Genomic DNA, 65,946 nt, shown 5'->3' with positions numbered 1-65,946 from the left:
AAACACTTCCAAAATATGATAGACACCAGTTTTGATTTTTCATTTTAGAGAAACGTTAACATGACTATCTTAGTTTTTGCATGTAACTACAAAGTGTAGCAACTTCAAATTTAAATAACAAATATTTCATTGCATTTTAGTCTTGTTTCTTTATTTAATAAATTGCTTGTTGACTTTTTAATAAATTTAGGGGCCAAAGTATTTGTTTTTTTTTTAAAACAATTTTGGGGGACAAATGTGCGGTTTAAAATGTGAAGAGATAAAGTTTAAAACACCCCAAAAAATTAAATGAGTGAAGTATATTTAAAGTTTTGAAAAATCATAAAATCATTCTTCAAAATAAGTGCTTTTATCATTTGTTTTCAATGGTACCCCGCCCCAACTAAAAAAAAAAATATATCCAAACACTAATTTACATAACAATGTTTTTTATAAGATTATTGTTAACAAAATATTATAAGTCAAAGGAAAAATTACCAAATAAAGTGGGTTAGTGGCATTAATGACCCAAAATTGTCACTTATTTTGATAATTCTTGTAAAGGATAAGATAAAAGATGAAAGGCCATTTAGCAAAATAATAGACTAAAATTCCATAATATCCTTCGACTAAAGTCAGTCAAATTTTGAGGACATTTAAAATGCCTTAAAGTGGGTGAAATTTTTTTAAGGGCATTTAAAGCATGTGACCTCCACATTAGCCATATGTAATCAATAAACATTTAATTTTAACAAAATTTTTGGTTTTAACCCTTATAAATTAGAATGTATCATGATGAAATCATTTGGTATCTAAAACCAAAATACTATTTGCATCTTCTAAAATATTTTTTTTACTATAATTTTTACATTTATTTTATAAATAAAAAAAAGGTTTACATAATTATGTAATATTATTTTTAATTTTAAGTTAATAAATCATGCTTTTGTATTGAGTTTAAGGAAGATGGAATATCTAATTTTTTATTTGGATTATCTAGAAGAATTAGAAAATAATGCAAAATGTTTAACCGCCTTTAGTTTTTTATAAAAAAATATTTTTAAAAATTATATATTTTTTATATATTTTTTTCTCTTTATCACTGTATTTTTATCTTAATTTTTATATTTTCTTATTTTCAATGCATCAAGTTGATAATATTAACATATTATATGATTTGTTGATGTCATGAATGAGGAATTAAAAAGTATCTCAAACACTATTACTTTTGTCATAAAATACTGAGACAACTCATGTCGTTTATATATTTATAAATCATTAAATAATTTTAATGCATTAAATTAATGATGTTAATATCAATGTCAAAAGGGTACAAATAGACATTTCTTAAATTATTAATTTCTTCATAATTGAAAATTTTAAAAGATTAAAAATATCTTAAATGACCAGGAAAATTAAATAATATTATTTTATTGTTATATTATATTAAATATAAACACAAATTGGGTTGTACAAATTAAAGTTGTACGTTACTTTCAAAATTTTCAGGAAAAAAAAAAAGGAAAACATTAATTAATTTGTTTCAAAAGAAATAAATTTATTAGCAAACCACACATTTCCTGAAAATAGACCAATTTTAAAAATAATAATAATCATATAGATTTTTCAAAAATACATTTTGATTTTCTGCCTTTAATACTTCAGATATATCTTTCTTTCCAACTCATAGATGACACACATTAACTGCTCCATAATCCTTCATTTAGAAACTTCAATTACAGCAGTCAAAACTCAACCAAAACTGCATTCACAACAAATCATATCTTATGATATTTTTTGGACTGCAGATAATCAATTCAACCCACATTTTCTTTAATTTGGAAAATACAAAACAGTTCATTGCATTGGATGATATCCACATTGTTCTTATCTCTTAGCAGTGAGTTAATTGCTTTTGTAGGGCATTTACCCTATAAATAGTGTCCTTGGGCCATGGGGTGGCCTCAGAGCAGAAGACAATCTGAGAGAGATGGAGGTGATCAGAGGTGTGAGAAGAGTAGGCATAATGGCAATGGTGGTGATGCTGGTGTTTGCAGGGCATGCAACAGCCAGCTGGGAGAGTTGCTATGGCCCATGCTTCTTGAAATGCATAGTGAACTCCAAGAAGCTCTTCTCTTGTGCCTTCAAGTGTTTGAAGCAGTGTGTATTTAGGCCTGCTTCTAATCCACTTTACTACTGCAGCCTTGGGTGTTCCATGAATGAATGTGCTGAGCTTAGCAATGGTATTTCTCTCTCTCCCTCTCTCTTTCTCTCTCTCTCTCTCCCTCTCTCTCTCTCTCTCTCTCCCTCTCTTTCCCTCTCTCTCATCTATCTATCTATGTTTATGTGTGATTTGAGTTGCAGATTCAGAGAGAATGGAAAGCTGTGTGGAGAACTGCACTTCCAATATATGCCGCCCCAAACAATGATGAGAATTGTGGACATGAGGAGCGAAGGCCATGAATATGCATCTTAATTTTCTTTAGAGAAATGGTGGAGATGAGTGTGGATCTTTGTTTGGGATGAGTTATAATGAGCAATAAATGAAATAAATTAGAAGCCATGGGCCATGCATTCATAAATTAATTCTGGATTTCCCTTTAAGTTACTTTTATTTTGAAATTGATGTCTTTTGTTGACTACTAGTTATATTTTAATAGCTTAGTTGACTTCTAATTTGAATTCAAATTAAGCTAATTGATGAAGAATTAGGGTTTTTCAACTGTAAATTCTTAGTATTACTTTTTTGAGCTATAAAAAATATTTACTAGAATATTAAATTATATTAGATGTTATAAAAGATTTAGGAAAGATAAAAAGAAAATGAGTGAAAGTGAGAAAGGATATTTAAAAAAAAAAAATTCAAAAAGGCATAAGAAAGATAAAATGACAATGAAATAAACGAAAGAAATATAAGGAAAAAAATTGATATAATTAAAAAGACTGATTATTTTTGTATCCATCAAATATTTATATGCATATGTCTGAATTAAAATTTCATGTTGTTTTTTTTTTTAATTTAATTTTAAATTGAACTTAATATTAAATAGTATTAAACAGTGTTAAATATTAAATTGTTTATTTTTTATATATTTTATTTTTATTAAGCATTAAAAAGTAAAGGAAAATCAATTTATTATTTTTATAATTAAAAAAAAATCAAATATTTTAATTTTTTTATATTCAATCAAAAATTAAAAAAATAATAAAAAGTCAAAAATAAATTATATGAAAGTAACTTATTTTTAGCAAAAGGTTAAAAAATAATAATAATAACATTTAAGATAAAAATGACTTTTAATAAAATAACCAAAATACCCTCAAGATCGTCTAAAACCATACTCCCAAACACACTTTTAGTGCTTAGTCTTACAAGTTTTGGACACTCGCAAAATCGGGGTTTTTTTTTCTTCTTTTATAAAAAAAAAAAATCTCATTTCTTAAACCTGAAATTATTTCAAATATTTTTTTATTAACAAACAACTTCCAAAAAAGGATTTTACCTATTGAGAAGGAAAAATTCAAGACAAGGTAGGTGTCCAAGTGAATAATGAAAAGGATATTTTAGGTATACCAAAAAAATTTATACAAATGTATTAATGAGAGTAATGTTTTAAAGTAGATGTGTAAAACGGTGGATGTGTGAAGTAATTAGGTGAATCCAAATATATCTCATTTTAAAAATCAATTTCTTTATTCTTAATTTGTATATTACTTCATATAAAAATTATTGTACACCTATCACAATATCCTACACCACTTGAAGAAGAAGGAAATTTTTTATTTTTTTCATTTGAGGTAATCCATATAATTAATAATATAAAATACATAATGTACATGGAGTCCTCTTCATTAGAAGATTTATCCCATTATTAATTTCAAGACTTCGTGGAATTAGTCGAGGTGTGCGTGAGTTGGTCCAGACACCCACGATTATAAAAAATAAAAATAAATAATAATAATAATAATAAATAAATAAATAGTTTTTTCATGTTTTTGAGTATTAATAATATCTTTAAAACTTTTATACCGTGATGGTATATCAAAATAGTGATGAAAATATAGTGGAAAGTTGACAATATATATTAGGATTTTTTTTCTTCTCATTTATTGGGATATTTTATCGATTTGTCCACACAATTACTCAAAGTCTATGGCGTCCAAACCTTATTTTCTCTCGGTCAAAACTCAAAAATGAAGGTAAGGGCCCAAACCCAACTCCTTTTTGTGCAATACACAGCATTCTTCGTTTCTTTTCCTATATACTAAATATTTAACATTTTTGTAAAAATAAAATTTTAATAAATTAATTAAGTATAATAAATTAATCTATTTTAATTATCGTATTTCCAATTGTTTTAATTTATTATTAAAAAAAATTAAAAAATCATAAGTTCTATATAATAATTAAATATAAAAATAAAATTTGCAAATAAAATTATAAATATTTTTAAAATAAAAAATAATTATACATATATCATCTCTCAATACAAAGTAAATCATTTTAATATTAAGTGTTTTTTCAAATTCTAATATAAAACATTACATTTTTTTTATATCTCATTTTGATACAATGATGAAAATATCAGTTTTCATATATATATATATATATATATATCATTATTTGGATTTTATGGATATATTGAAAATCTTGATAAAAATATCGAGACAAAAATGGATCAAAAGTTATAAAAATATAAGGGAAACTAAAAAACAAAAAATGATAAAAGAAGTAAATAATATACCTCTTGAAGTTATTTTGTTTTGTTAGAGGAAAAATTACAAAAAAACTAAAAAAAAGGAGCACCGTTTTTATAATATTCATCCATGCATACACTTTTCACCCTTCCCTACTCCACATTAATCAACTCAATAATTCTCAAACCAAAAAACCAAAAACCAAAGACCATGTTTGAGAATTGTTTTTAAAAATGGTTTTAAAATAGAAAACATTTTTTTATATTTGAAAACATATTTGTTAATTTTTTTTTTACAACGGTTTTTGCATAATTGATAAAAATTATTTTAAAAAAATATATATTTGAAAGCACGTCAAATAGGTTGCAAACATTTCAAGTCCTTAAACAAATTTTTATTCTAAAAAACATCATAAAATTATTTTCAAAGTCTCCTTAGGGAGTTCCACCCTGAAAACAAAGATAAAAACAGCTTTCATAACACCAATCATCACAATATCACAATTTTAAAAAATAAAATAAATAATAAATAAATAAACTAATTTGATGTGATATATTGCTTTCCAAGCCCAACCCAGCCTAGCAAAAACACCCTTAACAGATGACATTGACAAAGGTGGATTACAAATTCTATTATATACATAAATAACAGATAAAGAGCATTTTATAGGAAGCATTATGATTAAGAACCAAAGCATGAGAGGAAGGACACAGCAACAAGCCCTCAAAGATCTTATATGATATATATAGTAAGAAATTGAAATTAGTGCAAAATCTTCTCACAAAATGAGAATGCCATTAAAATTTAAAATCATTTCAAAATCTTCTATTAGCAGAGCTGAAACTAACTCCATATTTTGCTTACAACGACAGCCAGACAACAACATGACCAAATGGGCCATGAAAAAGACAACAAACAGGTCCCTGAGCAAACACCATGAATGAGCCCAGAAATTTGAGTTGAGTTTTCTATCATGTACTACCTTCCATCTCTTTCTCAAAAGATATCAGGATTGAAGCGACCGGTGACAGAGCTGCTTTGCTGCATATGCCTCAGATGCATTGACAAGGTATAGTTCTTCACCTGGCATGACAACCGTAAAGTAAAAATCCCAGAACCTTTTAATTGATAAAAGATAAGTTCTGTGATGCTAACACATTTAAATATTTTTGTGTTAAGTTCCTGTGAATTGTGGGGGTTTTGATGTTCACCTCTAGGGTTCTCAGCTGCTCCTGATATTGAGGGACCAAATGCTTCAACATCTGCAATTCTCTGTTCCTATCATCATACTCTCTCTGGCGTTCATGCTGGATAGCCACACCACGTTTGAGAATAGTATTTTCCCGCATTAGTACTTCAAGTTGTTCCTTTAGCATTATATTTTCCTGAAAATAAATAGTGTAACTAGACAAGGCTCCAGAAGGACAGTTTGTGATTAAGCATTGTAGCATCTGTAAAGAAGAACAGAAAAATCTAACTTCCACGCAATTTTCAAAACAATCTTCCAGCTTAAAAATGCTAGATGATTCCAAAAAACAAGCACATTCTGCTTTTTTTCTCTTCCCACTGGATAAAACTTCGCAAAGAATGCATGCTTAGGCACCTCTACTGTTTCCCATTACCTTTTTCTCCTCAAGGCACAAACTGAATCATTGCAATAGCCAACTATTTCAGAACTGCACTCTTTAACTTCAGAATCTTTTTCCCACTTCGATGAACACAGGAAGATGAATCCATTCTGGCAGACACTTTATGCACTGACACATTTTGTCATGGTTTACATGATTTAAAGATCATAATTTCAAAAAAAAATGTCAACTTTGTCAGAATCTCTATTAGATATGTGTCCCCAGTAACTCATTTTTTGTGGAATTTATTTTCCGAACTTCTGCAGCCTAGTCCCACTGGCATGCAGAATATTCAAGCATATTTGCCTAAACAAATAAATACCCACCTTGTAAAATGTCTGTGCTACCTCAGCATCAGATCTTGCACTGATGGATTTCTCCAAACCATTCAGTGCTCTTGTTGCACGGGCTCTGGCGTCATCTACATTTGCAGCATTCATCATTTCCCTTACAAATAATTCCACCCATTCTCCACCATCCACAGGAAGGTTGTTTGAAAAAGCAGTTCCATCAGCAGTTATGCTACCTGCCAATTATAAATGCAGCTGTTAGAGTCCTGCCCTCAGGTGAAACCAACCATAGAAAGAGAATGCAGTTTCAAGCAGCTAGCTCATAAAACAGCTTATAAGAATAGTTTAGTTTTTACTGATAATGACTATGTTAGGTAAAGTAGTATAAGGTTATGAGGAACACATCCCCAAACATGCGTACATTGAATTGACGATGACTGAAGGTCCAAAACAACAACCTATCCCATCTTAATGATCAGAATGACAATTCATTATTTGGAATGTATCAGCTTATATTAAAGAGGATTGAGCTCAGAATAAAGTATGTCACATGAAATTTATAGCTCAAAATCTTTAGATTTTGCATGATACTATAAAGAATGAAATTTATATGCATCAAGGATATATATGGAAAGGACTCGAGATATTCAAATTTGTAAACTTTCATCTGAATCTCTTATGTTTAAGTAAGAAAATTTTTATCTAAATCAAATGTGTCATACAAAGGTTTAGGCCCCTGAAAGAATATAAAAAAATTCATTAGAAAACATACAAAATGGGAGTTTCCTACTATAGTACTTATTTTCTAACAAGGAATAGTCATGGACGAGAAAATTTATAGTTAAAAAGAATTTATTAAATATTAAAAAAAATTCTTCAACTTTCATCAGCAAAAAACTTCCTCACAATTAGACAACTTGCACAAAAACATGAGTCATATACATCTTATCAATTATATTTCTAATAAGGAAAATTAGACATCAACCTATTCCAAGGTCAAGAAAAGGTTTTGATGGGGTGTCTATGAGAGAAAGAGACGTGATGAGATAGACCCATAAAGTAAACAAGAAGATTGTAAAAAGGAAAGGGTCTATTAGGATCATATAAAGGGAAGAAAAATAAATATTTCGCTCCCATATACTAAAAGTCCATGAGGACTTGGAAATTCCTAAAACAATTGAATATCATGAGTCAGAAACCAATTTTTTTACGTTATTTGAGACCTCATTTTTGAAGCATATGATTCCTTGTTATGAACTTAGCCTACAAGATAATGAGATCAACACTCCAAGAAAAGAGTGTGAAAAGTGAATGATTTGCATGTATGATGTCTTTTAAGTTGTCGTTTATTGAAATGTTGGCAAAAATAAATAGCTTATCCATTGGATCTAATTGCTTGAGGTTTTCATTCACAGCTACTCATCTCATACATGATAAGGTAAATATTTTTTTTTTACATATTTCCAGTCTAAGAATTAATGTACAAGAATTTCTTAAGAAAACATTAATTATTGGGTAACAGGATTATTAATAATCCACCCGAGAACCAAGTTAATTCCTCAAAAGAATTACAAGCCATTAGAGAATACTGTTTCATAAATATCAATTATTAGAGGATCAACTGCATAGTAACAAGTGAAACCAAAGCATAAAAAACATTTGTACCAGATAATCAATGCAGCTTCTAGATACTTTGGAAAACCTAGACCTAAACATCAAAATCCAGCCGAGCAAACAAGATAGATCTCAGCTTGCTCTTTTCTAAAAGAATAGACAAGTCTCTTATAGAGAATAAGAGTATACCTTTATCCATGTTTGCAGCAAAGGTCCCTTCAACTGAACCTATTCTTTTCTCCATATATCTTGAATGATGCTCATGCAGGCTCTTCATGGCAGAATCTAGGTCATTGTCACATTCTGCCAGTGCTCTTTCAAGAACCTGAAAAGTAATACAATTAAATGATAATTAGTCACAGTAGCAAAGAGATAGCTACAAATTATCTCAACAACTGTGCAAGAAAATAATATTCTGTCTATTAGGCTATCAATCAATGTGCAAAAGGAATAAAAAAAATAAAAATATTTCAAAGCAATAACACTAGAAACTTCAAACAAAATAGAAAACAATATAATCAAGTGTCAGGATTCTGAGTCCAAGTCATGATATTGGCAATTCCATTAAAAATGTCAATTACCAAGAAAGATCTCCCTCCAATCCTGAACAAAGAAATTAGAGGCAGTGGAGAGTTTACTAAATCGACTTGCTTGAAGGCAGTGTCTTCCTGCGAGCATGAGCGAACTTAATAGATCTTTTCAGAAAAAAAGAGAAGTTTTTGCCTTCAATTGGATATTTTCTAATGTTTTTAAACCCAAAAACAGTATTTCAGCCTTACAGATTAAAGGTGCCAAGGATTGCAACACAAGCCAATCAACTTATGAAAATTTTCACAGATTTAGAAAATAGATCGGGTACTTGCAAAGAATGTAGCTTATGAAAAGTATTTGCTCATATGGAGTGTTCAGTTTATGGATTCGGATCCTGGAGTTCAAGAACTACAAAGAAGCATTGGAAAAGTGACAATGGCGCGTGTAATTCACGGCATGGAGGTCCGGTGTGGAAAAATCAAGTCAACATCTGAATTTTATCGAAAGTTCCAGATTTGGTATCTTGTAAACACCCACATTCATAACTTCTAGTGAATTTAACTATACCTAGGATCCAACCAACTTAGATTTTTCTCCCCGATTCACGGAGTTTCCACATAAAAGCTTTATCTCATCCTTTCCCCAAACATAATTCTCTCACTCTTGTTGTCAAGAAAGTTTTCCATTTCTCACTCAAAAAAGATACATAAGAGTCCTATCTAGAACAATTTTCTTATGTTCCAACCAAAGCAAGGAAGATTCCCTTTCCCCAAGAAAGAACAAGATTCTGTCCACCATGGATGCATGTTAAGAGCTTAATTAAAATGACAAATTTGGTATCAAGGGTAAGGCTTCTAAATGACTTCAAGTAGATCCATTCTCAACAAACATATCCATTTTGTGCAGAAATATCCATGCCCAATTCATCTAGTACAATTCACAAAGCAGATCATTCCTACGTCACCATTGTGAAAACAAAGAACCAGACTTTCTATAACTAAGAGAAAAAACACAAAACTATCTTCTAAGGAGTACCATCACTTAGTAACATAGCAGGGTAGCAGTATCAATTTTCTGATAAAAGCCCACCTCAATAAATTCAAAATTTTCTCACCAATCAAACAGACGAAACCAACCCAATTCCAACAGAAGAAATAAAACCCAAACCAAAATCAATATATGTAGCATTCCAAGAGAGAAAAAGAAACACGAAAAAACAATCTTCCAAAGACCACAATCGCTACACGACATAATCCCAATCTCCTAAACATCAAAAGAACAATCACAATGCCATTTTTTAAAATGATGAAAAAACAAATAAAACCGAAAAAAAAATCCTCCGTTCGGTTGCCGAATTCCGAACCTTAATTCCCGTTTCCAATAAAACAAACAAACACTCGCATCAGTCAATTCAAAATTTTCTCAGAGACCAAACAGATATCAGAAGGAATAAAAACAGAAAACGAAATGAATACTACATCGTATCTGAGAAAGAAAAACAAAACCTGGAAGTCGAGGAGAGGAAAGGTAGCAGCGAGTTGACGAAGGGGAGCAGAGGGTGGTGAGCATCGGGGAGGAGAGTTGGAAGAACAGCGAAGCTTCTTGGAAGCCTGAGGCGGCGTCGTTTCGATGTCGTCCATGAATGATCTCTTGCTGCCGCAGACGGCCGCAGACATTTTTGCTCTGTTGTGTCTCTGCTATCTCACTTCACACTTTCACTGCGACTTCAAAAGGGACAGACATTTCTCGCCCTCTGTTTTCCTTTTTAGTTTTTATACCATCATTTTCTGACGGTGCTTAAACCCGTCCGACACCTCATTGGGACCCACGCCTCCTGTGGGCCATGTGCGTTGCTATTTTTTTTTTTTTTTTTTGCCATTTCTTGACCAAGAAATCAAATTTGGATCGAGATATTTTCCTAAAAATAGAAATGGAAAAATTAGGTGACAAGAAACCCTTCAATATTTTTGAAACTTCATCAACAACTCTTTTTCAAACTCAAATAAAAACTTTTATGATCAAAATTATTTTAGTTAATTGATATAAAAAAATTATTGAATTTAAATTTCTTTTATTTTAATATTATGTTTGATTCTCAAAAAGTATTAAAGGAAAGAAAAAAATATATTAAAAAATTAATTTTTGCATATTTAATTTTATTATAGAAAAAAAAAATATATATATATATATATATATAAATAATTTGTTGATTTTAAATTTACTTTTTATTTTTTTTATTGGTTTTCTTTTTGTTTTCTCTCTATTTTTTTTTTTATATTTCCTCTCAAACTTTCCTGGAATCAAATATAGTCTAAATTTATTAAATCATTTTTTGTCTGAAATTAGGTTTTATGTTACCGTAGATTTTAAAAAGTACTTCTAAATTTTTCTAACACCTTAAAGTACTTAAAAGTAAAAAGCGTTTTTAGAAAACACTTCTAATATTTTCTAACATTTATAAGTGGAAATAAGAGTTTGTTTGACAATTATTTTAGGAAACACTTTTAATATTTTTAAAAGCGTGTTTAATAATAATTTTGAGAAATGTTTTTACAATTTTTTATACTTAAAAGATAAAAAATTTCAAATATTAGAAATGTCATAAATACTTTCTAAAATCACTTCCAAATATACTTTAATACTCGAAAATTTTCATCATTCAAGTGTTATAAATTTAAAAATACTTCCTAAAATCACTATCACACGTACTGTGCTTAAAAGGTAAAAAGTGTTTTTTACCGTTACTATCTAATGGACTTTTAAAATGTGTTTGACAATGATTTCAAGAAACATTTTTAACATTTTTAATACATAAAAAAAAAATTAAAAGAATTAAAAAGCACTTATTAAAATCACTATTAAACAAAGTTTTAAAACCTGTTTCATAGGAATTTTAAGAATAGTCTAAAACATGAACCAAACCAACTTTTAATGTTTTTTTAAAAAATAATTTGATTCTTGAGATGGGCTTATTTTGTTTTGATTTTAAAATATAAAATATAAAATTTTATTTAAAAAAAAAAAAAGGGGGGGGCTCACCTTATCTTTGAAACAACGGTTATTAGAATTTTCAAATTTTGAAAAAAAGGCTGGCATGATTTTGTTTAAATAATTTTTAAAAATTATTATGTTTTTAAGGTAAGTTTATACGAAAATTGCGAAGAACATTAATTTCTTTTTTCTTTTTCTTTTTTCCTTGAAGAAACATGATTCAAATACTTCCAACAATGATGATTACAGAAGCGAAAGCTTCCAATCTACTTAAGCGGCGGTTACAAATCCAGGATCCCGAAAACCCTCATGCTCCACCTGAGCAGTTGCAGAGCCAAAGACCCATGTGGCAGAGGTTTAATGTGGGATTGCTTTTCAATACAGATCCTTCCAAATCTCATGAACTCCATGAGAGAGGCAACAGAGAAGACTAAAGCAGGCTTGAGATGGTGGTGGAATAGGCGTACACAATCAATACATTCTTGAAAATTCAGAGTTGGGTACAAATTTAACAAATTGAATATAGGCAATTGCTGCCCGCCCACTGCTTCTCAGCCATTTCATCCCCATTTCTGATTAAAACTACAATAAAAGAAGGAAAAAAAAGGGAAAAGAAAAGAAAGAAAAGGCACAAGCGCCTACAAAAGGAGAGGATTCTTCACTAGACTGACTTGACTCAAGAACCAGAAAATTGCACAAATGGAGCTTTGTGAGAGCATGCCTCATTGAGAAGATGATCCACAAGGGGAGCTGAGCTTTGCTTGCAGGGCACCACAGCCCACAATCCCAGTAATAGGTGATACTTCAAATGACTGAGCCTCTTGTCACTGGAAAAACCACAAGACATGCATGTCAAAAATGATATAGCAACTTGTACCAAAAGTAGAACTACAAAAACCATCCACCTGTTATGTTTCATACAAGTTCAAGATGTTAGTAAGTAGGGTTGTTCGTTAAGAAATCAATGGTGGAAAAGCCAGGGTTTGGTACTAATAAGATGCCAGGTATTCTTCAACTTTGAGAACCAGGCACCAAGCAGAAGCATAATGAACCAGACTTAATACAGAGAATCACACAACCTTTGGATTCCATGGAATCCAACAAGTACACAGGCATGTCATATTTCAACTTGCTAAAATTTCCCAACCCAACTTCATTTCCGGCTCACATGGGCTATATAGTATTTCAGGGGTTAGGGTGTTGTTTTAAGACCGACATTTTTAGATTGGTTGACAACAGAAGGGAGGGAGCTTGTTCGATACCGCATGCATGGATAAATTGTTCCCACTGAGACAGGACCAAAGCAACACAGTTAACACCATTCATCCTTCCCATGGTAACACCAAGTAGCTCAATGAGCAGAAAAGCTCTGGAAGCATAGCTTGCATTTGGTTTACATGTTCACAAACTATTTCATGGCCTACTCTTAAGTACAAAACCCACGATAGTTCTACTTGATGGAAGCAAGGAATGGTTATGGATCACATGGTTCAATGTTAAGACCATCTCGATGTAGTAGAAACAATGAAGTTGAGCTTCATAGTTTCCAAACAAAAAATACATACAAAAGAGAAAGACACATACCTCAACTGTAAGTTTTCCCATAATCATTATAGAGACCATAAGAGGCTTTCACCTCATATAAAGCTCAGGCTACAAGTAAATCTTCAATGGTTTTTTTATAATTTCTCAATCAATTTCTATAGGATGTAGAATATACCATACGCTCTCAATTCCCACTAAAGAAATTATGTTTGATTTAATAATAAATATCATGAAAACAGCATGAAACTAGAGCAAGAAGGCACTAATTCAATAAAGGATAAGGAATAAAAAGGAAAGACTTGGAAGATCGATTCTGCATGGGAGAAGAAACATATATTGAAAAAAGAAGCCAATGTTACCATTCAAGAATAATCCATAGTAAATGTTTTGAATAATCTGGAATTTTTTTGCAATATCTAGAATATTTTGTAAATTATTTTTACGACAATAAAATTGGACTACTTTTCTTAAATAATTAAGTTGATCAGAATTCCACAAGTGGCTTACATTCACAGTAGCCCTAGACAAAGCTTTATAACCCTCATGATTTGTAAGCATGAATTCAGTTATCAGAAGCGAGGATGACCTGGATAATGCTTAGGGGAACCGACAAAGCATGTTTCAATATAAAGAGCCACCATATTTTACTTAGAATTTTCCGAGAACTGTTAGATTAATAATTCATGTTGTATATAGAAAATATCTAAGAACCAACAAGAAAACTAATGGACATCTTTATTCTTCTACGTGTCTTGTTGGTTCAAAAAATTATTTATTGACATTTTGTATATAGAGCAAGACATTTTCGATAGCCTCGACCCACTTCAATTGCGTTTTTTTAACTACTCTTAACCATTTACAGAAAAGTTCCCCCACAACCACACGAGCGTGCATACATGCACAAATTTCTCACATTCCTTCACCTTTCTTGGTGCAATGACCCCACTGTTGCATAGCACATATACCATCTAGTATAGTAGTAGATTTACCAATACTGAGTAGATTCATCAATTCATATGCAGCTAATAATGCCACGTAAAACCATCCAGACTGACAAGTCATACACTGCCATCTAACATCATAAATTTACACAATTCTTTAAATGCATGGGACCAAAATTCTTTATCAAATTTGAGAATCAAAAGAGGTTTAGAATAATACCATGACAACAATTGTCTACTTGCGGGGCTCCACAAGGATGTACAATGGCTTTCCGTTTAACCTGCACTGTCCCTGCAAAGCACATACTCATTAGACCCAAGCTACTACAGCAAGACAACATTAAAATCCAGTTTAGCAAGCTCAGCTCAGAAGAGAAACCACAGTACCACTTTTCCCTAATGAGTTATAGAGCATTGATATTTCATTAATATTAAACCAGAAACTGAGGAACTGTGTCAAAGGGCTACACCATTCATGAAAATCCTTCATTAATTTGGATGGATCAAATATAGAGTTAAGCTAAATTTAGATAAAAGGAGATAAAAACAAAATCATACAATAGGTGGGAAAAATCAGGTGAACCATTCATCACACAAAAATAAATAAATAAACAATATGGAAATTGGTATCAGTGAGAAAAGAAGGGTCAGTCATATATGTTGGTAGTGAGTTGGGTTGCTCCGTTTGGGTTCCTCATTCAGCTAATCCAGTCACAGACCAGTTAGACAAACAAGAAGCAATGTGTTTGGTCTCTTTTGTTAGAGATTTTCTTCCCCCTGGAATGTATAAAGTATCTCTACTGTGTGTACCTTGGTTTTATTCCTTGTGAGGATGGAGCTAGTTTTTTTTTTAGGCGAAGGGTACTTGGTTACTTTCTGAGCAACATACATCTTTAAAGAATTGCTCATCCTATTCTAGTTGTATTTATCATTTAATGGATGAAGATGTTTGTTTCTTTTTAAAAACAACAAAAACAAACCAGAAAAAGAAAAAGAGGTTGGTCAGAAGTATCATCAATAACATCTCAGATACAAGACATGGCCAGTTAATCGATACTACCGTAACTACACACTGGCAGAAAAGATAGGTTACTCAGAACATCCATGTGACCCAAATGACAAAGCACATTCTCTCTTCTTTTTCCTAAAATATTTACTAGATAGGGTAGCTTCACTAGAAATGGTTTCAGTATTACTTTCAAGTTTGTATCAACTACTACAAGGTCTCGAAAACAGACCAGGTAGCAGCTCACGGTTGCATGCATGATACCCACTTGTTAGCAATTGATGCAGCTACTACTAAATAAAGTAAGGTTAGATGTTAAGCACAGAACCATATGATGCACCAACTTGACTAGCTATAGAAATGCTTAGGCCCAACCCTTTCATGTAGTACTGACATAATAATTCACCAACTTCAAATTCATCCATCAGAGAACTGAAACTTTGGGCAAACAGCATCACTATAAATGCTAATTTGATCACAAGCCATCCAAAAATGTTAATTAGAGGTTGAACCATCTATCTAAAATTAACAAGAGCAAAAACATATAAAACGTTAAATGTACACCATTACCTTAGCCTCAGGCAACCCGATAACGCATGCACATTCTACTACTTCAGCTCCCACACGTTCTAGTTAGCAGCATTTCCAAGCATAATAATGTTAACCAGAGAACCAACAAACAAACAAAACAGAATAGTAGAAACATTAGAAGGGCCTCCAGGTCCTTACCTAATAGTTTTATCGCTGCGCAGAGGGTCCCACCTGTAGCAATCAGATCATCAATCACCAATGCTCGTTCCCCAGGTTGAACAGCTCCAACATGCATTTCTAAACGGTCGGTTCCATATTCCAGAACATATGCTTCAGAAATAACTTCTCCTAAATTCAAAATTTTGAAGGTTTGAACTCAGAATCCATAGAAAAGAGTTTGATTCAATCATAAAAAGTAAAAGCTACTTATAATACTTGTCCACCTAATAAAATGAAAGGAATTCAAATATCACATGAGCCAATTGGGCACTATGAGACAGTTTTGCGATGAGAGAGTTTTTCAATAGCATTTCATTCACCAAAACTTTGGCTACCAAAAGGTATGCGAAATCTAAGTCCACTGTTCCAAAATAGAGAGCAAATTTCATATAATTATGAGGGCCGGCAAGCATAGTTTCATTTTGACATAAAGGCATACCTGGCAACTTTTTAGGTTTCCGAAGAGGAACGAATTTTGCTCCAATGGCCAAAGCAATAGAAGGACCAAACATGAATCCTCTCGCTTCAACTCCTAGAATGTCATTTAAAATTGTGAGCAGGCATCAAACAGACCATAGAATTACAAACTTCAGGCAGTAGTCATAAAAAATTCCTTTACCCACTCTTAACCGTTGAGTATCAACTATTAAATGGGTCAATTTTATGAGTTAGACAAATTTATCAGATGACCAGAGGCCAAACGCCAGCCCATACTTTAAGCAATTTATTTCTTCTTCTGTTTCCTAGGAAACTAGAGCACTGACATAATGGCATTGTTCATAATTTTCAAATTTACAGGGTGACACACAGGTTGAATTGCAAATTGTGACTAACTTACGGCATTCCCTTTCTTCAAATACTTTAAGGCTATAACTTCTCAAATTTCACCCCATGTCCAGAATGCCTAGCCCATATTATCAGCCATAGCAAGCAAACAATAAATACTATGATGACCAATTCATGAAGATGATACCATAGTACAGGAAATCTCAGGTCAGTCCAGATCAACAAGAAATTTCTGCAGTTCATCAACCATAACAATTATAAGATCGATGAGCCACATTCTTGTTCTATTAATCAATCTAAGAAACCAGTCAAATAAAATACTCTCCTGGAGGAACAGAATAGGAACAGGAACAAATAAACAAAAAAGAGGGACATACAATGAAAATAGACAATGAATTAAAAGAAAGAAAAAAGATATGATTGTGACAATTTGCTCTTTCATATGAGGGCCGAAAATCACATTGTAAGCCATTGAAATATATTTCACAGAGCACCTGGTTTTGAAACCCAAGAAGAAGTAAAGATGAAAACAAGAAATGATGAACAAAAAGGAAAAAAGGAAAAAGAGAGATTCCACTAATGAAAGTGTTCACACAAAGTCGTCTCTCCCCATTAGTGTTTATGAGCTTGAAAGTGAGAAATGAAAACAAAAATTTCTTAAAAGGGAAAAACTTTCCCTTCTAACCCACTTGATAACATTACCAATCACTAGCAAAAGATTCAAAAAAGAAATGAAAACAAGTATTAAAGAAAAATAAGGCCATCATGCCACTTGACAAATGGTAATCCCATTAAACCCTCTGTCCCAAATTAGATATAGAAAGGAGAAGACTTCAAGACTAAAAAAATAAGAAAGAAATGGGTGTGAAAGAGAGAGTATACCAGCCACGACAGAGATGCCCATGTCCCTGTAACGATCAACAAAGATATCAACAGTGTCCTTGAAGGCCTTGTGATCCAGTAACAGAGTTGTTATGTCTTGAAACATGATACCTAAACCCCAAAACCAAAGAGGAGAAAGGCACAAAAAAAAAAGAAAAAAAAAATCATTCAAATGAACAAACACCCCACAAAGAAACATAATACAATAGACCCAGAAAAACAAAGAAAAGACCTTGCTTTGGGAAGTGAGGCACCACTCTAATGGCTTCTGATATGGCCTTCAGCCTTGGGTCTCCTTGCAACCCATTCTCACCTGCAAACATCTCTCTCTTTTTTTCCATCCGCTTTCTCTCCCACTTGGGTGTCTCTCTGAGCTTTTTCCCTCCCAAACACAAGTCCAACCCCCTCTCTCTCTCTCTCTCTTGTTTCTCACTCCAAAGTCCAAACAAGGAAAGAGTTGAGTGTGAGAGGGAGAGGCCTCAAAAATAATATATCTTTGTTGGCCGAAGCACCACTGAAGAAGATCCAACTGCCAAGTGCTTATGATTTATAATCACTGTTTTTTATTGTTTTCCCATTATTTAATCCCCAATAGCAAGGATTCAGTGCTTTCATGTTCATGTTAAACCCTTTTCCTAATCCTAACCCTCTGTAATAACACTAACACATAGATGATTTTTGTTTTCATTTTTCAAAATTCTTTAGATAAATTTCTTAATCTCACCTGGGTTTATTTCCATAGAAAGGTTTTAATTTTTGTAGAAGATTACACCCCATGTTCTATCATTTATTCACTAATCATTTCTTGAATCAAATTTCATGAATTAATCATTTTCCTTCAAGATTATGCAATCATGAAAGAGTAATTCTTACTCATATATGAGTCCTTATTTGACATGTTATATAATTTATTACCAAATGTCCAATGACTTTATCTTCCATGATTTCCACATCAAATTAATGATTTTGAATTTGACTAACTATTTCTTTTTTAAAATATTAAATAAATAAATTTATTTATTTTTAAATTAATATTTTTTTTAAATATTTTGTCTAAATTAAAAAAAATTGAAAAATACTCATTTGTATTATATTTTTATTTAAATTTTAAATAAACTCAATCAATTAAAGTTTTGAATTTGGTCGATAGTCTTGGCATCCGACGGCTGAATCGAAACGACTGAAATGGACAGTGGAGATCATTAGAAGCGGTGGAACTCCAAACATACACCTTTGACAAAATCGAGAAAAGGGCATTTTTGATAATTTCAAGAATTACGGCTGCGGATTGCAGAGAATCAAGTGGGAGAAGATCCGGGATATTGGTGGTGGTCCCCAGGATCGTCCTCTGCCTCAACCGGCCCACGTGTCACCTCCTCATAATATCAAGGTCGGCCCTAGTGTGGGCCCCTTCTATTAAATGAATGGCTCAGATCACCTCCAGGTATTTCCTCTATTGTGTCTTTGTTTCCTCCATGGATGGGTCATTATAAATGTGCATACAGAAGTGTGCGTACCCGCATGATACACCATAAATGTCCTCCGTACATAGAGCAATTACTCTGCGGTGTGGAGCAGCATGCGTAGGGTGGGCCCACACTATGAGCCGTGTGATGTCAGCGGATCTCTGATCTCAGCGGGAATCTAAAGATTGGATATCAACATGATTGGGTGATCACAGCCCTTGATTTGACTCATCACGTTGACTATTGGATTTGTTCCATTTTTTTATTTTTTTCAATTGTATTTTGATTTAAACAACGGGTTTGTCCGGAGACAGCAGAGTTTTAAATGGTGTGGTGACAGAGACATTACGGAAGGCATTGGTCGAGACGAGTCCACCTGTACCCCATATTGACCCAACCAAACCCTATGCCTTTTTCCTAATGTTAGATGGTAGATATTTTTTCAACTAAAAATGTTGAATTGTTTTTTCATATAAAATTATTTTTTTTATATAAAAATATTATATAATATATTTGTAGGAAAATGTCAGGTTGTCCATTGAGTATTTATGAAATTGGTAATCTCCACTATTCGAAAATTTACACGAGGCAATCAAAACATTGGGGTAGTAATCAAATCTAAAAAAACACATATTTAATAGATTATTAATAGAAAAATAATAGGCCTAGCATTTTCTACTCGTTCATACCAAGACAATACATCGATTTTTGTTTTGAATGCTTCAAACATTTTCTAATAAATTTTCAAAGATAAAGTTGGTTAAGATTTGTCTTCAACAAACCGATTATGAATCCAATGTTTTGATGCTTCTATTTCAATGATAGCTTCGTTTCAACTTCCTACTTTATATATATATATATATATTTTTTGTTGTTAAGATAGCAATGAGGTCAAAACCTAATAGCCAACTTGAATGACTCCATTGCTTTTGGGTGGGATGATATATATCCATTTTTATTGAAATTACTTTTAAATATATTTTAAATTATCATTGTGTGTCGAGCATTGCCATTTGGGACTGATGTGGCATCTTACCATCGGTAGAAGCATCCGAAATTGATATATTGACAAAGTTATTCATTCAATACAACTAGGTAGAAGCATCTAGAGTTGACATTTTACTGAAGTTAATGGTTGGCATCCGACAACAATTAGAATGTGGGTCTTGAAATAAGAAGGAATGTGATGTAATTCTAGGGGCATGAATACGAAATGTGTCCTTAAAGCACATGATTAGAACAAGTTTCCATGCGTGTATCAGTAAGTTGAGACACTCGATCATGTGATCATGGGCATTTGCCTCTAAAAAGAAATAGAAGAATTGATAGTGGGCAAACTAAATCTAATTGAGCATTGAGTGCACCAAAAATAATATTTAAAAAACTGTTTTAATTTTAAAAATAATCTTAATAGAATAAAAATTTAATCAAATAAAAAAAAAAGTGTCAACTCAGATACATTTTTTGTATTTAGTCTTAAAATAAAAAAATAATAGTGATTTTTAGATAAGATATAAGAATATCTACAAAATTACATTTAACGAGTAATGATTTTAAAAATTATTTTAAAGAAATTTGAGATATTAAAAAAATTATTCTATTAATTTTTAAACTTTTAAAATAATTTTTGAAGACATAACGTAAATTTATACTTTGTATGTAAAATATTCTATTTTATATAAAAGTTTTAAAATTTAAAAATACAAAATAAGAAATGTATCCTAAATTAATTTAAAAAAAAGTAATGTAATTTTAGGGTTTGTATTACAATTCTGTTACAATATGATGCCTACCGAAAAAATATCACTAGCATCATATATATATTTTTAAGTTTCGTTATTTATATACAGTCCTATTTTTTTATATCTTATACCTTAATCTTATTTATTTGTACTTTGCAAAGTTACGTCAACATTTCCCTTTGTATTAAACAAGTTGATTCAATAAAGACACAAAGATTTTGCCTTCCAAAAAAGCAAATCAAAAAGAGGACACAGTTGGAAAAAAAACCAGATTCAAAAATACATTACTCATGATCATTAATATTTGGAAAGTGCACAGAGCTATCCTGCAGAAGCAAGCAGAGGAACATTTCCGAAAAGACCCCATGTTCCCTATAATTGAAGGGCCCACAAATGGACGTACATGATCACTGTTGACGCGCACGCGTGTGTACTGTAAAGCATGATCGCTAGATTATTTTCATATGGATACGTCCCCACCTCTCAACATCTCCAGGTTTATTTACATCCCATATCCATATAAAATGCTTTTGCTAGCCCTCCATCCCACGCCCCACGTTCATCACAATCACAAAACATAAAATCTCCACCGTTGATTCCACCACCTTAGGTCCCCAAGTCACGTTATGGATCATCTCAGATCTTCTTCCTTTTAAGTACCATCAAGTCAATGCTCATGCATTATTATCTTTCCTCTTTCTTTTTCTTTTTCCCCCTTTTTTTTTTTTGCCCCTTGAAACTTTTGATCTAATCTTGTTTTAACCTTTATGATTAAGGGACCCTCAATCATGGGCTTTGAGTTGTGTAAATTGACGGTGTATTGGTAGGGTTGGAAGCAAGCACCACTCCCATTTACTAATACAATGGGGGTTCATCACCCTAATGATTAATTTTCCATCTTGTTAGGAAAAAATGGAACAATAGTTATCAAATTTATTAGAATATCAATTTTAAATTAGATTTCAATTTATGAATGAATCTTAGTTAGGGGAATGAATTGGTGACCTATAAAATTTCGAAGTGTGACCCATAAATGTATTCTCCTTTTCTTTTCTTTTTTTTCTTTTTTTTTTGTTTAATTTTTTGTAAAATAAATAAACCCCAGATAAAGATGATGTCACAATATTCCCCCAAATAATGCAAATATATAAAAAGTGGAAGCAAATGATATCGACAATCTTCCAACATAAGAAATAAAGATATGACGGTATAAAGTGGAAAATCTTTAAAAGAATAAAAGAAACTATTGACCAATCACGGTTATAAAATCTAATATAAAGAAGATATTGAATACAAGGTTTTATCTTACCCAATGCCTTTAATCCTTTCCCACACTGGTTGTTTAGTACTTTGAGAAATTTAGCTTTCCACTAGCTTTATATGAAACCCCTTGGAATCACCTCGAAACATGATTTAGGCATTTTCTTGATATTTGGGCCTAAATGATGAAGATATTTGAGCCCAAAGGTTGAAGAACTAGGTAAAGATAGAAACAAGTAATGAATCAACAACATATTTTATTGAAAGTTTTCGCACTTAAATACCCACAAACTTTCACAAGACTCGAGCATTCCCAAATATAAATAAGATTCGAAGCTCAAGGAGACATGCTCAAGTCTCTTCACTATGGATTCCTTATCTTGAAATGAATTTAAATCAAAGGTTAAGACATTTGTGCTATAGAAATAAAATGGTTCTCATATTCGTTGTTCCATTTAAGATTTGAGGTGAGAAAATTGGTCAGTGAAATAATCAATAAAAATTCTTAGACATCTTAGAAGATAATTCAAAAACCTTTTTTTTCCATCACTACACAACCATGTAAATATATGTTAGAAAAAAAATATTCAAATGGGCATCCTCCTTATAACTCACACCATAGGAATTAGATATTGAAGTTATGAATAAGAGCTTAACAATCTTTTGCAAGTGTGAATAAACTAATATTAAGTGATAGATTGAAACAAAAACATCACATCCAAGTTCCAAAATTAATTCCGAAAACATTGAGAAACTAACTCTAGGAACCCTCAAGTGACTCAAAAAATAGAAAATAAAACCTCAAAACCAAAACAATTATGCATAACCAATGATGAAAACATGAATAAAGAGGGACGGTGAACACCTATTGAGAGTTGATTGATGAAAGTAACACGAGAAAATTTTCCAACCACCCAAAGATGAACAACAAAGAAGAATTTTTAAAAACTCATTTCAAGATAGAACATTGACCAAAGATCTAATACTAACTACCAAACCTAAAAAAAATTGACTAACTAAAGGAAAACCCATAGTTGTCAAAAAAGATGAAAAGATAAAGCACCACGACTGTAATGCTAATAGAGGAGATGAAATGGTCAAATATGAAACTAGGACTCATAATGATTTTAGAGCCAATTAAAAAATATTGGGGATTTTTTTTTTAATTTTATGGATATTCCTTTTTTTTTTTCTTTCTTTTTAAGATAAGCGACATTAATAAAGAAGGATTGATCACCAATTTGATCAAGGAAAATCAACTCTCAACTTATTCAAATAAAGTTGATCATTATGTTTGGTCAATCACCATTTGATCACATAAAATCAACTCTTAGTTTTTAGATAATACAATTGATTGATAAAATTGATCGATCGTCATTTTGATAACAAATAATTAGTTCTTAATTTTTCCTGAAGAATAGTTGATTAATTGGGACATGCCAAAAATTAATACAAATGAGAAAAGAAAAAACCCATATATAATCTTATGAAAGGAACAGACAAAATGATTAATAAAATTGAATTGATCCTAAATAGAGTTGAGATAAAAACAATAAATACAAATTTTGAACTATCTACCGTTTAGTTTTCTAGATGCATAATGATAAAAAACACCATCAAGAGACTACTTAGAGTTGAAAATCAAAACATTGAAATAAGAACCTTATCAATTTATCATATACAAAGTTAAGAAATAAGAGACTATTAACACCATATCAAACACCTTCTAACTAAAAAGAGTCTCATAAATTCACAAAGAACTAACAAATATTATAGATAGCATACACTTATAAGACTATACCTATCTATAAATCAAACATCATTTTTAAGATCACATTCATCTCTAGGCTAGCTTAACTCTATTTCCTACTAGTCAATTTACAACTATCTTTACTAGATTTCTATTTAATATGACTATTGTACACCCCTTCACCCATACAATATTTGAGTTAATTTCTTATGAAAATATTGGCAACACACTTGGGATTTGATTATAATTTTAAGATTCACTAAAGTGACCTTGTTCAACACCTTTTGCAATTGAAGCATTTTATATTTTAACATTGCAAGGTATCACAACCATTTCGGGAAATAAATGATATTCTTTTTACTTCTTTTTGACTTTGAAAAAGGATAAACAATGAAGAGGCCATAAAAATCTAAATTCTTAAGAAGATTTTCAAGTAACTTTACTCAATCTTCAAAGCACATTAAATAGATATAAACTTATGTTTGAACTTTAAGAACTATTCATCATCTTTTGTGACAATACAAAACTCTCCTTTGAGCTATTAATTACTTACAAGATTTGGAATTAAAACATGTAGCTTATCCAAGCAAATCAAAATCATAATAGCTCATAAACTAGCTCATCAATCAATTAAGTTAAGATTAACGATCTTCTAGGTCATTATAAAACAAAATAACCATTTGTAAGGAAGATAAAAGAAATATCCTTATAGACACATCAATGATGATAAAAGTAAAAAGAAGAAAGGTTTGAGAAGATACCGATGAACAAAAAAAGAATCAAGAATGAAAAAAAAAAACGTAAAACACAAAAATATTTCAAATCTAAGAAAGCATCTAGAACTTAAGAATATGCTAGAAAAATGTCCTAAACATGCTCTAAATGCAATTAGTCGAGAACACAATGACCTATGGACTTCTTAAATGATTCAAACCTAGAAACATTCATCCAAAGATTTAGTACAAATTTTAGTTATTTGATCCTAAGTAGGTTCATACTCCAAGAAGACAACTTTGTCTTTTACCAAGTCATGAATGAATTAATGTCAAATGATAATGTGTTTGGTTCTAGAATGAAAAATTATTCTTTACAGTGTCAATGACATTGATATTATCCGATCCCTTCTGTTTGTCGCTCTTAATTTCACAATGGTATGGTCTTTTTCATTTTCAATTAATCTATGACTCCAAAAGTTAATAAATTCAATTTTAGAATTTCTACGCAAAAAAAGGATAAATGAGATTTTTTACTAACAATTTAACAATTGTCAAAAGTTCTTGAGCTAATCATTATGTATTTTCCCTTTAAACCAAACACCTTGCTTATGTTTTATGAAAATTGGAAATTGAACTCATTTTCACATATTTAGATCATGCTTTTTAAGTTGAGCTTTAAGCCTTTCATACATAAAGACTTTTTCAAGATTAGGAATGCCTAGGGCATAGCTAGTGCTTTAACCTTTTTGCCACATTACCCTCACTAACACATTTTTTCTATCAAATTCAATGAATTTAGTGAAAAATAATTTATTATTAGTTATATGACATGAACAACTACTATCAAAATATCATGACTGTGACTTACTTGCTTTGAGATGTGTGTGAATAACCAAACATTTAATATAATTATTTTTTTACCCAAATTTGTTTAATATTTGAAACTTTCATATTTTCATTGAAAGTACTCTCATTCAACATAGCATATAGAGGGATCTTTGAGCCATTGTTGGACACCCTTTTTACCATTCATCAATTTTTTGTTAGGTTGGATTTTTTTTTTAAAAAAAAATTACAAACAATCTTACATAACATTTATTATAATTATGTCATATTTTGCAATAAAGTGCAATGAAACTCGATTTGATAATGAGTTTTCTAATAAGGTTCTTGTCCATAAGGCTTAACAAAAACTAGTTTACTACTATTTGGAATAATATTTCCATCAACAAATTTGAAGCCCCTTTCATCAAAAGATTTATGTCGTAACTTAATTAAATCATTGAGTCTTAAAGTTAGAATGTAACTCTTCCTTTTTAAAACTTAACTCATATTAAAATATTTAATTTTCACATTTCAATCCTTGTTGCTTTTTTCTTCATTTTAGCATGTTCATTTTCAAAGAAAGTAATTTTGTTGAGTAATGATTCTTTTCCACCTTTAAAACAAAAATCTCGTTGATTAAACTTTATTTTGGATTTATTGCAATTGACTTATTTGTTTTAATATTTAAACACTCCTTATACAAAGTCTCGTAAGTTACATCAAAACTCACATCATCTTTCGAGTTATTTAACTTATTTGAGACATCTCTTTTAGTGTTTCATTCATTACTTTTGCTACGAAGACAGTGAATTTAACACACTTATTACATTCATTTGTTTTTTTATGTTGTTTTTATTAGATTCAGATTCAACAAAGTGACTTATAAAACTATAAGAAAAAAGTAATGACTAAAAACCAAATTCCTATACCGATAATTTTGACATCACTACATGAAAAGACGTGTTTGTCACTCAATCGACGTGTTTTTTAAGTCAACAAAATAGATAATGATAAAATATTGAAACAAACTCCAATACTTGTTATTTTATCATATGATTTTCATATTCATTCAACAAATTATGGTATAACACTATTTATCATATGAGTAATTAAGGTTTTCAATCATAAATCTCCCAACCTAATAGTTGTTGGAAATATGTCTCACATTCTTCATAGGCATTCAAAACCTATGAGAGACATGAGATTTATTTGTCTCACCCAAATGGTCGTGGGACGTGATCCATCGACAGTCGATGTATATTAAATACATGGAGCATCCATACAAATGGGCAAACATAGAAATTCTTTCTTCTTATATCTACCTTTGATTGAGAGACAATGGGAGAAATGTATGGAGAAGAAAAGTAGTAACATGTTAGTGCATATGCTTACGAAAGGAAGCCAAAAGGGTGTGTAAAAGTGAGCACAAAAGTCAAATATTCCCATGTGAAATTGCTTCAAAGTGGTTGATTTGAGGGTGTGTGGCACACAAGGAGTAAACCTAATGAATGGGGGCCATGGGCACAATCAAGGGCCACATTAGTACAATTTCCCTGTGTGCCTAGGGTGGTTAGGATCATTCCTTAGGAATGTTTTCAAGCCTATTCCCCTACCTTACTAGTCCGATGTGATGCCATATTTGTTGATATCTTGTTCTTTGTTTTTTGTATTTCTTTTCCATACTTAGGTTTTTCAGTTGTATAGAAAAAATCAAAATATTTAACTTTTTCTATTAAGTTAAAAATAACCTGTTAACAATATCTAATATAATTAAATTGAACTTATTAATAACAAGTTCATTTTAACTATGTTGGATGATGTCAACATGTTACTTTTAACTGAATAGAAAAAACCAAAATATTTAGCTTTTTATATTCAGCCAAAAAACAAACACCACCTTAATATTATTGTGTTTAGGCTTTGGATATATTTTCTATTTTTTATTTTTAAAATAATTTTTTATATAAAATAAAATATTTTATAAAAAAAATATAAATTTATCTCGTATCTTTAAAAATCATTAGGAATAAGGTTTTGATTTCCAAAATATCAAGAATAGGTTTTGTGTACTCTTTGTTTTATAACTTAATTTTTATTTTCAGATGTTTTATTTGAATAGACAAAACAAAATTACAATTTTGGACCACATTTTTACATCAATTCAATTTAGATTTCAAACAAATTCAAGTTTATTCAAATCTTATAAAAAAAAGAAAAAAAGAAAAGCATTAACTGTTTCTTTTTTAAATGATTTTAAATCACTTTTTCAAAGCTTGGAAACACATTTTTTTTATAAAATATAAAAAATTATTTCTCAAACTATATTTGGTTTCGGAAAATTTAAGAGAAAATGCAAAAAAAAAAAAAAGAATAGAAAGAAAAAGTGGAAGGAAAAAAATTATATAAGGTTTTTTACTAATTTTAATTATATTTATTTATTTATTTATATTTTTTATAACAAATTTAAATATGAGAAAATCATTTTCTTTACTATTTTTTTTTTCTTTTCTTAACATTTTTCTTTTTAACCATGGGTCATAAATAAAACTAATATTAGGGTTTTGTATATTATTTCACAGAAATAGGGAAATACTTGAGAAAATGAGATGAAAAGAAGGTTGAAATGCTGGTTTCCACTGAGAGAAGACATTGAATGAGGAACAAAGCAGTGAGACAAGTAAAGGAGTGGTGAAAATGCTTTAGAGCACAGCCCACGTGAATGATATTCTATCTCTATGGCTGTTTTATCTCTGGAAAGTGTCTTTTGAGATGTTATGGCTTCCATATTTGACAAATGTGGCCTTCTTTGCTCTACAACTTTCCCACTATCATTTGGAAAAAACTAACTTTTCTAAGTTATGATTTTTTTTTTTAGCAATATCATCTAAGGGTAAACTCGGGTCTACTTGACCTAACCCGAGCACAACTTGATATTTGAGTGGGTTTAGACAATTATTTTTAATATTTGGATTGAGCTTGAGTTATGTTGTTTTAATTTGAACTTAATTTGAATTGGGTTCAGACTAATGTTCAAATAACCATCTAAATCTAAACCTGAATTAATTTCTTTATAATATTTATAACATATATTATCTTATATAATAATACTCATTAAGAAAAAATATCAAATTATATTATATTATGTGTTTTTCATTTTTTTAAGAAAAATATGTAAATTTATATTTATTCTTTTTCTATCTTAAAATGTTATTCTATTTATTATTTAAATTTTTATATAAATAGATAGAAAATAGTTTTTAAAAAAATATTATGAATAAATTTTGAATTATCTAACCTAAGTCAAATTTGATCAACCTAGATTTAATCCGATCAATCTGAATTTTAAAAAATGAGATTAGGTTGGGTTAAAGTTGAATGCCTTGGATTAAAAATTGGGTTGAGTTGAACTTGAGTAAATTGTTTCTTAATTTGAGTTGGATTTGGATTAGTCATCAACCTGACCAACCAGCCCAAGTTGTAGTGCTTTCATCATCACACTGAATATATAAATGTGAATGAGGATAAAAACAAGTTTGAATTCATATTTATACGCCAAATAATTTTATTAGTAATGAATCAAGTAAGGGAATTTAATGTGTTTTTGTCCATGAAATACATGGTTTTGTTTGTGAAATTATTAGGCGTGATTTCGATAATTTTTTGTTTTCAAAAACCAACGTTCATTTGATCATGTTTTTCTAAAACTTGCTTTTAAAAACTATTAAACAAGTTTCAGAAAATATGACCAAATGTGTTTATGTTTTTTTTAAACTTGGTAAAAAAAATTCATATTTGTTCTCTATTTCACTTTATTTTTTGAAATTATTTCCAAAAAACAACGATCAAATAGTGTTAGAAATTTTTAAAAACAATTTTTTGTTTTTAAAAATAGAAAACCGTTTTTAAATTACATGACCAAACAAGCTCTAACTAATTTTTATATAAAATGTAATATAATTTAAAATTCATTTAAAAAAATTGAAGTTTACTATCTCAAATTTTAAAAATACTTTTTAAGAACATAACATAAATTCATACTTTTTATAGGTTCTACTATTTTCTAATTTAAAAAATAAAAAAACTTCCTTATCCAAGTGAGCATTTAAGGGTGCAATTAAAAAGGGGGGAAAAAATTCATGCCTGATAGTATTATTAGTTCCCACAAAAAATTCCAAAGTCATCACCTACTGCAACTTTTTAAAACTTGAGTGCCTTGTAATACCTACACTCTCCTATCACTCAGCTCTGACTATTTCCCACCGCCTTCACACACACCGACAGTTGACCCTTTCGGAGCCTTTGATGCGCCGCGAACTGGTGGATGGACTTCTGAATTCCGGCAAATGCTACCAAGAACTCCGCCGCGTCGGTTTGGCTCAATACATTGTTCACCACCATCTCCAATGCCTTGAACCTGTCATCATTTTCATTTCAGGCAGTCATTACAGTTATCACAGTTATTACAGTTACATTGTCTGTTATGTTGGTTAAGGTTGAAGAGAGAGTGAAAATGGACCTGAGGCTTTGGGCCTTAACGATCACTTGGTGGATCTTCTTGAACTCCGACTGAATGCAGCGCAATGCAGCGCCACCCGTACGGTGGTTCATGGGAGCGAAAGGGAGGTGGAGGACACAGGTGGCTTGGATCTCCGCCATCTCCTCCTCCACCACCGTCTCCTCGATGCGTAGCTCGTGGATCAGCTGCGGCAAGAGGCGCTGGATGGCCGGATCCGACCCCGACAGCGAGGGTGAGGTGCGGGCCCGGGCCCAGATTAGGCCCAGAATTGCGGAGGGCCGCCAGTCGCCGAGCCAGGCTAGTGAGGCGAGCTCATGAGGTGGAGCCCATTGGGGCATGAGGAGTTGGGCCACGTCTTGGAGACGGGCTGAGACCAAGGCCCGGTTGAAGTGGGCATGGTACATGTGGAGATGCTGCTGAATGAGATCCTCCAGAGTCCATCTTGATTTGAGGTGTTTCTGAAGCCTTGCTACTCTGGACTTCTGTTCTTGCAACCAAAGCCCATGTTTCTCCAAGGATAGATCGTCTCCTGATAAAACATACAAATTCTCAGCTCATGGAAGTTGGGTTGGGGGCCCATAATAACATAGGCCAACCATACGGCCCATACTAGGGAGGCCCAATTTGTAGCATTCCAGTGATTCCACCTCGTTTCTACGAAAACCACCTAAATTGAACAGCCTAAAACAGGAAAAGTGCACTAAAGCCATTTGAGGAAGTGGTCCAACTCGAACGATTCACCTCCGAGTTGTTTAACCGAGTCAAAACGAGTCACCGTTATATGGATTGTAACTTGTAAAGAACCAGGAATGCATGAATTGATTTCTTGGTTTTGCGCAAAACTAACTATTTTTCTTCCAAGAAACTTGCTTTTTCTCGGAAAAGTTAACTTCCCAGGAAAATTGGGGAGAAAGTTTCTGGGCTAATACCTTGTTTGGTTGTTTCTCCTTTCCGGAGGTTCTTGTACTGGACTGACTCTATTATGTCATCAAATTCACCTACTTCAGTTTCTTCTCCTGCCACTGATTTTTCTTTGCTTTCTTCCTCTTCTTCGTTACCATCATCTTCATGAATGTATTTCCTGCAAGAAGTTGGCAGTTTGGTTTGCAAGAAAATGGAAGAAAAGCAAGTTTAGGACTTAAAACCAAATGGGGTTGGGACATTTGCTCTAGTTACTTTATTTTCTCGGCAACCAAACAAGAGAGTTTTAGTGCACTCCAAATATTTGTTTGTTTGTCAAGAAAAGAGGAAGAAAGAAGAGAAGAAGAAGAATGGGACGAACTGAGCTTACAAGAGGGGTTGAAATAACGTTCCCTTCATTTTTGTCTTGTTTATGAGCTCCGTACTTCGATGGTTTTCTCTGGCAGTCTCTCAATTTTTCTTCCACCATGAACCTTGTAAATGGAGCCAAGAATTTATAGGAAAAGATAGGGGTAATTTGGTCATGAAAATTTCTTATGGGGCCTCAAACTATGGGCTAACCCAATAAAGATTACATTTGTTGTCGGATATGATTCTTCAATCCGACCCATTTTATTGGTTCAAGTCAAGCATTTTCCCTGCAACCAAGCAAGTCTACGGTTCAATAACGGCGTTCCTACAATTTATGAAAGAAAAAATTCATCTTCTGGACTTTCATTTTGTGTGTAAGAGAATTTACTTGGAAAAACTGCAACGTGTAACGTGGATTAAGAGGGTCTAAAACCTTATTTGATATCTGTTTTTTTTTTTTATAAAAAAAATAGAAAAACGTATTAATCAATTAAAAAATAAAAAATAAATTTTTATTTTTAAAAACAAAAAATAATTGTAATTTTAAATAATATCTTTTTTTTTTTTTTTTTACGTTGTTTTTAAAAGATTGTTTTACAAAATAATTATATAATTATAAAGAATGTTTAAAAATAAAGTACTAAAAATAATAATTATTTTAAAAATATACTTGAAAACCTAAAAAAAAGGTTAAAAACATTTTAAAGTCAGTTTGGTAATATGATTCAAAAATAATTTTTTACTTTTAAAAACAAAAAAAAAGACGTTTTCAAAATTTTTTTATTGTTATTTTTTGAAATTAATTTTTAAAAATAAAAAGAAAATATGAGTTCAATTGGACATATTTCCTGAAACTTATTTTTAAAAATTGTTTTTTATTCTTTAATTTAAAAACAGTTTTCTTTTTAAAAAAAAAAAAATTGAAAAACATGCCCAAAGGCCCTTATATTTCCAATGAAACTTTTGACAAAAATTGTTTTTAGGCTTTATTTGAAATTGTCCTTCAAAAACAGATTTCTAATTCACAAAACATCAAAAACTTATCTTAAAAAATGACTTTTTGAGAATTTATTACAAAAAACAAATTACTTTTTAGAACAAATTTTAGGTGTTTACATTTAATTTTTATATGGTGTTTTTAACTTTTAGGCAAATATTAAAAATATCAAAAATACTTTGAAAACTTTTATATTATTCATAAATACATAATACTTTCATGGAAAAAATAAATATAAGTTCTAAACAAAATTCTTCAAAACAATTAAAAATTGCTTTAAAACCTGTTCTAAAATTCTATATTTTGATAATTGTTTTTAAAAAGGCTCCCATCTAAAAAATGTAATAAATCTCACCCCTTCTGATAAGAGCATATACAATGCTTGAGGAAAGAACTAAACAAGACCAAGCTTGTCCACATCCATCAACCAAAGCCTACTTTCCAGTTTCCATTACTGGAAAATAGAATGAACATCCTCAATGAAGAGATGGATGACTTTAGAAAATGAACCCAAAATAGAAAGCTTCCAAACATCATCACATAAGGTATACATATTTACAGGTCTGTCTGGTAGTTATATACAGTTCACCTTCTATGTTGTAGACTTTTGAGAATTTAGCCATAGCCAAATAAAGAGGGATGAGTTACCTAGCAGTAGCTGTGGGAGGACCTTCTCGGAAAAGGATGTTAGCAACTGTGGGAGGAATCCATGCTGGATTGCCACCAGCTTGGCCATCCTGACACTGGCCATCATTTGGGGTCAGATTTCTTGGGCTCTTCCTCATTCTTACACACACATTTCCACCAACAAAGACTCCAAGCTTCAAGGTTGTAAATACACCAAATGCAATTACCAAAGGCCTTACAGCCCAGTGAAAATCCTCAATATGATGGTACTTCTCCACCACACCATGACACTTATCAAAGGACACTAGTTCCACTTCAGCTGGATCAGCCAAGAAGCTGTTTGATTCAACCCCAAACACAAACCTCCCTGGGAACCTTACGACAAGACACCCATTTGGAAGGACTTGTGCAATCCTCCCAGTAACCCATGCTCCACCCTTTTTACGAGGCCAATCAAACCTGGGGGTAAACACATTTGTCTTCAGCCTCACGAACTGTCCCACATAATAAGTTTCTGCCATTTGAAGCTCAGAGGAATGCCCTCTCCAGAGAGTCTCAAGCCCTAGAAATCCAACAGCTACACTTCCATCACGCTGCACAGAATGTAGAATACCAACAGTTGAGTGCTTTCTGTTTGGCTCTTTCAAGCGCACCCAATCTGTCACTACCAAGCCAGATGTGACCCTTTCAAGTGTTGACACATGCACTCTTAAAGGGTTGTGTTTTCCACGGATTTTCACCAGAACAAAACCATCTCGATCATTGTCACCATCGAAACCAACCACAGTCCCTTCTGGAACATCCATGATTTGAGGTTTACATGCATTTAGTGGCTTTCTAGAACGAACTATGTCACCCACATGGAGAGAGTCCTTTGAGAGGAACCAGGATGTGTAGCCACGGCTATTTGATCTCTCTGTACATGTTCTGCTTTCTAGACCAATCCATCCTCCATCACTGTAAACGGCATTCTGTGAGCTGCAAGTTCAGTCGCAAATCAATCAGTTGTTAAAAACAGTGCAGATTGAACAGAGTTTCTCTTAGAACCTCAAAAATAATGTAGAATGACAAAATTCTTTAGTTCTGTCCTCTACTGACCAGGTTACTAGTTCAAACTAGAAGTACTGCAATAGCAGTAAGTTCAGACTGATAGGAATCTGGAGCTGGTTTGATATTTGAAAAAAATATTCAAAGATCCTTTTGCTGTAATTAGAAAAGACAATATCCCTATGAAGCTTGAAATCTGAAATGTATTACCACCTTTTTGTCTCTGAAATTAAAAATAGAAAAAAAAAAAAAGAAAGCATGCAAGAAAGAAAAGCCTAACTCTTACACTTCTTTTTAAAATTTGAAGGTATGTAGAGATTCAATAAGTTGGCACTTGGAATCTAATGGATGTATTTAGCGCATTGCACAAACTCATAATATATCTACAATTATAGGAAACAGGTACATACTTGAACTTGTGCAACTACATAGTTTTATCTATCTTATTTTTCTTCATGAAAGATGAAAACTTACAACCTTTTGGTAATATAGAGTCCTGTTTACAGGACACTATAGGGAGGTTTACAAGTTATCAAAAGAGAATAAAAGGTTATAGCCCTATCTGTACTTTATTAGCTAAGGTAGTGCATAAACTAAAATAAATATATTATCTAAATCTAATCTTATATTGCGATGTCAAGGAATGAGTATTTGACACTATTTCTTTCTATTTCTCATTTATCAGACTTCTTTTATTGGGAAAATATATTTCCAGTTCTGTCGATTCATATAAAAAATTGGAGTGAATAGGTTATACATGACTATGAGCCAACTAACTTTTATAGATGAAAAGGAGCTGAAATTGTGACAAGTTCAAAAAACAGGTCATGAAGGTTGGGCAGAGTTGGATTGAGAAGGTGATTACTGCTAAACTCTGGTTCCACTGAGAAGCTCTAAATTATAGTCCAAATCTAACAGACTAGCACATCCAAACACCAGAAAACACTGGTAAGAAGAGAGAAATTACTACTTTCTTTCCAGATGCACACAAGCAAGGCCTTCATGTATTGGCCTGGAACTCTCTAAACTTACAAAGGGAGACTAAACTTCTCTTAGTTCTTCAATAAACTTGCACATTCTTAACTTTCATATTTGACCCCTTCACTTTAGAGGTAGATTATAATGATTTCTATAAGGAGCTAATTTTTAGCTGTCATATTTAGCTCCTTTATTTTAGGAATTTGATTGCTATGATTATTATAAGTTAGGAGCAGACTGTAGGGATTTATTTTATATTCTTCCTTACAGTAGTTCTTCATTTTCTTATATATACTTGTACAAGCTGTGAAGTAGATACACCAAAAAATCTCTCTAAATCAGCATGGTATCAAAGCAATTTCTATGCTCATTAGCTGTAAACTATTACTGCTAATATACTCCCATTAGCCTCCTATCCCTGCTGTTTGAGTTTGCAACTACCATCACTCAAAGAATCAAGTCTGAACTGGTGTTAAGAAACTTTTGGTTTCTGGTACAGCACCACTCATTCCTTCAGCTGTGATGGTTCAACATGATAACACGAATGTTCAAATGACTTCTAGCAAACTTGATGGGACAGATTATGCAACCTGATCCTAGTTTGTGAAGCTGTAAATTACAGGAAAAAGGAAGCTGGGATGCTTGATATGAGAGACAAAATAGCCAGCTATTTCCGATCCTTTCTTCTCTAATTGGATCAAGGAGGATGCTAATCTTATGTCATGGCTACTCAACTCGATTGCTTCAAATATTAGTGCCACTTTTCTCTGACTTCCTACAACACATGATATCTTGGATGTTGTGGCTCATACACATTTGATGCTAGTGATGCTTCTTGAAAGGAAATGTATTCTGAACTTACTTGATGAAAGTGAAATGCCAGCTTGTAAACTTGTTGATACTTAGTTGGGTGAAGGCACAAATGGTATACCAGTAGACAAAGAAAGAAACCAAAGATTGGTCGGGAAACTAATATACTTGGCTCATTCTCGTCATACTTTCCCTAGCAAAGCCAATGCAGTGAGTGTGGTTAGCCTGCTTATGCATGCTCCTTGTGAAAAACACAAGTTGATTTTACATAGGATTTGTAGGTATTTAAAATCTGCTCTTTGTGGGAGGAAAGTAATGGTCATTTGAAAGTAATGGGATATCTGATTGGGCAGGGTTTGGAATACATAGAAGACCAACTTCACAGTATTGCATATTTGTGGGAGGAAATTTAATCATGTAGTATAGCAAGAAACAATCTTTTGTGGCTAGATCAAGAGATGAAGCAAAATTTAGAGTCATGGCTTATAGTATAGATGAGATGTTATCGTTGAGGGCCCTATTAAAGGAGTCAAGCTTCTAAGGATCCAATGAAGTTTTTCTGTAATAACAAGTTGTCATCAGCACTGTCCACAATCCAGTTCAGCATTGAGACATATATGCTAAACAACTTGTCATTAACAACTTGTACTAAACATGTTGAAGTGGATAGATACTTTATCAAGGAAATTTTGACAGAAGACAGAATTAGTTTACATATATTTTAACAAGGGACAAGTCAAATGGGACTTTAAAAGTGACACTAGACAAGCTGTGCATTGGAGACATATATGCTCTAGCTTAAGGGGGAGTTGACAAGTATTAATTATATATTTAGAGGTCTCCAACCTAAGACTTTCTACATTAGCTTTCATGTTTAACCCCTTTGTTTTAGGGGTTCATTATTATGATTTCTGAGGAGAAGATTTGTAATCATCTTTATTTTAGGAATTTGATTATTATGATTGTTAGAAATTAGGAACAAATTTTAGAGATTCACTTTTTACAATTCCTTGTAAGGTTTTTCCCCTTTTCTTATATATACTTGTATTAAGCTGTGAAGTACATATACAAAAAATTCTCTCTAGATCAGCAAACACCACATTCCTAGGACACCCATAACTAAGATAAAAAAAATTAACTAATATACGACCTACTACAACTCAACAATCATCCAGATGTTTCTAAGCTTAATATCTGATGACACTCTACAAACTCCTGTCATAGCATGACAAATAACAGATATCAAGCTCTTGAATTTTAATATTTTGGAGACATGAAGGGCTCAAAATAACAAGGACATGAACATAGAATTCTTGATATAGATTTCAATTCACAAGAATTGACAATAATGCACCATACCAAGGAAAAACTTTAAATTAAACTTTGGAAACCTTAATAAAAGAGTGATACCTCATCTAAAGATAAAATTTTATAAATAAAATTCATACAACTGAAGGAAGTGTCAAATGTGACATATAAAGATCACCAAATCAATAAAATATTTTGTAATTTAACAATAAAATATCATACAATTTTCACTTCTTAAAGACAAAAAAAAAAAAAAAAATACTAAAAATAGAGGGAGAAAAGGTTGAACTAGAGAGGAGCTGCAAAAGTGGCTGAAAGAAATGCCCTTAAAGTCCAATCAATTGACAGCATCACAATGCCTTATAACACAAACAAGACAAATAGGGATATCTCAAGATTTAAGAATCCTTGATATCTTAAGATCTTACTCAAAAAGGTGCACATTCAAACTAACCAATATTTCTAATTAACCTTTATTTGCCCTCCAACCTGCCCAAGTTGCATCACATGTGAGATTTTTTTTTTTCATCATTTTTTTATTGGATGGTACAATTCAGGTTTTGAGGAATAATGTTGGGTGAACATTCTTTTCCCTTCCAATGATGCCAATAATAGCTATCGACCAACTAAAATTGATGAATTATCTTGCACCCGATCCCCCCTCTCAAGGAGTCAACTTAATATATCAGGTGAAGCACAAAATAGAGGGAATTTACAATTTTTTTCTTTTCTTCCAGATTGGACCTTTTTCTTTTCTCCATCAAAACAAGATCCTTAAGCTGCTACACCAGCCTGGATCCTATTGATTAAAGAGAAGTCTTTAAATAGTGATTAAAGCTAGATTTCTAAGACTAATAGCCTGTATCTTTCTGGTTACCTCATCAACATCCTTCCTCCTAGCTCAACATACACTCTAAATCTTGACTCGAACGAAAACTTAACTCCATTATTTTATGGGAATATAAATACAACAATAAATTTCCATTGTCTTTTCTTCCAGTTACTCTCCTCTCCACAAATTGAAATGGAGCACTTCAAGTACACAAAGGCCACAGTAGCTTTACAAGACGGACTGGGTCGTGGGGGAGTGCATGTAGGAAGACAAACATTAATGGACAAAATCATTTTGGTCCCTAAACAGATCCAAGGATTGGTACTTGGCTATTGCAAATTCAGAAGTGGTACATTTAAATGCTATCCCCTTCTGAAGTTATCAAAAGGTGATGGAAGCATCTCTGAAATAAGTTGAGAGTAAAGGTGCCTTAGTGGTTACATGTTGTACCAAGGTTTGTCTTCCTTATTGGTGCAGATTGGGCGGTTTCTAGGAGGTCTTTTTTTTCTTTCTGGAAGAAAGAAAGAAAGAAAGAAAACACACAGACACACACAGTTGCAGTATCTTTTAGGGGCTTGGGGACAGAAGATAGAGGGTGGGCTTGTGCTTGTTATGACATTTGGGATATGTTCTGTACCCAGATTGAGGAATCTGAGAAAAGGGTTACAATTTCATCTTTCTTTGGATTTCTAAAACCAAAGAGTTTGTTTGTCAGGCTTTTCTCTATTCTAAAGTGAGGAACAAAGTCCAGCTCCCTAAGGACAGACCAAAGTTGATTTCAACAGTAGGCACAGGGGAACCCAATGCAATCAGCCATTGGAGATTTGTGGAGGAACCATGCAAGCAACATTATTTAACATTCTCTATCCCAGCAGAAAATGGCTTTGGTACAGAGGCCCAAATCTAGGCTCCTTGTAAGTTTTGAGGTTCTTTCATTGTTGAAGTAGAGAGGACTTGGAGAAGTAATGATAAGAGTGTGAATCTGAGGGTGGGTAGTTGGAGAGGCTTCTTGGATTCTATAGACAGGCTGAAGTGTTAGCTAAATGTAGAGTCTTGATGCTTAGGAGTTCCCAAGTTTGTTGCATCCCATCAATGGTTCTAAGTTTTTCCAGTTTCTGAATCTTGCGCCTTTGTCAGGTTTGTCATTCTTTGGTTCTCCTTTTAGAGGACCCCTTGTCCTTTTGATCATGCTTTTTATTCCTCTTTTTTTCCAATAAAATTCTTTGATTTTTCAGAGAAAGATTCAATTTTTCCTCAGATCAAGGGATTGCATCCATTGAAAAAGCCAGCAAGGAGGATAACAGATCATGAAGACCTTATTGTGCAAGAGAAGTGTTATGAATAACCACAGGAAGACCTTTTTCTATTTCAGTAAATTAAAAGGAAAATGAATTGATAGATAAGAAAACTACCTTTCGAATGCTTGCAAAATATCTACCATTAAAGGTCGATTACGGAGGTCATACTCAAAGCAGCCATTGAGAACATTCTCAACTTCAGGCGGCAGGCCGCTTGGAATATGCGGTTTTTCTTGCTTAATAACAACTGATTGATATATTTCTTCAATTGATCTCCCACACCAGGGTTGAACACCAGTCAACATCTCCACTATGCTGCAGCCAAAACCCCATGTATCAGTTTCACAAGATATTGGTCCTCTTACTTCTGGTTCCCACTGTTCTGGAGCCATGTAATTTGGCGTTCCAAGTCTCAGAACCATATCAGGATTGGGCAATGGAATCCCAAGGAGTAGATATGGGATTCCCATATCTCCTAGAACCACTTGGTCATGTTCATTAAGCAGGAAGTTAGATGGCTTAAGGTTTAGCACCAGGACCCCTGTGGAGTGCAACTCCATAATTCCTTTAGCCAACTCGATTCCATACCTGTAAGCATCAACATTTTCTTCAGAATAAGATTTGTTCCATCTTCACTAATTGCAAGCTTCAGAAAGAGGAGATATCTCCCAAAAGCATCACCTTAAAACATCAGACAATGGAAGCTTGCCTCCTTTAAGATGAGCCATTCGATCACCCACCGATCCCTCATAAAATTTCATAGCAATGCAGACCTGTCCAGAAATCACAATGAGAAATGAAAGAAGAGAATTCAGAATGTCAAATTTCCCGTTATCAAGATAGAAAGCATATATACACCCATAAACCCCAAAATATACCTAAAAACCAGGTTAAACATTACATGATCAGTTTTGATTTATAATATGTTTCGTAAATAATGATAACAAGAGGTTCAAGATGTGAGAAAAAATACAAGGTGCAAATGTGCCTTAGACCAACATCCATTTCGTTTTCTATAGAACCGGATTATGACTGGGGGCTTCATGTGGTCCATTTCCTAGACTACCTGAACAACCTCTTAATTGTGGAGAATTACCTTTCCTGTCTTAATTGAGATACCATGCAACCAACAAACACCTTTTAGTTGTCGGCATTTCAAAAATATCCCTGCAAATTTATCCAAAAACATTTGCATGTGATCCTCCCTTATCGTATGTAACATCTTAACAGCAACTTCATGATATTCATCATAATCATCTGCGGACTGATGATGTGTTGCTAACCAAACATCACCAAAGAGGCCTCGTCCAATCCTGTGCTTAAGTTTCAAAGAGGCAGGATCAATCCATGGGCTTAACTGGGTTGATGTAGCTGCAACAGTTCTAAGGTGGTCTGGATCTCCTTCAAAAAGCTCATACTCAAAAGAAGCTGGTGGCGGAGCTGCTCCAATCTTCTCAGCCATTTTTTCCTATTAAATGATATAGTGGAGAAAAGGGCAAGCAAGCAAACAATAATCAATTTCACATCCTTAATAAGGCTATGAAAAAATATATATTCAAAATAAAAATGATAAAAAAAAGAACATCACATTTAAATGGTGATCATATCCTCTGTGGCTCGATTGGGACAAAACATTAATCCTAATTCCTAACTTAAAAAGATGCATTAATCGTGCGCATTTAAGATTCACCAGAAATGGAAGGGAAGACCCTGGTTCTTGTTCAAGGAGTAGAACTTTTGCTTTGTTGTGTTACTAAAACACATGCCTTATTCCAATGGTCCCTTGAATAACCATTACCAAATAATGAAGCTTCTCTACAATAAATTTGAGGATCTAGTCTACAAACAACAATAACATGGTTTCTCTGTACTACCAAACCGAAGTTGTCAACTATCAAAACCTAGATAGTTCACAACCTCAGACCTTATCGAATAGAAATCCAATCACCTCTCCGTTCATTTCAAGGAAAATACTTCCTGAAAAATCTATATAATCCCATTCTGGTATTTGAAAAAAACATGAACCCTAATAGAAACCATCTATCTTCAAACCAAATATGATTGCTAACAGAAACAGGCAAACACACAGACGCATAGAAAAAAAAAAAATTCTCTTTTACTTTTGATTTGGATGCTGAGGAATAGAAAAGAAGATAAAGATCGAACCCAGCCAACCTAAGAGTTGGCACTATTTTCGTTCAAGTGGAGGGGTCGCTTTTCATAATGCCAGTTTACGATTCGAAAAAAGAAATCCTAATTTCTTTTCATTTCCCAAACCGCAGACAAACAATTTCAGTATCAAACTCACCAGTCTAGAGACAACAGAGCCAGTTCATCAAAAGCAGAACTTGGTTGCTAAAAGACTTACAGAAAAAGACAAGAAAAAAGAAACTGAAGTTTCGAGGAAACAGCACAACTATACAACCCACGTTATCCAAAAAAAAACTTCATTTTCTCTGTCTTTCCAGAATTTTCTCGGAAACCAAACAGAAGATAGCTTACCAAAACAGCAGTGAGTGTGGCGGTAGGCCTTGAATAAGACGCTGGAGATGTCGTCGAGTTGAAAGTAAAGTAATCGAAACCCTAGAGACCAGAGGGTGGAGCAAAGGAGCGAAGGAAGGAGGGTTGTTATGGCTACAGGGGATGTGGGATTTTTCTTGCTACTACTTGTCACGTGTCTTGTCGTGCCACGTGAGGAAACAGCATTGAAGGATGTGGCGCAAAATTACAAGAGTAGAGAAGTAGAGAGAAACAGCGAGAGACGTGTCCGTAACACCCACCGAGAGGCGTAGGCGTTGCCCTTACGATTCTCCCTTAGACGGTCGCTACGTGCTTTGATGTCTACAATGAAAACAATCCGTGAATGATGCCTTTGATTGAAATGCCAAAATGAGGGGGAGAGTCCTGTTAAAGGGCATAGGAATAGGGGTGGCATTATGTTTTTTAAGTAAAATCCAACCATCTAAGTTCTAACCTTGGAAATTTTTGAATGAAAACAAACGTATTGAAAACGATTTTGTTGAATTTTAGATGCATGGAATGCGTGCAAACTAATTTGTGTCTTAAGGTTTCTTTGTTCCTTATTTAGGTTTGAAGTATGAAATGTAAACTCGAAACATGATAGATGCATGTTACGTGACAAGAAAATTGAAAGTTGAATCAATTGGGTTTATTTGTATAATTCTTGAAATGAAAATGAATAAAGGATCATTGATTTTGAACTCATCATACTAGTTTCAAAATTTTCGAAATGACATTATCGAGTTAATTGAAATTGAAACGAGAGTGCGAAGTTCAAAATTTTTAAACTAAAATTGAAATGATGGTAATTTTGAATTGTGAAGCCAAAATGACTTCCTTCACTTTAAAATTATCGAAGTAAAACATTAATTTTACTTAGAAATTCTAAATTTATGCATTGATGCCTTATTTTGATCTTCATTTGACTTTTTCTCCATAATTTGAGTTGTTTTTGTTTTCTTTCTCTTTTACAATCACCCAAAAAACTAAGAAAATAACTAGTTATTTTAGTTAGTTTATTTAAAATCAATAGCTAATTTATTGTATAACTGATTGATTCTTTTTTATTCCAAATACTTATATTCCAATGAATAGATATTTATGTTTATAAGAAAGGTTATGATATCCAACACTTTACTTTATATAACATAGAATTATAAAAAGGAATTACTAAACTGACTTTTATCAAGTAATGTAACCTTTAACATATTAGATTAGTTACAACAAATAAGATTAATTATTAGTCTCAGATGAATTTTCAAAATTTTAATTAGGTGTACTTTTTCTTCGAACTTGGTCAATTAATATAAAAAAAGATTAAAGTTTTTAATTAGGTAAAGGTTGGGTTTTAAAACTTTTTGATGTATTTTATTCAATTTACAAATGCAGTATGATAAAAATAGGTAGAAATATAAATGGAAACCCTTTGGGTTCTTTATTTTATATTTTATCAACTTCAACCAATTCTATGCTCAACCTAAAATTTGTTACTCACAATCCTTAATCCTAAGATAGGGAATGACTACAAGGTGAGTGCGAAGCATTTGTGAAGTTTTAATCCCGAGAAAAGAGTCTTCATCCACTTGATAGGAAATATATGATTGGTTGAAGTACAAGCTGAAATCCAATAGGGATGCATAATTAGTTTTAGGATTTTTATTAGTTAGGATAACACTTCTTTTATTTTTATTTGTCCTTCATTAGTTGTTTTGATTAACAAACTTCAACACCTAACAATTTTTCACTTTTTGGCAAAAACATGAAGTCATTATTGATAAATAGTCATGAACAAGGATTCTTGAAGTTGCTTAAAGTGTAAGAATAATATGATAACGATATGGTAAAGCTCCTAGGGATAAACCTCAAGAAAAGGTAAATCTTTTAGGTTTCTCTTTAGAACACATGAATTCCTTGGGAAAAATGAGAACTTAGTTGTGGATATCATCATTTCAAAATTTTCAATATAAATTATATTGAAACTTAATCAATTTGAATTTTGAAGAGTAAATTCAAGACTCCTTTTGTAAATCTATTCCATTCTCATTTGAAACTCAGTCCCATTTTAGGTTTGCGATGACCAACAATTACCACCTTCACTATTTTAAACTTATAGAATTCTCATTGAGTGATTGTTACTTCAAAGGTATTCTTAGTCTTTCTACCCAATTTCTACCATTCTAATTTTTCATATTTGCAATACATTGGGTTTTGGAGTAATAGCTTGCTCAAAAACATGCTAGAAAGTGATTTTTAACTTCAATGATGCTTTGTTAGGCCATTTTGTATTTTCATTTGATAGAATGCACTCTATTTTGCTTTCTTAGAGTCCCATTGATTTCTTGGAAACCCTAGATTTTGGGAAACCCGTGTTTGGATTCTTTGTTGCAATTAGACACTTTTCAATGCTTGAATACATGAGTTTTTTGGCATAACAAATGATGGATTGACAATTAGGATAAAGTTTACATGGACATTGCATTTTCTTGGTCTATTAAAAAAGTGTTGGACTAATTCATTTTGTTATTTTGACACTTGTACATTTTAGTTCTTTTAGGTTATTTTATAATTGTTTAGGGTGTTAGTATTGATTGGTGTTAATGGCATATATGTGAATTCTATTTTCTTTGGGAAATTATAGGGTGAGTGTTGGACTAAAAAGGAAAGTAGTTCGATAGAATGATGGTGATACCTCTTTTGATTATGATACCCATGACTAAAAAAGGAGGAAGAGTTAGCACCAAATCTAGAGTAGTGGTGGGGTAGTCATTGGTAACCCTCCTTGCAAAGTCACAAAACAAAAGCAAGCATTGCAAGAAGCTCACAATAAAAAGAATGAGGATAGACCACAAGCCAAGCAAGTACCTTAAGCTCTTGTAGCCACATCACTAGTTTCAAAGCCAGCCCAAAAACCAATTGAGAAGAAAAATGAAAGACAGGAAAAGAAAATTCAAAGGAAAGAGAGGCAAGATTTGAGTATTCTACTTAACGATTTAATAGGGATTTTGTTTATGATATAGATGCATGTCGTCTCTTAGCTTACCTCATAATCCATGCCCTTGACCTTCGCTATTCTTCTAATCTGCGAGTGTTAGAGAGCTCTATGGTACTCTAAAGAATCATTGATGGGGTGATCAATGAGTCTTACATTTCTCTAATCAAGGGTGAGAGGTCTTTTCTTCATTTGCTTTATATCAGAGACTTTCTAACTTGCCTTTATATGTACATTCTAATATTATATTGTACTGGTTACATATCCATTCTTCTAACGAATGGCCAATGTGTTGGCTCCATAGGGCATTCATTCATAATCAATAGTCACATGGTTAGAGATGCAGTAAATCCTTTGGTTTGTAGACTAGGTTATGAGATCTAATTTATCCTTTATTGGACATGAAATTCAGAGGAAATGCCTTGCCTAAGAGAGCTTTTATAGGATGTACAAGGGAAAGTGGTGGTCATCCTCTGAAATAATTATGGAGACTATTTCCTACTTTTATACTAACCTAAGTTATCTTTATTCATGTATGATATTTGCTTTGTGACTTATTAAAGTGAAAAGTGTAACTTATTCCTAACAACATTCATCTAATCTAAATTAAATTTTCATTATACTATTTATTAATGTATGATTTAAATTAATTGCTCATTATATTATTTACATAATATTTTATAAGTGTATTAAATGCTATCAATAGGATGGAAACAAGTGTTTCCATCTACACTAGGTAGATGAAGTATAACTGTTGTTCGATATGAATTGGTAATTAATTATGTTTAATTCAAACCTAATTACTTTTAGTTGTATATTTGATAACCAATTCATATGCAACTAAACATGTAAGACACATTTGCATAATTGTGCAAATAATTTAGAAGTAGGTAGGGTCGAGTCTATATATTCAAGTCCACACCAAAAAGCATGATAAGAGTCAACAATGTTTTGAAGTTGTGGTGAATTCTTGATATTCTTACATAAAAATATTTCAATTCGTAACTTCATTTTATTATTATTAACAATTTTTTTATTTATAAGAAAAAAATAAAAAGATTGAGAGTTCAAATTCAAAATCTACAAGTACAAGTCCAAATAATACCTTTGCACAAGTGTATGGTATATTTTGATACATTAATTAATTTTAGTTATATTCTAATTCATGTATCCCTGGAGAGGAGGTAAAGGGTCACATGCATAGACTACGTAATATGGATGGTAATAGAGCAGGATCAAAACTAGTTGCTCCTATCTTGACTTTGTCCTAATAAAAAATTTAAATCAGACAAAGTGAGGTGTGTATGAGAATTTTTCATACCACACAACCCCCGTACCTCACCCTAAACTCATCCTAGCTCTAAAAAAAATTGAAAAGAAAAAATTTCAAACCTTTTGATTTTAACCCTAAACATATCCTATTAGGGGCAAGGAAGGTAATCGTAAAAATCCACCCTATTACCATCCCTACGCAGTGGGGTTTGTAAATATGTTATAAAAAAGATAAACCATTTAGCAAAAAAAAAAAAAAAACATTTGAAGAGGAGAGCAAAGCTAATACTAATGAAATTGAGAAACTCTAAAATGAATTTCAAATGTGAATGATACAATTCATGAGATTGCAATTATAATAGTTTTTTTAGTCTATTACTCTATTAATGTTATAATTTGAAACTAATATTATGTATTTTATTCATTTAGAAAATATCATAGAGCATGTCCTAGACTATATCACAATCATAAAGACATATATATTAGCATCCTTATAAACTTATTCTTTTATAAAATTTATTTATTTTAACTAGATTTTATGTAAAAAGATTTAGGTGGATGTTTATAAATTCTCTGAGAAATAAATTTTATTTAAAAAAAAATAATTTTATATATGAAATACATTTATAAATGTGCTAATTGATAACATTTGAAACTAATGACGGCTTAGTGTATTTACAATAAACCTCAAGGGTTGTGAATGAAATTAACTCTATAGGTTTTAAAAAATTGCTCAAGTATAAATATTGTTTTAGAAGAGTGCTATTTTCTATGTTTTTATTTTTAAAAATTTAAAATAGAAGAGCGTTATTTGAGTTATTTTGTAAAGATGCTCTTTTTTTTAAAAAAACTACTTTGAGTTTTAAAAATTAATTCTAAATGATCAAATTCACATATTTACCCTTATTAATCTTAACTAATATATATTTTTATTAATATTAATCAATAATTTTTTTTATGTTAAATATCCATATTTAAAATATTGTAGATATACAAGATAATAATAAAAAAATAACTACAAAAAATGTATCATGGATGTAAAGTCATGGTTGTAAAATATATTTCATTAAATATAGGCAAATGATACAAAAAAGATTTGAAATTAAAAATAAGTTAACTATTTTAATTTAAAACTTAAAGTTGTTTTCATCTTTAAATAGTAATATTAAATTATTTTATCAAACACGATTAATCTACCTAAGGACTTAAATTAAGTTATTAAGTCATTAAGTTAATTTATCATACATGCTTTTCATGTTGTTCATATAGTTGAATCTTTTATCACATGATTTTGTGATAATAATAGTGCTATTATACAAGCTAAAGAGTCTAAAGCTTGCCAAAAGACAAGCATACCAAAAGGAAATTTCATTTGATAAGGGAAATTTCCAAGATAGGAGATATAGTAAATTACAAAGATAACTTCTGTTGATAATGTTGCCAATCCATTAACAAAACCTGAGTCAAAAAGTGTTTGAGAAATATTTGGCAAAAATGAGTACATAAATTGTATCTAATTGGCTTTGAGGATAAGTCAAAGATCGAAAGAATCGTACACCCTAGAAAGCCAATGACAAATATTTTTCGTAATAATCATTCATTGATCTTCACATGTGGATGCATGAATTCATAAACAAGAAGTCAAATATATATTTTTTTTACCTCACTTAGGGTTCCAAGTGCTAAACCCTCTATAATCTCACATACATGTCCTTTTAGCTTTATGCTAAAATTTAAAATTTTGAGAGAGACAAAGGAAAAGATAGAAAGAGTATCTTCTAACAAATTGATTTATTTATTTATTTAATCATGATGCACTTTTTTCTATTTATAATCATAAAAATAAATTACGATATTTTGTCAACTTTTGGAACTTTACAAAGTTTATTGCTAACTTTACTCCTATGGTAACATTATATTTTATTTGTAAATTAACAGTGTTTGTAACTTCACAATTCATTTGTCACTTTACAAATTTTGTTTGTAATCTTACTATTTATCGTAAATCTATAACTTTACAACCCATTAGTATCTTTTACAACTTTTTTTTTTAACCTTACACTAATTCGATGTAAATTTACAACCATTACAATTTATTGTATATTATAATAATTTAACTTGTAAAGTAAATACATATGATTAATTAACTTATTTGTATTTTAAAAACTCTTTATATTTCAAAGTCAATTGTCACTTCTCAATAAGTTAAGGTGAAGACATGTAGCATGAGACCTTTATAGGATCTCCAATTTGTAGTAAGTTTATTCCAAATAAATTTATCAATTGCAACTATATTTAAAACAAACTATAAGAGACTAAGATAGAGGTGATCTTATCTTTGGGTGAAATTACAATTTGTTTTAAATATAAGTCCAATTGACAAGTTTATTTGGAATAAACTTACTAAAGATGTAGAAATCCCATAAAGATCCCGTGTTACATGTCCTCATCTTAACTTACTAAGAAAAGACAAAATTGACTTTGAAATATGGATGGTTCATAACATATAAATAAGTTAATTAATCATAGACATTGTAATACGTAAGTGAATTATAAAGTTACAAAGAAAGTTATAAAGACACTAATGAATTGTAAAATTATAAAAGTTGTAAATTTACAATAAATTATAAGGTTACAAACAAAAATTATGAATTCACCAATGAATTAAGAAGTTATAAATGTTCTAAATTTACAAATAAATTATAATATTACAATAAATGTAAAATTATCAATAAACTTTGTAAAATTAAAAAAATTGAAAAATGTTACAATTTATTTTCATGCTTATAAATATATTAAAGTGCATCATGATTTAAAATAAAAAAAATTAGCTTCTTGGAAAATAATCTTCTGATCTCTTCCTTTGTTGCCCTCGAAATTCAAAATCTCTAGCACAAAGCTAGAAGGACATGCATGTGTTATGGAGGGTTTCGCACTTGTAAAACCAAGGTAAAGTAAAAAAATATCTTACTTGTTTATGAATTCATGCATCCACATGTAAAGATTAATACTAAGGTAAACTAAGAAGAATATTTTAATTGTTATTTATGAATTCATTCCTCCACAAGTGATATTTCAAGTTTTTTAATTAAAAACACAAAAAGGAGGGAACTTATTAGGCATATAAAAAATAAAAATCTAAATGTATCACCCACCTTATCATAAGATTCATAACCAAAATCAAATGGATGGAATCAATAAGAAAGTTTGGACACAACTCAAGCCGCCTACCTTTGTTCCTGCATGTTTAATAAAGTAAGGTCATGTTTAGTTTGATTTTTGAGAAGCTAAAACTCCTTTTTTAAGCTCAATAAGAGCTTTTATATCCAATTGATTAATTTTGTTTAAAGAACTTATGACTTAAAAATGAGCTTAATATGAAAGCCAGAAAAAAATGTTACTTCTTGTAGAAACTTTATTTTAGCTTATATAATTAGTTATTTCATGTTTAATATACCTTTTACAATATCAATATTGTCCCTTAAAAATTGTCTTTGGCTTCGGCTTTAGCTTCCACTCAAAGCCTAAAACAAGAAGCTATTCCAAATGAGGCTGAAATCTAATAGGAAATGCACTTCATGAAAAATCAAACAACATAAAGTTTATTTTGTTCTTTATTACTTACTCATCAACCGTTCCATGTTCATCTTTGGAAACCTGAGATAAGAAAAATATGGTTACTTCACCCTGAAAACCAAAAGTAGAGAAGTGGGTTTCCTCCTGGTCAATAAAAGTAAAGTGAACAAGATAACTTGCTGAATCACCTTGGGTGAAGGTATGGCTTATGATATACCAGAAAAATCTGTATGGAACACAATCCTGCATCAGAATAATAAGCCAAAACTTCTTTACATGAGGGGAAAAAGAATGGAGCAAAGGCACTATATTGTAGATGATTATAGAGCAACACAATTCTGTGGGGAAAACTAGGATTCTCAATAAATGGACTTATCATTCAATTTGATCCAAAAATAGGAAACCCCTCCAGCCCCTTGGCACCATATGACAATGGACCAGATTCAGATATTAAATATTCTGAATCTGATCCAAAAATAGAAAACCCCACCAGTCCCTGTAGCCTGCCATATTCTGTGTGGGATAGCATCAAGCTCTCTCAAGGAGTCGAGCTCTGGCTCATGGGCTCCAAACCAAAAAAAACTGTTTGACAGGGACACCGGGACCCTTGGCAAAGTTTAGCCAAGGCTGTGGGTGGCAAATCTACTGAGGAGGTGAAGCAACAGTATGAGATCCTTATTTGGGTTCTCAAGCATATAGAATCAGGTCGTGTTCCTATTCCCAGCTACAAGTAGTGGAAGCAATGATATTGGTGAGTTGTGATGTTCAGCATTGCTTCTTTATGATTCATTTTATTTTAAAATTGAAGAAAGCATACAACAGAAACATAAGAGGAATGGACTAGAAGTGGAGAGCTGTTATTTCTGATGTCTAGGACTGCTATCTCACTTTGTCTCTATTCTTCTCAAAAACTATTAATGAAGCAGAAGTTTTACTTGGACCCAGAATTTTCAAATACTTAATGTGTGTGCGACTCTGTTGGTGTATTTTAAGGATTTTCTCTTTTGCTAACTATGAAATAGAGCCTACTTCAACAAAATGGGAATATATTTAAGTTCACTTAAGTTAGATTGCTAAGCTCACATAATTGGAAATTTGGAAGCATTATCTCAATTAATTGAAAGATAAAATTCGAATTTACAATCAAAGATTCAAAGGCATACCCAATTTTATGCAGGGTTTGTTCTCATCCTTAAACAAGTGGATTGTACACCAGCCACTCCTTATGGCAAAAGGAACCACCTACAAAATAAAAGGATTGATGTGAACATAACATGTGCAATGTACCAGATATACATGACTAGAAAATATGAGGGGGATGACATTCCCAGATTTTAGACTCATCATACATACTCTCTGCTAAGAGGACGCTCCAGAGCATCATCATCTTCAAGCCATCTCCATAATTGATCATTTGACTTTATCAACTGTTGACTAAAAATTAGCTTTCAGACAAGATCACAATTTAAAAATTAATGCAACACAGTGCATCACATGTGAAATGGTTCTAAAATGACAATGCTGCATTCTTAGCACTTCAGCAACATACTTCATCCGACAGTCTGCAACATGATGGCCCCCTTCAACCTTTGAGCTGCAAAAGCAATGCAATTTCATCACCAGTAATCTGCACAGGAACAACCTCCATCCCCAAAACAATGGAAACGGTTAGCATCTCGAACAATTATCATCCTGTTTGTGACCTTCGAGATGAGTTTCACAGCAGAATGACAATCAACACACATCCTAAGGTTCTTAATGACACGGATAGGTGCTCCGGAAGGTGTTTTCATAAGGCCATATGCTATTGCCAGCTTCTCACTGTGATAACTAACATACTCTCGTTTTTGTTCATCTTCAACATCATGGAATACTGCAGCAATATCTGGCACATACCCCATTGGTCTTATCATAGTTAATAATTCCTGAACCTTCTCATAAATCTGATTCGACTCTGGGTGCGTCTTGCCTTCTGAAACAAAGACATGGATGCTATTTCTTATCTCTATCCAGCTTGCCCCAGGTTCCTTCTTGACATTCCTTTCTCTCATTAATTTTCGAATCTTCACAACCCCATCCCATCTCTTTGCCTTGGCATACATGTTAGATAACAGGATATATGTTCCCACATCACCAGGATCCATCTGTAAGACTAATTCAGCCACCTTCTTCCCCAGACCATAATTCTGATGGACATGACAAGCACTGAGCAAAGTTCGCCAAGCAACAACATCCCATTTAACTGGTGTAGACTTCATAAAATTTTCAGCTTCATCAAGTCGTCCAGCCTTACACAGAAGCCCAACAATACAAGTATAGTGCTCCACCCCAGGTTCAATGCCTGTCTGTTTCATTAACTGATTCAAATAGTAGAAACCTTCCTGCACTGAACCCAAATGGGCACAAGCAGAAAGAACCCCAACAAAAGTTACATAATGAGGACACTCTTTGGCAGCTAACATTTCTTGAAACACAACTAGAGCTTCTCTACCAAGCCCATGATGGGATAGTCCACATATCATTGCACTCCAAGTGATTGAGTCTCGACATATCATCTCCAAGAACACTTTATGTGCAGCTTCAATGCTGCCACTCTTTGAATACATATTAATCAAAGCATTTCCGACAATAATATGGTCCTCAAAACCTGACTTCTTGATACGTGTATGTAATAGCTTCCCATGTCCCAGTGCAGATATACCTGCACAGGAGTTCAGCAATACAGCAAAAGTATACTCATTAGGCAGCAGACCGTCAACTTCCATTTCTGGAAAGAAATTCAATGCTTCCTCAAAGCACCCATTTTGAGAGTAAGCAGCCAAGATTGCCGTCCATGAGACCACATTCTTAGTTTGCAGCCTATTGAAAACTTTCCTTGCATTCAAGATGTTACCGCATTTTCCATACATATCTATGATTGCACTGCTAACAAAGCTATCATACTCAGCCCCTGTCCTGAACATTCGGCAGTGAACCTGCAAGCCCAATCTCAGATCTTTAAGATGAGAGCAGAGGCCAAAAGCAGTAACATAAGTGACATTGTCCCACACAATGCACTCATCCACCATCCTATCCAAAACTTCCAATGCCTCACTTGGATACCCATTTTCCAAAAGTCCATTTATAATTATATTATAGGAAAAAACATCCAATCCAGGCACTTCATACCAAACACTCATAGCCCCTTTCACATCTGACCGCCTTGAGTACATACAAATAAGTGCATTCTTTACATACTGATGAAACACCAATCCAGATTTCAAAGCATACCCATGACACTGCCAACCCTCTACTACCTGTCCACTATCAGAACAAGAAGAAATAATAGTAGCAAATATATACTCATTCGGACGCATATAATCCACTGAAATCATAGTCTTAAACAATCTAAGAACCTCCAACACAAGCCCATTATGGAAATATCCTGCCATCAAAGCACCCCAAGAGACTACATTTCGCTTGCGCATTCCGTCAAATAGTATGCGGGCGACCATAATTTGATCACATTTTGCATAAAGATTGATGAGAGAGTTGACTTGAACTATGTTGTCTTTGGTGGCCTGATTGGTTATGATCAAATGGGCATGGATCATTTTACCAAACTTTAAGTTCTTGGTATCAGCTGATACTTTTAAGAGTTGAATGGTGTGCTCAAGAGGGTGCCCCACTGTACTTGATTTCAATAGAAATGGCTTGTGAGTGGGTGCTAGCAGTCTCAAAGTAGGCATTGCTAGACCTAACAACTGAAGCGAGCCCCAACAGCTTAATTTTTATTCTCAGTTTGTATTTCGAGCTGTCTCCCTTTCTTTTTCTTTGACATTTACTCTGGCTTCCACTTATTGTTCTTGGAAGAAGCGAATTGAAGGAGAGGTCTACTCAATTAGCAATTAAAAAAAAACCATAGAAACAATTCTGAAATCAGCGAGAATCCCAACCCATAAAATGTTTGTCCCAATTAATTCTGAATCATGGAGGCTGGTGGTCGCTTTCTATGCGCAGTAATAAACACCACCGTCTATCATTTTGGCAGTGGTGGCCCCAGCGGCGGAGGGGGCTTTAGAGTCAGCGACTGTTGGGTCTTGGGTTTGGTGGTGGGGGTTTCGCCGAGCAAAACCAAGGGGTAAAAATGTTGAAATTAAAAAAGAACAAATAAAATAGTAAATAAAAAATTGGAAAGAATCTGAATTTTATCATTATTGGAATAATGGATTAAAAGGATGAAAGATGTGATACAGATGAAAACTAAATGATTAAAAGGAATGAAAGATCCTAAATTTGCAATGTATTGAATTCCGGATGGATTCAACTTCATTAATAATTAGACGAGTTAGGAATTAAAATTAACGAGAGTGACGGGTTTTGGAATTGATTAGGGTATTTACATTTTTCGTCTTAATTATATATAAAATTAATTTTTAAGGGTAATTTAATAAAAAAAATTATTTTTAAAATTTTTAATACATATAAAGTAAGAAAACATTACTTTTTAATAAAATAAATTTATAAAAAATTATAATATTTTAATTATTTATAAAATATGTTTATTTTTATTGTAACTAAAAATTTAAAATTAATTTTTAGAAAAAAGTTTTTCTTTTTAAATAACTTTTTAAAGATGAGATCAATTGACCACCCCATTTAACCTTTGTACTTAGACGGGATGAAAATTATTTTAGGCCATTGTCGTTCCTATCTTCAATAACAAAATTTTATTTGAAAATTTAAATATAAAAAACAGTCTCTCTTTTACTAAATTTTGCAGACTTATTATATACAGTGGAAAAGCTTGTAAGATATTTTTAATATTTTTAATTGCCAGAAGTTGGGGAGAAAAACCTAAAACTTAACATCAAATTCTCATATGCCCATGGCAACCAAAATTTCCTCAGGGGAAAAACTAAACCTACAGTTGCACGTGGAACACTTTAAGCTCAAGAGAAACCTGGCTTCGACAGGCATATTACGTAAGATATGCCACTGCTAATATTTATTTTTTTCTGTTGGTCGGATCCTACTCATGCTCCAAGACGTATGATTCCCGGTCTGCATCTCACTCCTAGGCAACGCCCACCAAATCTTGAAGAACAGATCCTACCTTCAGAACCTCTTCTTCCCATACTCCGTGCACGGGAGTATGGGAGCCACCCTTTCAAGAAGTGTGCAAGCTTAAACTCTGGCATGGGAATTTCCTCCTCGTCTTCTGTTCCATCACCATCACGCTGCCTTGATCCTGCAAACAACCTTTTATTATAATGGTATTAGTTCCATTTCTCAGGATTATAGTTTCAGAAACGTATATAATGATTTCAGGATACTATGCTACAAAAGAAAAATCCATGGGGTTCGGTCATCACACAATACAGGTTGTGAAGGGTTCAGTGGGATCATTCCACCTCTCAAAACCATGTTGCATCCTGAATTTCGGTCCGAAAAGGGGAGATGAAGAGCAGGAGTTGGACCTCATGGAATGTTTGAAGTTAAAATTTGTGTATGGTGTTATGACTTGTGTCATCCAAATGATGCACAAGATGTACTTTTCTTTGCCACCGGTCATGTAGTGAACAACATCCTTTGTCTAGTCTCACAAAGAACCCATCTGCTTTGTGATTTAGCATGGTGCCAGAACAAAGATCCCATCTCAAATATACCCAGATCAAAATCTCTTAAGGCCTACTTGAGATGGCCAACTATTTTAGACAATGAGTGAATGCCACAATTCATAAAACAGTATCAAGCAGCAGAGTTTATTGTGTGTACATGTGCATGCCTGTGTACATATATATTGTAATGACAAAGAAGACAAACAAAGAAATTTCTTACATCTGGGACTGTCTGCAGGCAACACTCTCTTTTTTAGGTTGTTTCTTCTTAGAATTACGGTCGGTTGTTATATGCTGAATAAATTGAAGCTGCACCATCCCAAGCAAGAAAATGTATTAGAAGGTTGCTAGGAGCAACTCAAATCCAATAAAATACAAGAATATAATGTTAACACCCCTAAATAGGACTAGGGAACAGAAAGAAGAGAACACTAATACAGATTCAGGAATGTGATCACATCCCAAAACATAGAAGATTGGGAAAAGGCAATTTTTCTCTTTTGTGATAAAACATTAAGGATCCATTGGTACCCAGGAATAAGAAGGGAATAGAAATGGAAATGGAGGTAAATTATAAAACCATGTGAAAGAGAAATCAAAACCCTAACAACTATGACTTTTGGTTCCCATTAAAATGAAATCTGAATCTACTCCTGTTTCTAATAAGTAATTTAAACGCGATAATGAATAGGCAATACAAGGATTTTTCATTCTCATTTCTTATTCCAGCATTACAAACATGTCCTACAAGTTATGTCATAAAAGCAGAAGATTCACAAGTCTAAAGAAAGGCTCAACCATTCAAAAGATTAATGCAGAATCTCAAAAGTAAAAAAAGAGGGAAGTGAGTGTGGATGTTTGGTGGAGAGAGAGAGAGAGAGAGAGAGAGAGAGAGAGAGAGAGGGTTTGGGTGTGTTGGGGGTTGGGGTGTCTGTGTGTGAGATTCTCTCCTTAACCACAAAAGATAAAAGAATTACCACAAATTTTTATCTACCTCATGCCATATTCTAATTATTGGTCCAAAAAATGATGATGCCACCACCTTGGCTAGTGGTACCACAACAGGGTTACAGGAGTAGCAACCACATCTGAGAATAATGCCCAAAAAAAGGGGGCCTGCAGCATGATGTCAATTCACTTTGGCAAAAATTATTAAAGAACTTCAATCACTGACATTGTAACATCCATCTAGGATACTTTCTAAGGGTTTATTAAATTGTTGGTTGAGTAACTAGCATTTGTTGTGAAATGCAAATTATATATATATATATATATATATATATATATATATATATATATATATATATATATATATAAAATCAGCCTGAAGATCATGTTTTTTTCCCTTAAGGGGGTACTTTATCTATATTTTTTTAATGAAAATTCTAACAAATTAGAAAAACAAAAGATAATGCAGGATGGTAGTTACTGTACATCACATTTAGCACCTACTTTCGCCAAACATTTCAAATGAATATTTGATCTAAATTCCTTAGGATGATCTAAACTGAACCTAATAAACATGTTGAAAGGCAAAACCAATATAACCAGTTATGTTGCTAAGGAGCTACAGTCAGAAGATTCCCGACATAATCAGGGGTCAAAATTCATTTTGAAACTTTCACATGCGATTCTTACAGAAAATACATCGATATTTGATGCCACAAATTTAGTCAAGCAAAAGAGAATCAGTTCAATGACAGCTTCAAATATGCAAATACATAACCATCCAGAAAAGTATATCTACTCTTCATAAGCCCAGCATGAAAATGTAACCCTCAGTTTGTAAATATCAAAAGCAATGGACTGTGCTAGATATTAAATTCTTATTGGGTTCCACTTCATATGAGAATAAAAAGTAGCACTAACCTGATCACCATCCTGAATCCCAACATCTCGAATATGTGCCTTATCATTCACTAGCTTCTGTCCTTCATAGCATAAGCAGAAATGCCCCCACACATGTGACCTGCACGTATATCAGATTTACATGTAGGAAAAGACAAAAATTTAACCAAGAAAATCTTTTTTTTTTTCTTTTGGTTATAAAATAGCAATTTGTTCAAGTTCAGAAACATGAGGAACCCCTCTACTGCACATCAAGAAATTATGAAGCATATTAATTCAATTTAACCTAGGAGATCAACCCATACAAAAAAATATAAAGCAAATATCATCGATATCTATATCTATATATATATATTCTAGAATTGTAATCATTTAAGATATGCTTCTAAAGTGGTCTACTGCACAAAGCTGGGCAATTCAAACTACCTTGTTTAACCTGAGGATAAAAGAGATAGTACTTGGCCTTATGTTGTATAAGTTCTTTTATGAATTAAAAGGGAGAAGTTATTTGTAACCCCAAATTGCGTTAATCAAATATGATCATACCATGAAATGTTTTCTTCATCTTCATTTGTTGACAAACTAAAAACTTCCTCTATTGCTTGTTTGAGTTCTGCTACTTTCGCATTCCTTGCAACCTGAACATCTGCACAATCAAAATTTTAATCCAAACAATTCAACATAGAACCCACATGTTCTTTAAAATATTAGGTGCATAACCCACGTGTTGCTTAAATTTTTAATGTTCTGATTTTCAAAATTTTTGTAGTATAGAATCATATTAAGAAAAACAGAATGAAAGTTCTGTCCAATAATGGACATGGGAATTATTTTTTGGAATTAAACTTATTTTTTAAAAAAAAAAAAAAGAAGAAGAAAGGACATGGAATTTGCATTAGAAAAGCATTTTCCGAAGAGATTTCTGGACAATGGGCCAGCCATTTCAGGATAAGGCTCCTGCTGTTCTGACATCTTATAATCGTCTTCCCAGTCTAATCATCGATCGGAGTCACCACAAATCAAGGGTACCACTGCAAATGGAGTGGGCAATAGAGGTGGAAAACATCAAATTAGAGAAAATCTTTCCTATTGAAAAACACATGTCTTTGGTAAGAAACAATAAGAGCTATTTTCCTGATAGAAATGGTTATTTGGGTGTTGCAGAGAAGAATGGGAGTAAGTGATTGGAATTAAAGTGGAGGAGGGAGAATCTCCTCATTGAGCTTAAACAACATCTTATTCAACTTCTTTTCAATCTCTAGTTTTCTAAATAACATTTTTATTGAATTTAACTTTCATTCACTTTGTCCTTAAAGTGTAATAGAGCATTAACAGTCCTTCAACACTATGGAAGAAAGTTCAAATATTTCCATGAGCAAACAGAACAATAACTATATGACATGAAGAAGATGCTCTCTGCTCTTAACTCCAAGAGTAATCATATCCTTAAAAGTGTGGAGCAAATGCGAAGAGAGACCAAGGAGGCTCAATCCTTGGATTTGATTTTGAGAAACAAACACAGCTCCAATCCAAGGGATAGAGAATTTAATCCAACAATTATTTCTCAAACCATAAGGATGGAGCTTCCTCAATTTAATGGAGAAGATCCATCACAAAGACATTATCATGCAAAGGTATTCTTCTATTCTCATCAAACTCCATTGCAGCAAGTCAAAATCACATCCTTTCATGACTCACCAATGTTTCAAACTGAGGATTCCCATAGGTATTTGACTTGGCTCAACTACAGGAAGAAAGGTGTACCGTTATATGACAAGGAAACCAACAAACTTCTGCTAGATCAACCCAAACATATAGTCATCTTAAAAAGAGGATTAAGGGGCATTGCTACAAACCGAAAAAGTTGTTCTTGATTTCTAACATTGACGACAATGTCAAAGTTAAGGGGATGGGATGATAGGAAGAATATGAAGAGGTGATATTCTGGGAGGGAATAAAGGTGGAGATAGAGAAATTTCCTCGCTAAGAATATTTTTTTTTTTTTTTTGATAGGAAACGACAAAGGAATATATTGATAAAAAGAAGGTACAATCAATTAGAAGGATGAGGAATCCTCCCATCAAAGAAAAACAAGACTACAAGTAATCAAATATAAGAAAGTACAAGAAGAGAAAAGTAGACACTCTAGTTACACGCCGCTAACCAATCATTTTCTCGCTAAGAATATTAACTTCTCTAAATTATATTTTTGTTAATGCAAAATGTTGAGAGTAGTTTTAGAAACATTTGTTACCCTCACATGTACACTAGCTCAAGGCATGAAGAGAATCAAGCTCTATGTTAGAAGCAATTACAACTGATTGTATAGGTGTTGTAAACTTTTACATAAATATATGAAAAGAAACAAGAAGGCTACAATATTTTGATCCTTATTCACTCTCTACTCTCTCTCAAATATTTCCCTATTTTCTTTGAATCCAATAATGGTATCAAAGCGCCATGAGACTAGCATCGCAACTCCTACCATATCCACCATCACAATTCCTACCATAACCACAAATCTAGCAACAACGCCATCCTCCTTTGTTAGTCCTATTTCGGTTGTTTCTAATCCCAACATCACTCTACTAACCAAGTTGGCGAGAGGTAATTACGACCTCCAATGTGTGATCTATCATTCCCATGATTGTTTCTAGTGTCATGACCTCCCTTAAGAGCACTGACTATTGTAAAATTGGAAGTGACATTTTGTAGATTAATTTGCGTGCAAGAATTCAACTGCTCAATACAAGTTTCATGATTATGCAACATTGCAAAAACTTTTGATAGAGTGAATGTTTATTTATCGTGTTGTATGTGACAACCACCAAATCATATTCTTATCCAACATCAGGCAACAAATTCATTACAGGATCCTTGTCGGTAAGAGTTGCTTCAGATGCAACAAGATTGTTTGCAATCTACTTGATCTTGCCAATGTAATCAACTATTGAGAGAGAGTCTTTTTTAGTTGTTTGCATTTGGATTCTCAACTAAAGTATCCTTGCCTTTAAAGGAGAGGCACAGAGATGTTCCAGAGCTTCCCAAACTAGTTGTGAAGTGTTACAACCCACAATTTGACCAACAACATCTTTTGAGATTGAGGCAATCCTATCTCTTCTAATAAAAATGTTTACAATTTATCATTTGATTAATGCTAGAGGAATTACCTTTAGCACTGATAAGATCATCTAAGCAAGGTTTCACTCCAGCGTCAAAACCATCAATACCATACCCTATAAGAATAGGAAGGATATGTGACCTTGACCATGACCAACTTGCCAAATCTATGGTCGACAAGGCATATTGCAATAAACTGCTACTATTAGTTTGATCAAGTTTTTTTTTTCAATTTCCACAAAGTAATTCAATGGCTTCAATGGTTGCTTCCCCTAATACAGTAGTAAATCCATCTTGGTACTTCAACAGTGTGCATTGAACCATGTGACCCAACCTAAGCATCGAATTTGATTATAATGGTCTTGACAAGCTTACTATGGGCAATGGTCACGTTTTGTGCATTCAAAATGTTAGTTATTCTTCACTATCTTCTTTCTTTAAAACCTTGCATCTTAGAATTTTCTTTTATTTTCTTTTATTTACTTTTCTTTTTTCTTTTTGATTAGAAACAATAATATAGTGTATATTGATCTTAGAAATATGTTGCATTGTGTCTTGAAATTACAAAAGATCTCTTGAGCATTTCTAAGATTGCTGCCGATAATAATGTTTATGTTGAGTTTCACAAGAATCATTGTTTTGTGAAGGACAAGAGCTTGAGGAATGTTTTGCTCCATGGTTCAACTAAAGATGGCCTCTATCTATCATCTGATACAACCTAGTTTCATTCTCAATCATGCCATAGCCACACCAAGAGTTATTACCTTTTCTACCAGTTTATCAGTTGATGTTGGTCATAATTTTAATCAAGTCTTAAGAGTTTGTTAAATTAAATAAACTTGATGTATGGCACTAGAGGTTGGGACACCCCTCCCTACAAGTACTCAAGTCTATTTTAAAATTTTGAAATGACTCCTTTTTTAGTGATGAAAACTTATCTCCAAGTTTTTGTATTTCATGTCAGTTTGGCAAAAATCATGCTTTCCCATTTTTCCCAGCCCTAACCAAAACCACTGCACCTCTTTAGTTGATTCACACTGACTTGTGGGGGCTTTCCACTATAAAATATACATTTTGTCGATGGCTATACTAGATTTACTTGGATTCATCTGTTGAAAGCTAAATCTGATGCGCTAAATGTTTTTCTTCTCTTCGAGCTGTTTGTTGAAAAACAATTTGGTTTGCCCTTTAATGCTTTATAATCAGATTGGGGTGGATAATACATGCCTTTTCTTCCTATTCTTCTTAAACATAGGATTCATTTTTTTTTTTCTAAATTCTAAAAAATTGCCATCCCTTCAACTTTGGAAATTATCTAAAAGTTGTACATGAAACTGCCAAATTTTCAAATGTGTTTGCCAATTTTATTTTGAAAATGATAATTACCTTTTCTTTTTTCTTTTCATTCTCACTACCTTCTCACAAAGGAAAAGAATGCTCTTTGCAAAAAGGTTCTCCTAATGGCTCATCCAGGTGACAAAATGGCATGCTGAATAACTCCAAACTAAATAAGAAACATTTATGATTTATAAACTGTACCCTGTCATAAGACGTATTAAAAAAGAGTGATTCATACACATCACCAAGACAATAAGCCGATTTGCTTCTTCTAATGCACACATGCTATAAATAACTCTGATTTTCTAAATCTTCAATTGTTATGCCATTGAGTATTTTGAAAAGCATTTCAAAAGCCATGAGAATGTGAAGCATTTTTCTTTCACACACACCCCGTCCATTTTGCTCCCAAACAAACCAAACAAGGGGAAAGAAACAAAAACAAAAACACAACCAAACAACAAAGCAAAATGTAGCAACTGAGGTTTGCTCGGAAAAAGGATTCTGGTATGAAACCAAAAACAAAACCTAAGAAACAAAAAAATAAATACTAAACTAAACTAAAATCAAAGAAGTTACCAAAAGAAGTGCCATCCAGTTTGAGAATAGAAAGCTTGTACAGATCGAGAGAAAGCTTTCGATACGAGAGGTTTCCGTCAATCGGCAACAACGAACTCAATGACCGACAAAGCACAGAATAACCGCCTCCACCGCCACTATCACATCCTCCTCTACGCCTACCTACCTCCCCACCGCTTCGCATAATCTTCTCAACTTCAAAACCCTACCTTTCCAATACACAAAATGGAGCCCTGACTCTCTGCCTTTCGAAACCAGAGTCAAGAGTGTGTCTGCAGAGAAGGAAAACATTTGGGAATTGTTATCGTTATTGTTTGTGAGTACAAATCGGAAACCGTTATTTCCTCGTGCCAGAATAGAGACGCTCGCGTGTAGTTTTCAATGAGGGTACTCGCTGAAAGGGGATGACACGTCCACGTGTTGGCTTGCTGGTCTCGGCAGTGGGCCGTTTTTGTTATAAGGAGCGTGTATCTTCTTTTATCTACAACATCGCTTACGGATTGACCAAGGTTTTTGTTCTTTTAAATGCTGGTCTTTCCGATTCGGAAATTCAACGGCTAGAAATTTTATGGGCCGAAATGTCATGGTAATGGGCCGAGCTTGGACCGGATGACCCATTTGTGGATAATCCAACTAATAAAGTGCTTTCTTAAAAAATTTCAATCAAAGAAAATTTTATTTAATATGTAAAAATATTTTCAAGATCTTAAAAAATTCTCCTCATGCATAGACGTATTTTCCATTATGATTTAACAATAAAATAAAGTGCTACTAGAAATAATAAACAAAAGAGAAACATTTCAATAAATAATAAATTTGGAAAATCACTCGAACTATTTAGAAAAATAATCATTAATCAAATAATTAACAAAATTCATCAAATCATAAACATGGAATTAGATGACCCTAGGATCGTAACAAATATGACCCTTACCCACTCCTACATCAATGATCCTAGTTCAAACATATGACATTACTTTAAAGGATAATCGATACCACTCCCTCTAAGTCCATGACCTAGACTCAATGAAGACAACTAGCACACTAACAATGAAGTCTTTAGAACATATTTAGCAAACCTCTAGGGGGTAAAATCGATATAGCAGTAGGGATAATGATTAAACATTAAGATAAGACCCTAAGTTATACAACAGAATAAGTCATTGAGAAGAGGAAATTCTTAAAGGAATCATAAGAGGTAAAATCTTAAGAGAATCTAAGGGAATGAAATTTAAGTAAACTTAGTCCTTACCTTGAAATGCAATGATGTTATCTTTTCTAATCAAAAGTTTGGTCTTAAAAACACTAAAAGATGAATTTGAAGTACCAATATGAAATTATAAATGCCCATCCAAGGCTTAGCCTGAGTGGGAGCTTTTGAAACCCATTGAATATTTTTTTTTTCCTATTAAGTACAATTTTATCTCTTAATGTTTTAAATTTAATCACAAACTTGCTAATTTGCTTATGAACCTATTCAAACTTCCTAATGTGACATCGATCACTCATGTCATCATTCCTATGACAAAAAGTACACATATAATGGTCCTAATATGTGGTAATTAGACAATGATAATTACTTTTTTAGCCTTAATAAATTTTTTTTTTATTACTAGGCATGGTAGACTCATTAAGATATTCCAAGCCTCTCTTGTCACTAAAAGACTTACCCAAATTTATCATTATTAAAAAAATATAGTACTTAGGTATATTTCCTCTTTTTATAACTTAAGACCCTTTCCATTTTTTCAATATCAAGGGTTAAGGATTTATATATATATAGAGTTTCAATATCAAGTATAGAGTTATGTTCAACCTCTAGAAATTTTACCTAATTATTATTATTATTTTGGATTTTAAGGTGACAATTTCATTAAGAAGTTTGGGGTTTTCATATTTTATTAAGCCATTCAATTCTTTCACCTTTAAAGCCTATTATTTACTTTTAAGGTTTTGGCTTTAATTTTTAGGCGTTCTTCAAGAAGAACTTCATAAGCATCATGAATGCTATCAAACTCATATTCACACCTATTATTAGAATTTTTATCTTTTATAGGATCAAAATCAAAATAAATGGGGACAATAAAGATAATAAAGTTTTCATGTAATCATTCATATTCTTACTTGAGTTTGATGACTCACTTTTACTTGACTCAAAATCGCTCTAAGTCGTTTGCTTAATGTTTTTGTGACTAGGACAATCTATAACCATGTGTCATAGCTATCCACGATTACAGTAATCAATATTTTTATTCTTAGATGAAGCTTTTTTCATTTTTCATTTGATTATTTTCAATCATTTTTCCCTTTTTAGAGTTTGATTTTGAAAAAAAAATGTCTTTTTTTCATATTATCTTCAAATTTTTTAGGTAAGAATGAAAGCTCATATTCATCCTTAAAAACTTCAAGACTTCAACCTCTTTACCTTCATTCTTAAAAGCTTAAAATGATGCATACGTAGTGTTGGGGTGTAACAATGCCGCTCTTAAACCGATTGATTGGTCACCCAAATAATGGTGTGATGGAATGCTATAAAAGGTTAGTATACCCTCATCGGATACCAATTAGTTTTTGAATGAGATAGTCCAAACCCAATCCAAGAATTGGAATCACAGCTAAAGTCATGGGTTCAAGTCATAAGAATATCATGTTGAGGTATGGAAGATCAAGTAGCATGGCTAGAACCTACATTTGCCTTCACATCGATGATGCAACATCTCCATGTTCCCTAGTAAATAAATTTGAAGTATAGTGGTCTATTTAATTTAATTCCATACTCCCTAATAAATAAATTTGAAGTGTGGGGGTCCATTCAATTTAATTTCATACTCTCTTACCTTTCATATTTAAGAAGAATTCCATTTTGTATGTGGTTCCATAAGTCAATGTCTTTAAAACAAAGACTAATCAATCTTATATTGAACCCACTCTTTGTCGATCCATGAGTCAAAATCTTTAAAACAAAGGCCAATCAATCTTACGAATCAATTGATTGTATAGTACACCTTCATTAATTATGGAAGATTTCACTCTTTGTGGTTCCATAAGTCAAGATCTTTAAAACAATGAACAATCATTCTTATATTGAACCCACTCTTTATGGCTCCATAAGTCAAGATCTTTAAAACAAAGACCAATCAATCTTGTATTAACCATGAATCAATCAACCGTAGAGCACCTTTATTAATTATGGAAGATTAAACACTATTTTTAGCATGAGTTTGGCTAGAACCTACATTTGTCTTCACATATATGATGCAACACCTTTATGATCCCTAGTAAATACCTTAACAACTTAAGGAGATGTGATCAACCACCATGAGCAAACTTTGAAAAAAAAAAAATTTGAGGGTGTTAAGAATGTGTAGAGACAATGGCAGTAAACCCTAGAGTGCAAAATAGCATAATCTATAAACAAATTTATAGGATAAAAACCCTTTAAAAACTATTACTAACAACTACAAATTTGGAAATTTGGAGAAATTGAAAATTTTTGGAATTAATGCTAGTCAAGTATTTAGCATTTAGCACTCTATGCTAGTACTCCATTCCAATCAAAATATCATTTTTAATTTTAATTTTCATGTCAAATAAATTATAAGTATACTATATATCTTATTTACAACCTTATATGTCAAACAACTCAATTATATTTACTTGATTTGTCCTATTGACATAAAACTTGGGAAGTATGTAAAGTAAAAATTACGAAAGTCTAAAACAAAATTGAAAACTTAAATTAATTAGTTTATTACACTAATAATATTTAATTATAAATATTTTAATTTTTTTTAAGGAATTTGATAATGGAGTAAGTATGAAATTTGTTAAAATTCTCCAAGTGAAAGAGACTACATTGGTAAAATTAATATTATGTATCTCTAAATCAAGAGTGAAAGACACCACTTGTAAATTTAGGAAAATCCTCTAGTGGGAAGGCTACCTAATGTATGAAAGGTAGTTTGCTATTTTTGTGGGGACTTCCATTTTAAAATAGATTCATGTCAAAACAAAAGTTC

At 32.4% G+C, this 65,946-nt stretch overlaps 7 protein-coding genes across 14 annotated transcripts; 1 reads left to right on the top strand and 6 right to left on the bottom strand.

Annotated features, from left to right (window-relative positions):
• Positions 1 to 1,961: 1,961 nt before the first annotated feature.
• LOC104880265 (protein TAP1) lies at positions 1,962 to 2,565 on the top strand. The gene is made up of 2 exons (XM_010656505.3): positions 1,962 to 2,222; positions 2,344 to 2,565. The coding sequence occupies exons 1-2, from the start codon at positions 1,970 to 1,972 to the stop codon at positions 2,406 to 2,408; spliced, it is 318 nt and encodes a 105-aa protein (XP_010654807.3). The 5' UTR covers positions 1,962 to 1,969; the 3' UTR covers positions 2,409 to 2,565.
• A 2,830-nt stretch (positions 2,566 to 5,395) lies between these two features.
• LOC100250980 (uncharacterized) lies at positions 5,396 to 10,523 on the bottom strand. Its single transcript, XM_002264810.5, has 5 exons — positions 10,246 to 10,523; positions 8,399 to 8,534; positions 6,632 to 6,831; positions 5,889 to 6,062; positions 5,396 to 5,760 (listed from the first exon to the last, which is right to left on the bottom strand). Exons 1-5 carry the CDS (start codon positions 10,414 to 10,416, stop codon positions 5,674 to 5,676), a joined length of 768 nt encoding a protein of 255 aa, XP_002264846.1. The 5' UTR covers positions 10,417 to 10,523; the 3' UTR covers positions 5,396 to 5,673.
• Positions 10,524 to 12,178: 1,655 nt separating this feature from the next.
• LOC100245840 (adenine phosphoribosyltransferase 5) lies at positions 12,179 to 18,534 on the bottom strand. 2 transcript variants are annotated; one of them, XM_002264980.5, is made up of 7 exons: positions 17,874 to 18,534; positions 17,642 to 17,752; positions 16,413 to 16,505; positions 15,953 to 16,102; positions 15,794 to 15,852; positions 14,438 to 14,509; positions 12,179 to 12,558 (listed from the first exon to the last, which is right to left on the bottom strand). In XM_002264980.5, exons 1-6 carry the CDS (start codon positions 17,980 to 17,982, stop codon positions 14,453 to 14,455), a joined length of 579 nt encoding a protein of 192 aa, XP_002265016.1. In that variant the 5' UTR covers positions 17,983 to 18,534; the 3' UTR covers positions 12,179 to 12,558; positions 14,438 to 14,452. The 2 variants fall into 2 exon arrangements, with proteins under 2 accessions (XP_002265016.1, XP_059595531.1); XM_059739548.1 differs by lacking the exon at positions 12,179 to 12,558 and having other exon boundaries at positions 14,264 to 14,509; positions 17,874 to 18,492.
• A 10,980-nt stretch (positions 18,535 to 29,514) lies between these two features.
• On the bottom strand, positions 29,515 to 31,462 carry LOC100247324 (uncharacterized). Its single transcript, XM_010656504.3, has 4 exons — positions 31,208 to 31,462; positions 30,846 to 30,997; positions 29,917 to 30,445; positions 29,515 to 29,814 (listed from the first exon to the last, which is right to left on the bottom strand). Exons 1-4 carry the CDS (start codon positions 31,234 to 31,236, stop codon positions 29,640 to 29,642), a joined length of 885 nt encoding a protein of 294 aa, XP_010654806.1. The 5' UTR covers positions 31,237 to 31,462; the 3' UTR covers positions 29,515 to 29,639.
• A 1,228-nt stretch (positions 31,463 to 32,690) lies between these two features.
• LOC100268161 (E3 ubiquitin-protein ligase KEG) lies at positions 32,691 to 41,963 on the bottom strand. Of its 4 annotated transcripts, none has more exons than XM_002265136.5 (5): positions 41,588 to 41,963; positions 40,182 to 40,553; positions 39,767 to 39,858; positions 39,200 to 39,673; positions 32,691 to 33,790 (listed from the first exon to the last, which is right to left on the bottom strand). In XM_002265136.5, exons 2-5 carry the CDS (start codon positions 40,545 to 40,547, stop codon positions 32,830 to 32,832), a joined length of 1,893 nt encoding a protein of 630 aa, XP_002265172.1. In that variant the 5' UTR covers positions 40,548 to 40,553; positions 41,588 to 41,963; the 3' UTR covers positions 32,691 to 32,829. The 4 variants fall into 4 exon arrangements, with proteins under 4 accessions (XP_002265172.1, XP_003632763.2, XP_010654803.1 ...); XM_003632715.4 differs by having other exon boundaries at positions 40,674 to 41,781; XM_010656501.3 differs by having other exon boundaries at positions 41,394 to 41,781.
• Positions 41,964 to 48,493: 6,530 nt separating this feature from the next.
• Positions 48,494 to 53,643, bottom strand: LOC100242188 (pentatricopeptide repeat-containing protein At5g39680). Of its 4 annotated transcripts, none has more exons than XM_002265222.4 (7): positions 50,992 to 53,643; positions 50,796 to 50,876; positions 50,606 to 50,684; positions 49,631 to 49,685; positions 49,492 to 49,523; positions 49,324 to 49,390; positions 48,494 to 49,105 (listed from the first exon to the last, which is right to left on the bottom strand). In XM_002265222.4, the coding sequence occupies exon 1, from the start codon at positions 53,168 to 53,170 to the stop codon at positions 51,059 to 51,061; it is 2,112 nt and encodes a 703-aa protein (XP_002265258.1). In that variant the 5' UTR covers positions 53,171 to 53,643; the 3' UTR covers positions 48,494 to 49,105; positions 49,324 to 49,390; positions 49,492 to 49,523; positions 49,631 to 49,685; positions 50,606 to 50,684; positions 50,796 to 50,876; positions 50,992 to 51,058. The 4 variants fall into 4 exon arrangements, with proteins under 4 accessions (XP_002265258.1, XP_010654801.1, XP_019077539.1 ...); XM_010656499.3 differs by having other exon boundaries at positions 50,796 to 50,869; positions 50,992 to 53,640; XM_059739547.1 differs by lacking the exons at positions 48,494 to 49,105; positions 49,324 to 49,390 and having other exon boundaries at positions 49,416 to 49,523; positions 50,796 to 50,869; positions 50,992 to 53,588.
• A 574-nt stretch (positions 53,644 to 54,217) lies between these two features.
• On the bottom strand, positions 54,218 to 62,403 carry LOC100262712 (uncharacterized). The gene is made up of 5 exons (XM_002265259.5): positions 61,928 to 62,403; positions 57,437 to 57,536; positions 56,912 to 57,011; positions 55,263 to 55,351; positions 54,218 to 54,683 (listed from the first exon to the last, which is right to left on the bottom strand). The coding sequence occupies exons 1-5, from the start codon at positions 62,109 to 62,111 to the stop codon at positions 54,458 to 54,460; spliced, it is 699 nt and encodes a 232-aa protein (XP_002265295.1). The 5' UTR covers positions 62,112 to 62,403; the 3' UTR covers positions 54,218 to 54,457.
• Between the last annotated feature and the right edge of the window lie 3,543 nt (positions 62,404 to 65,946).

This window comes from Vitis vinifera, chromosome 9 (assembly GCF_030704535.1).
Source record: "Vitis vinifera cultivar Pinot Noir 40024 chromosome 9, ASM3070453v1".
NCBI lineage: Eukaryota > Viridiplantae > Streptophyta > Magnoliopsida > Vitales > Vitaceae > Vitis > Vitis vinifera.
This window is presented reverse-complemented; position numbering and strand designations above follow the sequence as displayed.

What these genes read in the sequence shown, in the direction of transcription:
- LOC104880265 (XM_010656505.3), top strand. Translation starts at nt 1,970, where the DNA reads ATGGAGGTGATCAGAGGTGTGAGAAGAGTAGGCATAATGGCAATGGTG. An exon ending in ATGTGCTGAGCTTAGCAATG is followed by an intron (nt 2,223 to 2,343) that starts GTATTTCTCTCT and finishes TTTGAGTTGCAG; the next exon opens with ATTCAGAGAGAATGGAAAGC.
- LOC100250980 (XM_002264810.5), bottom strand. Translation starts at nt 10,416, where the DNA reads ATGTCTGCGGCCGTCTGCGGCAGCAAGAGATCATTCATGGACGACATC. An exon ending in TGCTGCAAACATGGATAAAG is followed by an intron (nt 6,832 to 8,398) that starts GTATACTCTTAT and finishes TATAATTGGCAG; the next exon opens with GTAGCATAACTGCTGATGGA. An exon ending in TAGCACAGACATTTTACAAG is followed by an intron (nt 6,063 to 6,631) that starts GTGGGTATTTAT and finishes ATTTATTTTCAG; the next exon opens with GAAAATATAATGCTAAAGGA.
- LOC100245840 (XM_002264980.5), bottom strand. Translation starts at nt 17,982, where the DNA reads ATGGAAAAAAAGAGAGAGATGTTTGCAGGTGAGAATGGGTTGCAAGGA. An exon ending in GGGCATCTCTGTCGTGGCTG is followed by an intron (nt 16,506 to 17,641) that starts GTATACTCTCTC and finishes ATGACATTCTAG; the next exon opens with GAGTTGAAGCGAGAGGATTC. An exon ending in GAAACCTAAAAAGTTGCCAG is followed by an intron (nt 16,103 to 16,412) that starts GTATGCCTTTAT and finishes TTTTGAATTTAG; the next exon opens with GAGAAGTTATTTCTGAAGCA.
- LOC100247324 (XM_010656504.3), bottom strand. Translation starts at nt 31,236, where the DNA reads ATGAAGGGAACGTTATTTCAACCCCTCTT. An exon ending in AGGAGAAACAACCAAACAAG is followed by an intron (nt 30,446 to 30,845) that starts GTATTAGCCCAG and finishes ATGTTTTATCAG; the next exon opens with GAGACGATCTATCCTTGGAG. An exon ending in GTTAAGGCCCAAAGCCTCAG is followed by an intron (nt 29,815 to 29,916) that starts GTCCATTTTCAC and finishes AAATGATGACAG; the next exon opens with GTTCAAGGCATTGGAGATGG.
- LOC100268161 (XM_003632715.4), bottom strand. Translation starts at nt 40,751, where the DNA reads ATGCATCTTTTTAAGTTAGGAATTAGGATTAATGTTTTGTCCCAATCG. An exon ending in TCTCAATTAAGACAGGAAAG is followed by an intron (nt 39,859 to 40,181) that starts GTAATTCTCCAC and finishes ATTTCTGGACAG; the next exon opens with GTCTGCATTGCTATGAAATT. An exon ending in CCATTGTCTGATGTTTTAAG is followed by an intron (nt 39,674 to 39,766) that starts GTGATGCTTTTG and finishes TGATGCTTACAG; the next exon opens with GTATGGAATCGAGTTGGCTA.
- LOC100242188 (XM_002265222.4), bottom strand. Translation starts at nt 53,170, where the DNA reads ATGCCTACTTTGAGACTGCTAGCACCCACTCACAAGCCATTTCTATTG.
- LOC100262712 (XM_002265259.5), bottom strand. Translation starts at nt 62,111, where the DNA reads ATGCGAAGCGGTGGGGAGGTAGGTAGGCGTAGAGGAGGATGTGATAGT. An exon ending in GATGAAGAAAACATTTCATG is followed by an intron (nt 57,012 to 57,436) that starts GTATGATCATAT and finishes ATATACGTGCAG; the next exon opens with GTCACATGTGTGGGGGCATT. An exon ending in GGATTCAGGATGGTGATCAG is followed by an intron (nt 55,352 to 56,911) that starts GTTAGTGCTACT and finishes GGGATGGTGCAG; the next exon opens with CTTCAATTTATTCAGCATAT.